We start from the raw sequence: 72,089 nt of genomic DNA on the forward strand, positions 1-72,089 counted from the left end.
GCGTCCGGCTCTACGATGTACAGAGGTCAAAGGAGATACTCTAGCTGGCCTTCTTACATTCAACCCATATTCGTGAAGCCGGTTACGTATAGTTTGAGTATTTATTCTTGTAGACATGTTGTAGCTTCTACCAACTTATTTTGTAGCGTTCGAGCAGTACATCGATCTCTGATGACACATAGTTCTCTCTAGTAACCTCCTTGAATTAAAGTTATTGTAAATTGGAATTCTCTGTGAGATACACTTTGCGCCTTCGGGACCTTCAAGTACATCAAAATCTATCATTAATTCTTCACTTTAACTTTAACGTAAATATCGACAGAAATAACGGAAATATATATATATATATATATATATATATATATATATATATATATATATCTTATATATATATATATACTAAAAGGCTAGGCCCTTTTCTTGTGCGCAATACTCCTCCTAAACGGTGATAGATAGGAGAATAATTTTTTCGAATAATTAAACAGATTGTTGAGTAGATTCCCCCTAAGGTTTAAAATTTAAAAAATTCGAACCGGTTTAAAAATGGCGGCCATAAAATGAATTTTTCCTATAGTAAAGTATAGGAATTTTACAGGTTTCTACTAGCTGAATGAATTAATAAATATTTTGTACTTGAAATTCGAAGTTGGTTTTTTTGTTTGCAATTTGGTTAGTTTAGTTTAGGTTAGGTTAGGTTAGGTTAGGCTAGGATATCTTACCGGAAGTAAATACTTCCGGTTTCATAATTCTGAATTCAATCAGTAAGTATAAGAAAAAAGTAGACGCGGGCATATTTTAAAAATACATTGAGAATTAGGACTTTAAATTTTGAACAATGAAACCTGTAAAATTCCTATACTTTACTATAGGAAAAATTCATTTTATGGCCTCCATTTTTAAACCGGTTCGAATTTTTTAAATTTTGAACCTTAGTGGGAATCTACTCAACAATCTGTTTAATTATTCGAAAAAATTATCCTCAAACAAAAATTTGTGAGTTAACAAAAATTGTTTTTTCTTTCTAGTTCAACTTTGTAATATATTTTGTCTTTTTTAGCAGCTCTTGATAATAATTGTAAACACAATTGAAAGCTCGAGATAAAAAATAGTTAACCAATAGCCCTTTTATTGACTCCAACCCATCCAAAACAGTTATATATTTTTTCCAAACGAGTCAAAAGTACTTCTTTTTTCTTATATATATATATATATATATATATATATATATATATATATATAATGAACCAGAAGTATTTGCTGACAACGTAAGGAAATAAACGTTAAATAGTGGGTTTGCAGCAATAAAAATGAAATGTGTACTCTTTTAAATTTTTATTCCAAGCTTTCGGACATTGGTTATGTCCTTCATCAGGGAGAAACTTAACGAGGTTGTATCAACAAAGATCTATTATAATATTGATAAAATTTATCATGGTCTCTCATCTATTTTAATATATAAAAACTATTTTTATGTTTAAAATTTTAAAAAAATTATTACTGTAAATACAAAAACACTTAATTATTCTCTTAATTAAGTGTTTAATATTATTAATTATTTAACTTAATTATTATATATATAATACAAATTCTTTTTTTTTAGAAAATTTTGGAAGCCAAGCGTGATAAACTCTTGGATCAACTGCAAGAAGCCAAAAAGTTGAAGGAAAGTATAGACCTAAGAAGTATCAACGTTTCAAATATTCTTTACAAATATTTGAATTCTGTGAGGTATGCGGACTATGACCATTTCATTAATATGAAAACCAAATTATTAGTGGACTCTAAAGTAACATCAGATAGAATAAAATTAGTAGAAGAGCAGCTGTTAGCCCTTAAAGAGGCTAATATAATTACAGAGTGATTCTGATACATATATAAAAATCTGTATTAAGTTTAAAAATGACGCATTCTTGTAAATATTTTAATATTCGAATTTTATCGAATGCCTAGTCCGGTGATGTTTTTTTTTAATTGTTGTAAGAATTTCGAATATACTGTACGAAAATATTGTTCTTATTTAATTATTATTTATTGAATTTATAAAACAATGTTAATTGACCCTCTTACTTGATGATATATATATATATATATATATATATATATATATATATATATATATATATATATATATATATATATATTAATGTGATATTATAAGTCTGAGGTGCACCAAGCAATTAATTAATTAATTAATTAAACTTATTTAAATGATGCAATTATGATTCTATCTTCTTCTTAAAGTGCCCTCTCCTCAATGGAGGTTGGCTACTACAATTTTAAAATCTTCTCTATCTTCAGCTGTTCTTATTAGCTGTTCAAAATTTAGCCCTGTCCATTGTCGGATGTTTCTGAGCCACGATAGTCTTTTCCTTCCTAGGCCTCTCTTTCCCTCGATTTTTCCTTTCACTATAAGTTGGGCATATTGGTACTTATTATTTCTCAGTATGTGGCCTAGGTATGATGTTTTTCTAACTTTTACTGTGTTAAAAAGTTCTCTTTCCTTGCCTATTCTATGCAGCACTTCTTCGTTTGAGGTATGCGATGTCCATGAAATTTTGAGCATTCTCCGGTAGATCCACATTTCAAAGGCCTCCAATTTATTTACGGTTGATGTTTTTAGGGTCCACGTTTCAACTGCATATAGAAGAGTCCACCAGACGTAGCATTTTGATAAACGTAGTCGAATTTCGAGTTTTATTCGAAAATCACAAAGCAGTTTTTTTATTTTTTCGAAAGATTTTCTGGCCTGTTCTATTCTCGATCTTATTTCTAGATCAGGATTTAGGCTGCTATCGATCCAACATCCCAGGTACTTAAATCTATTGACCTGTTCTAAAATGTGCCCATTTATTGTGCAAGGTTGAGGTACGTTTTGGTTTTTTCGAATTGACATCACCTTGGTTTTTTTAATGTTTATTTTCATACCAAATTGCTCACAGGTCGAGTTGGTCTTGTCGATGAGTCGTTGTAGAGCTACGTCGGAATCCGCAATTAACACTGTATCATCGGCGTATCTGATACTGTTGATATTTACGCCATTCACCTTGCTCCATCCTTGGAATCCTCCAATGCTTCTTTAAATAGTAACTCGGAGTAAAGATTAAACAGCAGAGGCGACAGAACACATCCTTGTCTAACTCCCCTCCTAATTTCTACTTCTGCGGATGTGGAACCTTCGATCCTAACTCTGGCGTTTTGGTTTTTTAACAAGTTTGGTTAACAAGTTTTTTAAGAATTTGATGTCTTTTCCATCTAAACCGACTTCTTGCAAACGTTCTAATAGTAGGTCGTGTCTTATTCTATCAAATGCTTTTTCGAAGTCTATAAAGCATATAAATATATCTTTCTGTTGATCGTAGCATTTTTGGGCGAGAACTAGTAAACTGAACAGGGCTTCTCTCGTTCCCATGCCGGCTCTGAATCCAAACTGATCGTCTCCGATGATTGTTTCGCACTTTCTATAGATACGATTATGTACGATTTTTAGTAGGACTTTTACTGCATGACTCATAAGGCTTATCAGACGGAACTCATTGCAGTGTTGTGGGTTTGGCTTTTTTAGTAGTGGGATGAATATTGACTCCAGCCAATCTTGGGGTATTTTACCTGTATCATAAATGCGATTGAATAAAAGGACAAATATTTCGATATTTTCTTCGCTGATTAATTTTAACGTTTCTGGGTATATTCCGTCTGGACCTGGGCTTTTATTTGTTTTAAGATGATTTATTGCATTTATGATTTCAGATTTCAGAATTGTTAGCCCTTCGTTGTTATTTTCCAATCTTGGTTCTTCTCGTATGTCGTGAAAAAGAATTTTAATATAGTTTTCCCATTCTTTCAGTTTGTCTTCCGTTGATTCTAGCACACTATTTAATTTTCTTATCTCAGGGTTATACTCGTGTTTCAATATCTATGCTTTACATATAATAGGTAAGGTCCAAAGAATACCGGAATAATAAAAAAATATATGATACAACATTATATATTGAAATAAAATTCACACTAAAATATCTTCAATAAAAATATCTCATATAATGATTATCAAAATTTTGTTCTACGTACGTGAACCTTCAAAAGTTAATGGTATATACAATATAAATTAAAATTTCAAATCAAAATTGTTGTTCTAAATCTCCTGATCAATTTCTAAAGCAATTGTTAAACAATGTGTTGTTAATAAAGAAAAACTGACGAATGGTAAAACTGTCTCTCTGATGATGAGTTGTCCAAATCCTTGTTCCTTGTAGCCTACACTATCTATTCTTAGCAGTCCCCTAGGTAATCAGCAATCTTACAACAAATTATTGCGAGCCTATCGTCTTTAATGATCTCCTTCAAATTCACGTATCGTTCAAATGATGCTAGCTTCTTTTCCTCTCGGTAAACTGAATCTCTCGTTCCGGCCTGAACAGTGACTCTTGGAATATAAGTAGAAAAATATAACTTACAATATTTTACTGAATCAGCTTCCGTCAGATACACTTACTCCACGAAAACTCACAAACATTCACTTCTACTGCTGACTACCTCTGGAGAATCACCAGAGAACAACGACTGTTCGCCTTGAACACTTGGAAAAACAACTGATTATCTTTTCTCCCTCAAAAATCTAACTAAACTCTCATTCCTACATACCTATCCCATTTTTTTCAATCTCCTCCAATCAGAGTTCTTCACACTTATCCCCATCTACCATTTAGATAACAAACAACAATTTTACATACAATTATAAATTTTCTAAAAACTATTAACATGCTAATCGGTTTCTACAAATTCTTAAGAACTAACGGAGAATTATATTTTCTAAATATTTCTATTCTATTGTCTTATTCACTGTATATCGACGTACAAATCTATTTGGAAAACCCGCTCGCATTGTTCACGATTTCACTAAGCTCACTCACGTCACTTGAATATGTTTTACAAAGAAAATAACTTATGCATTTATTTAAATTTTGTTTACTACAGGTAATCCAGGATAATGGACATATTAACAACAGACGGCAACACTGTAATCAAAACGTAAACAAATATTTTATTTGTCGCCTGCAATAAACTCAATTTCTGAGAGTTGTAATGAGAAATAAATTATTGAAAATATCCAGTGAACAATATAAGACATTAAGTGAAGGATAGTGCTAAGAAAAAAAACTTTAAAATCGGTGAAATAACATCCGAAAACACCAAGGCCCTATAAAAAGTAAGATCGCTGTAATTGATAAGCCTAATTAACATCAAAGCATAGAAACGAAACTCTGACCTTTGAAATTGCGACGTTGCCGTTGTGAGTAGACTTTCGGCGTAGACACAGAAAAATAACAACGGTTAATAAACATAAAATAAATACGGCAAACGCTGTCTTCTCTGTTGAGGTAGAAGGCAGCTTTGGCGCCGGAAAATGGAAAAATATATGAAAAATTTAGACAGTGATGATAAACTTTCAGAAGGACGGGCAAAAAGGAAGGACAGATATAAAGACAGTGAGGAAGAAGATAACATTTTCAGAAAGAGCAAGAAGCTCTCGAGAACACTAACAAAAACTCCAGAGAAAAAAAAAATGAGGCAACAAAAATTGATCAATTACTAATAATGATGAGCCACCTCACCGATGATATTAAGTTAATAAAAAGAAATCAAAAAGAATGCAAGGAAACGATAGAAAAGCTCATAATGGAAAACAGAGAGCTGAGAAAAGAAAATTCAGAACTAAAACAAGAAAATATAGAAATCAAGGAGGAACTCAGACAAAAAACATGGAAGTTATGGAAAAACACCGACGAATAAATAACATAGTTATGTACGGCCTAAGGATAGACACATATGAGCAAGCAGGGTTAAAAGGAACAATCAATAATTTCATCAAACAACATCTAGGGGTAGAGGTTAAAATAAGGAATGCTCACAAGTTAGGCGAAAAAACATGCCTAATTGAATTGGAGAACCAAGAAGAAAAAAGAAAAATAATGGAAAAAAGCACAAGTTAAAAGAAATTAAAGAGTACAAAATATATATCAACGAAGATGCAACCATAAAAGAACGAGAAATATAGAAAACAATTAGAAACATTGCTCAAGAAGAAAGAAATGTACAAAAAAAAAAAACAATATGTACAAAAACATAAAAAAACTAGCAACTAAATGTACTACTGAAATAACGTTGACGAAACAAGCACAGAACAAGGTTAGCGATAATACAAAAAAAGGAAAAAAGAGGAAAAAAATGAAAACCGGACCAAAACACAAGAAAACATTACGAAAAGAACACTTACTTTTAGGAACATGGAATGTAAGAGGCTCATATGGAGAAGGCAAACTTAAACATTTAGCGAGAGAAATCGAAAAGTTCCATTTTGACATAGTAGCTTTACATGAGACGAAACAGCTGGGAAATGATATATTAGAAATAGAAGACACAATGTTTTTTAACAGCGGCGGAAAAAATCGAACGTTAGGCACAGGTTTTATAATAAGAAAAGAGCTAAAAGAAGCAATAGTAGAGTTTAAACCATTATCAGACCGCATATGTAGTATCAGGTTCAAGGGAAAATACCAAAAAATTACCCTCATAAATATTCACGCGCCTTCAGGAGAAAAAGATAATAATGTCAAAAAATGTTTCTACAGTGAATTAAACAGAACAATCGAAAATATACCCAGATATGATATGAAAATTATTCTAGGCGACGCAAATGCTAAAATAGGGAAGGAAGAAGTATTTAGACCGACAATAGGAAAATATAGTAAACACAATGAAACTAATGAGAACGGACAATTCCTGATAGATTTCGCAAGAGAAAAAGATATGATCATAATGAGCACATATTTCGAAAGAAAAGAAATACACAAGGAAACATGGATATCGCCAGATAGAAAGACTAAAAACCAAATAGACCACGTGCTCATCGAAAAAGAAGAACAGAACTTTCAATAACCAATATACCATCCGACACGGCAGAGACTATACGCCAAGACGTGTCACGCATATTACGAACAGCTAAACCGCCAAAACGAAACTTAACACACGAGGAAAAAGAGGCATTAAATTCATTGCGCAAAAATAAAGAAATCATTGTACTTCCAGCTGGTAAAGGCAATGCTACGGTGGTTATGAATGTCATAGACTACGATCAAAAGATGAAAGATATTCTAGACGATCCATCATACGAGAAGATATCGACTGACCCGACAACATATCTAGAAAAAACAACAAAAGCAAAAATACAAACATCTAATATTAATAAAGATTATCATTTTCAACTTATTCCACGGGAAAAATCATCGAGATGTCCAAAACTGTACGGTCTACCAAAAGTTTACAAGGATGGATTACCACTACGACCAATAGTGAGCTCCATCGGATCACCGTTACAACCACTGGCAAGGTTCCTGGCTGAAAAGCTACAGCCTTACGCAGAAGAAGCTGATTCCTACGTCAAGAACGCAGGCCACTTCATCGAGCGTATAAAAGATGTTACTCTTGGGCCGGGACACTTGTTAGTAAGTTTCGATGTTGTTTCACTTTTCACCAACGTTCCCATCAATGAATCCTTGGAAATTATAAGCAGAAAATACCCAGTACCGCAAGATACCCTAAATTTGACGGCACTGCTTAAACAACACATATTTTATATATGGTGATCAACGGTACAAACAAGTTGAAGGGGCACCGATGGGTTCACCGCTATCTCCCGTGATAGCAAATCTTTTTATGCAAGACATAGAGGAACGGGCAATAAGAACAGCAGAATATAAACCCAAACTATGGCTTAGATATGTGGACGACACTTTCATCATATGGACACATGAAGTAGACAAACTTACTGCATTTCTAGAATACATTAACAGTATCCATCCCAAGATCAAGTTTACGATGGAATTAGAAAGTAATCAACAACTACCTTTCCTAGACGTCTTAATAATAAAGAAAGAAAACGGCAACATTGGATATACAGTGTATCGAAAACCAACTCACACTAACAGATACCTACATGCAGATTCACACCACCATCCTGCACAATTGAATTCAGTCATAAAAACTCTGACTATAAGATCTGAACGACTAACAGACGAAGAACACAAGAAAGAAGAAATGCAGAAAGTTACAAAAGCGTTAAAAAACAACGGCTTTTCCACACACAGAATCGAAAAGGCACGAAGACCACAAAAAACAACAAAAGAAATAAAAGAAGACGAAAAACCGATTGCCAAAACCACTCTACCGTATATTAAAGGCACAACAGAGAAGATAAGCAGGGACCTGAGAAAACACAAAATAGAGACTGTCTTCAACACCGACAGAAAAATCGCAAACATATTACCATCTGCCAAGACAAAGATTCCCCTAGAAAACCAAGGAGTTTACAAAATTCCCTGTGGAGAATGCGATAGAGCCTATATTGGACAGACAAATAGAAGGATCCAAGTAAGACAAGAAGGACATCGCAATGCCACCGAACGAAAAGAAACGACGTCATCCCTAGCCCAGCATTCTTTAGCTACAGGACACAAAATTGACCTCAAACATACGGTAATGTTAGCGAATGTCGAAAACAAGAGAAAACGAATTATCAGAGAAGCCATAGAAATAGAAAAATAAGAAAATAATTTAAATTCTCGAGACGATGCCCAAAGATTGCCAAAAACATGGAAACCAATTATCCCGAAGAATAACGCAAGAACGGAATCGACCAAGACCCTGCGCACTGGACCAATTACAAGAGCGCGCGCAACGCGCAGTAACTACAAAAGCCAGCTGCCTAACACCCGTAGCGTCACTTCCACTCGAACATCGACAAGAAGCAAACCATCCAGAGAGACTTGAAAATGGCAAGTGAGATCTTGCCGAAACGTCGTCAAAATGGTTTTTATCAAAACCAACAACATTTAACGCGGAGTCAAACCCGGAATACCATTGATATAACATACAGCTCCCGCGGAAATATCAAAACTAACACACACACACATATATATATATATATATATATATATATATATATATATATATATATATATATATATATATATATATGTGCATTTGTATCCTTTTTGCCTCCGTATATACAACAGACTTCCCTCGCTCCACCAAAACTAGATGTAGTGTGTGCACATATAATGCATCATTAACCTTATTTTGATGTATATTATAAAGGCAAAGAAAGAGGGGTAATTATTTATTAACCTAATTTTATACAATTATTTTATTTGTGTAATTCTTGTTTGCCTCCATACAATGAACGTACTCTATGGACTCATTTGCATATTTTATATGATGTTGCAAGTGCGGGTCCACCTCCGTAGATGTTGCCAAATTGATCGTGTTATTATAGTGATCGCGAAATATGATTCATACTTCTTATACTTAACTCTTTCGTATTTCTAGATTGAAATTTATTTGCCCTTTTTCATTTAGTCTTTTTATTATGTACTGTACAGTTATTAGGTTTCTGTTCTGTTTTTGTTGTATTTTACCTTCTCTGATATTTTTTAATAGTATTGGTATTGATAAAGATTATTAATGCGTAATCGCTTTCCTCCGGTGGTTTCCCGAGTTCTATGACTTTTTTTCGGCGATTAACAAGCTGGTCGAACTCTGTCTCATTTCTCAGTATAGTACGATTATACACATTATACAGTTTACCTATTTTAGAAATTCGTTTTGCTTTGTGTATAAATACATGTGGTTGTGGTATACATGATCTATTCTGACTTTTATAAATATGTCAGAACTGCCTGGATTAAAAAGGTAAGTTTAAAAATATCTAATTTTAATTTAGACTATAATTTCAATTATTATTACATTATTGTCTTCAGTAAATCAAACAATGATGTTATGGCCAAGGTACCTCGAACAAGAGGGAGGATTTTATTGGAACTTGCTAACGAGTTACAGGAAAATAAAGAAGGTGAGTTATTTTTTTCCAAAAAATTAATAAACGCGGCCAACAATCCCAATCATTTTAACATTAACAGTGTAAACATTTTTCCAAAAATATAATTAGTTTTCTACTTCTTTTATGTTTAGTTAATTAGTATGCCTTTGTAGTACAATCGTATTTTAATCAACGGTACAATTTATACAGTGGCTCACAGTAAATATGATCATTCGTTTAAAATATGTTTATTGCGAAAAATATCTACATTTAAAATTAATAAATTCAATGTTGCAACACAACTTTTAACATAAATAATATGAAAATAAATTAAACAAAAGTCTTCCAACTAAAGAAATTTAAAAAAATTAGTGTGGGTATTTGTTAATACTAATGCTCACAATAAAAATCGCCAATCTCCACTTCATTACCATAATTTAACAGTAGGTAAAATTTTTATAAACGTCTTGTTAGTACTTGGGAGATAATACCTCCTTTGAGCTCGGTTGGAATTGATTTCACTAATTTTTTACAATAATTAGGACTAATTTTACTTCATTTTTCTAGAAGAGAAGTTTTAAGATCTTCTTTATTGTGAATATCATGTTTACGGATCTGAACTCAATAAGGAAAACTAAATTACAGAAACAAATTACTAATTGCATTTAAGTCAGCTGATTATTTCGGTGTTTGAATTACCTTCCGTCAATTACATAATAGCCATTATTTAACAATTTGTGCGGAAGCTTTGAATCGTTATCATTGTAGAAGACAAAAGTATCTACAATACCTAACTTCTCAACGCTTTTATTTAAATTTGTTTTCAATCTAGTATGATAAAATTTGCTTTCGTCAAGAAAGAGCACATGTTTGAAGAAGGAAAATCTTTTGCAAGATGGTTCTTGGTAAATTCTGTTAATTTTTGCGTTATTTTGACTGTCGTAAGATTAGGTACTTACTAGCTATTCTATTATGAAAGTTATTCTTTCGTAATATCCGTTGTATGTTTTATCTTGTTGCAGCACTTTTGTACTTCAATAGTACGCAGTTCTTGAACCATTTTTTATTTTTATAAAAATACATCGTTCTTCTCTTATACTTAACGTTTTCGTATTTCTAGCTTAAAATTTATTTGCGACGCTGGTTTCTTGTTTCCATTTTTTTATTATGTTGCACAGTTGTTCGGCTTCTATCCTCTTCTAAACATTCATATTTAATGATGACGTCTACACTATTTTGCAGTTATAAAACACTTTTAATTTCTAACTACAAAACAAATAAATGAAATAGTATCAACTAAACCTCTTTTGTTTAGGGGAATTCCCCGATATTCGGATTATGACGATGTTTGTTAGTATGTATTAGAATTAACAAATATTTTATTTTTTAAATTTAGTGTAGTCGAGATGACTTTTTGTTCCTTTTCATATTATTTACGTTAAAAGCTGTGTTCCAACATCGAGTTTATTAATTTTTTAATGTTCTTATTGTACGTACCGTTCGCGTCATAAAAAACTGGTACAACTCTTATAACCGAAAATCGTGTTTTTCAAGTTGTGTAAGTTGAGCTTTTCACGTGTGTCATTCTAATTTCGAAGGCAACGTTGCCAGTTCAACGAAAATATTATATCAAACCAGCTAAAAGCAGGGCTGTGCGACAGGTCGCAGGTTTTAGTATATTAAAAACTAAAACAATATCGGTCATTCTCGATCAGTCAGTCACATTTATATTTAAACATTTATTTAAACTCACATCTTAAAAAATTTTGTTAATTTTGAAATTTTCCATTATCTCAGTACCCATACATTGATTCGTGTTTTATTATAATTTATGAAAATATTTCAATTTAAAAATAATGATAGATAATAAATCTAGACATGACTTTAAATTATTATGTTTAATTTCAAATCGAAATGTGTGATTGGTTTCTCGTAAAGTGTAGCACAAAACTGTATTGAGTTGTGGAATACTACAGTAAATAAAACCCACTGGAAAAATTTAAAATTTAATTTGAAATTAATAAAAAATGAATAATTTTTGCAGTGAACAAGTGTGGAATTTAAATATATGTATTACCATTTGAAAAGTTAATATTTTGTCATAGCTCCATTATTATTAAACACTTCTTTTAATCTTCTGGGAACTGAGTTTATTAAATTTAGTGACAAATTTTCATCTTCGGCCAAGCTTTCCTAGGTTTCTTCAATGATGGTCCATAAATGATCCCTGTTTTGGGGAACTACATTTAATTTTTGTATTTTGTTGATCATAAGTCCTCAAACGTTCTCTATTGGATTAATATCTGGACTTTTAGAGGGCCATGGAAGAGCTGCAATGCTATTTTCCATAAGGTAATCCCGTACACGGTGGGCTGTGTGGATGGAACAGTTGTCATACTGGAAAATTAGATTATTGTTGGGGAAAATTTTCCTAACCAATGGCAACATCACATGATCTAATATATGTAAATAGGTTTTAGTATTGAACCGTCCTTCAGTTCTCCAACACATTCCTAAACCTTCTCTATACATCCAAGCCCAAACATTTACAGAGAACCGTCCGGACTTATCACTTGATAAAATATAGTTTTCGTTAAACCTATTTCGAGGCGATCTATAAACCCTAATATTGCCATCATAATGAGACTGGAATACTTTTTCATCAGTAAAAATTACACGGTCCCAAAAATTGACTGGATCATTTAAAACGTAATTTAAAGCAAATAGGAGTCTACTTTGTTTATGTTCCTCGCTAAATTTGTATTTTCGGGCGGCTTCACAATTTTTTAAATCTGTTCTTCTAATTCTCCTTAATGCTGTAGTTATAGAAGCATTAAAGTTTGTATTTACTTTTGCTTGCCTTGCCGTATGGAAGGGATACGCTCTTAAATAATTAGTTAATGTTTCATCTTGTTGGGCTGTAGTAATAACTGGTCTCCCACTCCCTCTCCTTATATCCAAAGTCTCGTTTTCCCATTTTTTTTTAATGTTGGAGATTGTGGTTTTGCTACTATTTAACTCTTTAGCCAGTTGTCGAATAGACCAACCATCTTCTATTTTTGAAATTATTCTCGTTTTATCAAACTGACTTAACTGACGTGGCATCTTTAAAAATTCACTTTGACAAACTTGCCAAATCTGACTGATGGCAAGCAATATTTGTTATGTTACTCTTTATGTTTAATCGTTCGGATATGTTCGGGAAGTTTTCACGCGCTGATAACATCTGTAGATATTAAACCAACATTTTTCAGTTATAAGAGGATTTTTTAAGACAGACGATGATATCTTACTCCGCTTAATTTTATTCTCATTATCATTTATACACAGTAAATCATTTAATTTTGAAAAAATATGCATCTCAATGTGTAGGTAAATGTTTTTTCTTTACATTTTATACATACTAATGTAAAAAAGTAATAGTCTATTTATAGATAAAAACGGATTACAATTAGGGTGTAGATTCAACCTCCATAGAGAACATTACAGTGAGATATTGGATTGTAATGTAATACTGTCACGTTTTGAAAAGCATTTTTCGCCCCGGATATTTTATAGTTTATAATCTACGTAGGATAAAGTATAATGTTAGTTTTTCACATTTATCGTTTATGTAATAAATAATAAATTAATTTAGGTAGTTTGCCTGTTACTAAACTTATTGACATAACATACAGTCAACAGTTTGTGTTCTGTAAGTAATTGATTCAACATTTTGGACATTAACTCAATCCTCTCTCTGGTTATTAAATTTATTAGATACGGTTTTTTGTTGTTAATAATAAAAATAATACCTATCTAAAAACTTTATACATTTTTGAACGTTATTTTTTACGTTTTACGTTTTATTTAAATATACTGAAATTCCGTTATCTGTGATGGCAACACGGCAACACATTGTGTCCAGTCTGAACACAGGTTTACATTGGGAAAAAAAAGTGTACCAGTTTTATATGACGGGAAGTGTACTATATTTTTTACAATAAATATATAATGAACGAATGACGACATTTATTTATCTTAACGATATCTATATTATTGACGAAGTTACCCTCGCAAACACAATAATAATTATTAGCCCTGATAGCGATCAAATCTACAACGTTATTATCAGCTGTCCCGAAATGAAGTCATTTTAAATGGTAAAAACAAATCATAATTTAATATTTTATACCTCTACGACAAATTTAAGTGCATTAGTTAGTGCTGACAATATTATCTCAAGTGAGTAGCACTTCTTTTCGTATTATTTTTGTAACAATAACAAAATAACCTTTAAATAATACCTACGTAAAGAGATAACAAAAATTCCAGTTGGGTCTTGACCAGTTTTTTGGACCGGCCACAGGACCGGCTCAACTTCTGATCTAGAAAATTAATTAAAATGACTTCATACAACAATAATACTACACACAACTCCGTTAAACGCAATTACTCAGATGTCGTAAATTATTTTAAACATCCAACAAAACAACAAGCAATAGTCATTTCCAGCATTGAAGGCACAAAAATCCATGATTACGTCGTAGCTGTTGGATCACTAGTGGGTCCAATTAATGTACTTTTTGCCTCAAGAATTGCTAACAATAGGATATGCATATATCTCTCTTCAAAAAACACTGTTGATGCTCTTCTTCATTCTTATAAATATATTGAAATAAATGGATGTCAAGTCGAAGTAAGAAGATTAATTTCTCCAGCCCAGAGACTTCTAATATCTAATGCATGTCCTACAATCCCGAACGAAATAATTGAAGAAGAATTACAAAAACTTGGTATTCACACTGTATCTAAAATGACTTTTCTTCGAGTAGGTATGTCTGAAAGTGAGTACAGTCATGTTCTGAGCTTTAGAAGGCAATCATTCATTACACCCCTGGAAAATATGTCTATTCCTGACTCTTTTACCATAACTCATGATAATACTTCCTACCGAGTATTTCTCTTCATAGACGGATTCAGTTGCTCCAAATGTAAAACCATTGGTCATCAAGAATCAGAATGCGCTAACATTTCAAACCAAACTAATTCAACTACCCTCTTAGATTCAACTCAAACCACATCAACATTATCTAAACATCATCAACCTAATGATACCCTTTCAACTCCCCTCTCAAATTCAACTCTAATCACATCGTCATTATCTAATCCTAATGAACCTAATGATAAAATATATCAATCTATGGAAACCGACCTCATCCAAAACATATCTAAAGATAATACAAACACTTCGTCTTCTTCTTCCAAAACAACATCACCAGCTGTAAATAGCACTAAAAATACTACGGAAACCGACATCATCCAAAACATATCTAAAGATAATCCAAACACGTCGTCTTCTTCTTCCAAAACAACAGCACCAGCTGTAAATAACACTGAAAATACTACGACACCAGAAACATCAATAACCTTAAATAATGCAGTCAATTCTAAACAGCTAAAAAGACATAGCATATCATCTCCTGAAATTAACGATGACAACCCAAAAACCGACTCATCCGTTTTTAATACCTCTAAACAAAATAAACCAAAAAAGAAACCCAAAACTTCTTCCAAAACCCCCCGCGAAGATGTCATCCATTCCCTAGAATCCATCAAAGACAAAATCGAAAATAGATCACCGCCATTTATACTAAATTTTAATTAAATATGTGATTTTATGGAAAATGTTTTAAACTCTCATAACCCTGAATTAACTTCTAAAGATTACTCCAATGAACCAGAGGAACTAATTCAAATCCTTAATTTTGTTTATTGTTACACCCAAAATTCTAGATTAAGAAATAATATCACCCGACTAAAGAAAAAAATAAACCCTAACCCTTCTTCAGCTGACGAAACTGACGAATCGTCACTAGTTGAAAAATAATTAACGGATGACTAATTCATTTATAGTGCAATGGAACATAAATGGGTTTTATACCCATTATGAACAGTTAAAACTACTAATCGGCGAGCTTTCCCCTTTAATTATTTGTCTTCAAGAAACCCACTTTAAACAAAATAACATAAATTTAAAAAATTTTCAATGTTTTAAAAAAAACCGAATGGCTCAACAAGCTAGTGGTGGAGTAGCTATTTTCACCAGAACTGATTTGGAAGCTAAACCGATCGCGCTAAGTACTAATCTTGAAGCTGTAGCAGTCTCTATTACCTATCATAAAAAGATTAACATATGTAACATTTATTTACCACATCCTAGTAATCTAGATATGCACGAATTAAATAATCTTATAGACCAAATTCCACATCCTAAATTAATTTTAGGAGATATGAACTGCCACCACCCGGCATGGAGAAGTCACAAAACTGATAAATACGGTAACTTATTGAAAAACCTAATTGATTGTTCTGATTTATTGTTACTTAATACAGGGAATCCAACTAGATTTAATTCTTATAACGGTTCATTTTCCGCCATTGATTTATCCTTATGCAGTCAATCACTCTCAACTACATTGTCATGGAACACTTTGAACTCATTATATAATAGTGACCACTTTCCAATTTCTATAACATCAGATCACATTCATCCCCTTGATTTCCCAATATATCAGTCCTGGAAATTAAAAAATGCAAATTGGGCATCCTATCAATCCTATATAAATAATAAACTTGAAAACTTCCATTTAAGCAATGATATAAACTATGATATCACCTCTTTAAATAATATTATTATAGAAGCAGCTTTAGAAAATATAGGAAAGACAAAACCCTGTAAAAGGCAACCCGTACCTTGGTGGAATAGTGAAATTGCAAAAGCACTCTCATCTTGTAAACATGCCTTTAATAAACTTAAAAAACATAATACAGACGAAAACTTACGTAATTTTAAAAAACTCAGAGCTGAATCAAGATATCTTATGAAAAAAAGCAAAAAAGATACTTGGAAAGACTACGTATCGTCCATAAATTCATCAACACCTTCACAGGTTATTTGGTCTAAAATTCGGAAACTTAAAGGTACCAACTCCTTTAGGCATATCAATGCACTAACATATAATAATGAGATCATCACCTGTAAAAAAGCTATTGGTGAAACTTTAGCCGAAGTTTACCAAGAAAATTCTAGCGACCAAAATATAACGCCGGAATTCTTATTACATAAGCAAAATATAGAATCATTCGAAATCGTTGATAAGGAATCTGGTGATCCATTAAATGCTACCATAACTCTTCAAGAACTAGAATACTCTATTGTAAACTCCAAAAACACATCCCCAGGATATGATGATATTCCACCAATATTCATAAAACACCTACCTTTCAGAGCTTAAATAATATTGTTAGATTTATTCAATACCTGTTTTTTAAATCATAAATTTCCAAAACTCTGGTCTCAGTCAATAACTATTCCCATTATTAAACCCAATAAACCCAAAGATATACCCTCATCGTACCGTCCTATTTCTCTCACATGCAGCATGTGCAAAATACTGGAAAAAATTCTAAATCTCCGTCTAACATGGTATTTAGAAACAAAAGATCTCCTTACCCCATTTCAGAGTGGTTTTCGCAAGGGACGGTCTACATTAGATAATCATATTTCACTGCAAACCTCAATCAATGAAGCCTTTGCAAACAATCAGAAGTTGATTGCAATATTTTTTGACATAACCCAGGCTTTTGATAGGACATGGAAACACTCTATATTAGCAACACTTAATAATTATGGAATTCAAGGTAACATGCTTGCTTTTATAAAAAATTTCTTAAGTAATCGTTCTATACAAGTTAGAATAAATGGAATCATAAGTTCTCCAAAAATGCTAGATAATGGAATCCCTCAAGGATCCATTTTAAGTCCAACCCTATTTTTAGTGGCTTTTAATAGCATCATAAATGTAATCAGAGCTCCTATTAAAGCTAGCATTTACGCGAATGATATTGTTATTTACACCAAATCTAATAACCTAGTTTCAGCAACAAATATATTACAACTTATGTTAAATCGACTTCAAAATTGGGCATTACAAACCGGATTCAATTTTTTTGCAGAAAAAACTCAATACGTAATTTTTAGTAAAAATAACACTCACCATACAATTAATTTAAGATTAAATGATTTACCTATAAAACAGTCAACAGAAGTAAGTTTTTTAGGCTTAACTTTCGATAAAAAATTAAATTGGAATGTGCATATTAATAAATTACAACAAGCATGCCAAAACCGGTTAAACATACTTAAAATATTATCTAATAAATTTTGGGGTGCCGACTGTAAAACATTAATTAACCTTTACAAATCACTTATTAGAAGTAAATTAGATTATGGTTGCATATCTTACGGTGCTGCAAGCAAAACTGTACTTTACTGCAAAACTTTAAAAAAACTAAATAGCATACAATCTACAGCTTTGAGATTAGCACTGGGTGCCTTCAGAACTAGTCCTATTAGTAGCTTACAAGTTTTAGCGAGAGAACCACCTCTATATATTAGACGCCAACAATTATCCCTAAACTATATAGGGAAAATATCAGCACAGAAACAACATCCGGTATTCTCCCAAATTTGCCATCCGAATATTGGTTCTACAAAACCCACTAAAAATAGCACTCCCCTTATAGAACGAATAAAATCTTCTAACTTTGATATGGATAAGCTAAATCGATCTCTACAAGTCAGTGTAAATTTTCCTCCATGGATAATCCAACCACTTACCATTGATTTAACCCTCACAAAATACCCCAAATCAACTACAAATCCGATTTTCATTAAACACTTGTACTCCGAAGTGATATCTCATTATCCTAATCATCTCCAAATTTTCAGTGATGCCTCTAAAGCTCATGACGGACATGCTGCTGCATACTACTGTAAATACACTACTCACACTATATCCATACCTACAAATTGCTGCATCCTCACAGGCGAGACCACAGCCATTTTGGAAGCCTTAATTTTCTTCAAAACGCGTAGTGAGAATAAATGTGTCATTATCACTGACTCATTAAATGCTCTATTAGGTGTAAAACAAACATACCCTACAAATCCAATATTTCGGGCTATAAAAAATGAGATAAATGTAATTCAATCAACTCGAAAAGAAGTAGCATTTATCTGGGTACCGTCGCATGTACGAATAGCTGGAAATGAGAAAGTGGACAACCTAGCAAACACAAGTCGAATAAACTCACAATACACAACCAAAACAATAAATTACCCATATTCCGATCTCAAAAACCTAATTAAAGACCACTGTATGAACATATGGCAAGACTACTGGAAAGATTCAGGAACCAAACTATATGAGATTTATCCCCTTGTGAAGACCATCTTGAATAATCCATCCAATAGAAGGGATCAAGTAATAATTAACCGACTAAGAATTGGACACACTGCACTGACCCATAGATTCTTAATCAACAAAGAACCTTCTCCAACCTGCAGAAACTGTTCTCTCCCATTGACGGTGAAGCATATTCTGACTGACTGCCAGTACCACGAAGAAACAAGAAGAAAACATGGAATCTCAGATGACATCAAAACCACTTTAACCATAAACACTGACCATGTAATAAATTATTTAAAAGATTTACGTTTATATACATCTATTTAATGTAAATAAAATGAACTTTTGTGTACGTTACTCCACTAATAACCCTTCGTGGTTGATGTGGATTATATGTTTTTTTCTAAATAAAAAAAAAAATAATTATTAGTTTTGAATATTTCAAGACTGTAGTAAATGACTGAGTTAAAATACGTTAATATTTTTGGATGTAGATACGAATACCATTATTATAAGTCAACATCAAGAGCCCGAGCCGGAATATTCTGCTGATAGAAAAAATAATGTGCTGGTAAGATTGTTAAAATTCCTTATTTTGCAATAATGTTATACAGTATTGTACAAATATAAGGAATAAATTCGTTATTTCTTAAGCCGGCGAATTATGATAGTAGGAGTCGTATAATAGCTCATTTGCAAGGTAATTAAGTTCTCTATTCTGTGATATAAACATCAACATAATGATTTATACAGGATGTCCAATTTTTTTTTAATTAAATTAATTTGGACACCTTGTACAAATAATTATGATAATGTTTATACTACTCGATAAAGAATTGAATAACCATTGCAACTGAGTTAGCACATGACCCCTATTTTCATTTAAAAAATCATCGATTACGTCATCACGCCCAGGTGGGTGACGTCATTAGTATGGTATGTATATGTCAAAAAATCATAATTTAAAAAAAAACATCGACCTGTTTCAGGATTTTTCGTTACAGTCGCCGGCTTACGAAATAACGAATTTATTCCTTTTATTTGCACCATACTGTATAATCAAAAACAGTCTTGTTACACTTATTGTTGACGAGATAATTACGCTTAATTTGTAGGAGTGGGTGAAGTCAAATAAATTTAACGTCTACGAAAATGATGATCCCCAAAACAGTCATTCTGATTCCGATAACAGCACTGACGAATATAATCAATCTCACATATCCAGGTCTTATGTTTCCGATTCCGTTGATTTAGATTCTGATGTTAGCTCAAATATTTTGATAATTCAGGAATCAATAGTCGTTAATAGGAGAAATACTCTTGCACTAGATGAATATGTAAGTGAGCATTAAAAAAATAGTAAACATTTTATTCAAGTTGCGTTTAAGAAAGTTATCTGGGATTTACCTATCGTCCCTTTAATTTTAGATAGAAAAAATTTCGAATAAAAGGAACAAGAAAAGGACTGTTTGCAAATTTTGTAAGAATAATGTAACTAATTTTGAACGACATCTAGTTAGACATCATTCTGACAAAAAAGAGGTGAAAGATCTCTCAAATTATTCAACAAGGTCGAAGGAAGACAAAAATATACGAAGAAAAATTTTATCTCTATTGCGATATGAAACTCAATTTGAGGCATTTATACAGAATGACAAAATAGATTCTAATCGATTACCCTGCGTTTATTGTAAACGTATAGTTGCTGTAAATTACTTACGTCGCCATTGCAAAACGTGTGCTACCAAACCCATAAATGAAACTGGCCATAAAATTCAGCATCGTGCTCAATCTCAAACTCTAGTTGCTGGTGCTGATCTTTCTATAAATACAGCAGCTACTTTAAGGCTTAAAAATGAAGTATTTGCAAAAATGAAAGCAGACCAAATATCATTAGTTGCAAAAAGAGACCCATTAATTCGACATTTTGGGGAAAACTACTTAAAAAACATAAGCGCGCTCAAATTTCGGTCGCTTGCTCTAATAAAATGAGGGAATGCTCTAGATTACTAATTGAAATGCGCCGACATACCGAGAAGAAAAATTTACCTTTTTTTGACATATTAAACCCTATGCTCTTTGATACCGTTGTAGCAAGTGCAAGACTAATCAGCGGTTACAACGAGGAAACTAAAATCTATAAAGCTCCAAGTTTGGCCATGCATTTGGGAACTACACTAAAGCAAATACGTGATTTGTGTAGTCATTTGTTAATGAAAGATCACCCCGATATTTTGTGTAACGATAAAGACGCAAAACTAAAAGAATTGAAGAGATTTAAGTTGTTAGTGAATAGTCAGTGGAGTTTTGAAATATCGTCATTAGCTGTGAAAGATCTTGCGGAAAAAAAGTGGAATAAACCAGTTTTATTACCTCTGACAAAAGATATAATAAAATTTAGAAATCACGTTGTAAACTGCGCAGAAACTAATTTTGAACTCTTACAGCAAGATTGGACTAATCAACAAGCTTTTAAGAAAGTAGTTGATTCTGCATTATCACTAACTACTCTGTTTAATAGATGGAGGATAGGAGATGTTCAGTATGTAACTATAGATTCATATTTAAAAAATTTCGCATGTGTTGACCAAACAGAGTACTTAGAGCAACTAACTGAATCTGAGAAGCTTTTATCAAATACATACAAGAGAGTTGTAGCTGGCGGAAAAGGTAGTAGACCCATTATTATACTCTTTCCAAAAAATGTACAAGCATATATCGACTTAACACTGCAAATTAGAAACGAAACCAACATGCTATCTAAGGAAAATCAGTATCTGTTTTCTTATCCTAGCTCTAAATCTCAGTGGGTTAGAGCAGATGTCGTCATAAAAAAATTTGCGAATGCAAGTGGCGCAGAAAATCCTGTAGCACTGACGTCTAATCGCTTACGTAAACAAATAGCAACAGTAATGCAACTAATTAATTTATCGAAAGAAGAATACGCTCATTTTGCACAATTTATGGGACACACCGAAAAGACGCACAGGGAATATTACGAGTAAGTTATCTTATTGATATATATCATTGAAAATGCTCAACAACTAATTAAAAAAAAAATTAATTTGTTAAATTTTTTGCTACTACTAATTAATACTTAAAAATTTTTTTATTTAAATAAATCATTTGTAAATAATAGCGGATTTTCATTAGAATTTTCATTCAAAGTAAGACATGAAGCAAAATACCGAGGTGCAAAAAAGTTAACAGCAGAATTTTACAATAATGACAACGACAATAATTTGAGTGACAGTTCGTGTCGTATGTGTTTTGTCAGATAACATAGAAATAGCAGTAATAAAAGTAGTTTTAGACTACGTAGTACTCTGAATAGAAATTCTAACATCCGATATAAGGTAAACATTATTTTTAATAATTTTTTCCTCTAGTCTAAATTACGCCATTGAAAAATTTGTAATGATTTTTTTTCTTGTTACTTGCTTGCAGAATAACGCAGGACGCTTACCAAATGGCAAAGATGTCAAAAATACTTGTGTTATTTGATAAGGGTCAGGGCCTTCAATATAAGGGAAAGTCTTTAGAATATATTGATATTGATCCTACCAAGGATTTGGTCGAACCATGTGATAATTTCGATGATGACAGTCTATCTGAGCCACCAAACGATCGACCAGATAATTATGTTTGTGAAGACAGTGAAGTATTGGACAGGGACAATAGCGATAACGAGACAACAACTAAGCAGAAAAAGCATAAGAAGAAAGATTGCAGTACTTCAGGTATGATTAAAAAGAAGGCGAAGAATAACAAAATACGTTGGACAGAAGAACAGAAAAAATGTGTTAAGTCATATTTTAAAGGTCATATTCAAAATAAAATTGCACCAAAAAAAGAAGAATGTCAAACATTAATTGATGAACAACCCATCCTATTAAAAAATTTAGATTGGGTTAAAGTAAAAACTTTTGTTTATAATAGCTATAGAAATACAGTGTTTTAGGCGTTTGCGGTAGTTTAGGTACTTATTCTACATTACTGAATGTTCTATTTTTTTACTTCTATAGTAGTTTTTATATTAGGCACTAGATTACTTTTTATATGTTATAGTTTTATATTTTGTAAGCTCTATTACAATTAATTTCATTAATGTTTAAATAAAGTTGTTAAATTTACATTATGGTTTTTAATCTTAGCACCGATAGAAAATAGACCATATATGTCAACCTAGCAAGGAATCTTCGAAGTAGTAAATAGTTTCATATGCCTGGGGTCTTTAATAACAAACGATAAGGATGTAACAAAGAGATACGTAGAAGTTTGACTATTGCAAGAACAGCTATGATGAAACTGGTAACAATTTGGAAAAATTCAACCATAACAATACACAAAAAACTACGGCTGATAAGGGCACTCATTTTTCACATAGCTACATATACATCCGAAACGTGGACCTTGAACTAAGCGGATAAAAAAAAATAGATGCTTATGAAATGTGGGATACCGCGGTATGTTAAGAATATCTTGGGATGATCATCGAACTAATCTATCGATGCTAAAATAACTCAAACAGTAAGAGATATATTGCTTAAACAAATACAACAGAGATATTTGCAGTATTTTGGACAATTTGCTAGAAGAACAGACACGATGGAAAAACTTATAATCGGGGGCAGAGTTAAAGGGAAAAAATCTGGGAGAAGATCTCCAAACCGTTGGGTGGATCAAACAGAAACACTGATTAACCAAGGGTTACATGACGCCGAAGAACTAGCCCAGGACCGGAAAGGATGGAAAGAAATCGTAAAAAAACTATAAAATCCTGATGATGTCACCAAATCCCAGAAGGGATTGGGAAGGATGAGCAAGGGAACTCGCATATTTATTCACAACGTAAAATTTTGTCAGGTCAGAGAGGTACATGTAGCAAACACTTTTGCCACAAGTTGTGCGTGCCGATGCTTTTAGATAAACCCAAAAACGTACCGAAGTTTAAAAAAACTGTACGCATAATATGAGCAACATTAACATCAAAATAAAGAAATAAGAATAAGAACAATGTTAATAAAACATAAAATTGTAAGGTACGTTTATTACAATAAAAGTATGCTTCAAAATAATGTAGGTGCTATTACTATTGAAAGCAATGTACGCGGAAAAAAAGTTAAATCTTGTCCTTTTAGACTTTCTAATTTAAATCACGGGCATGAAAACTTACACGATTTTATAAATAGATAAAATAGATACCTACTTAGGATCTGATAAATTTAAGATTACCCCGTAACAATACCTATTTAGTCAAATGCATACTTGCATGACATTTTCTATCGCGGTTCTCAAAAGTAAAACAATAAATATTAGCGTTTCAGTTTCTTATGACTAGACTTCGGCAAATATGCAAATAAAAATGTAGAAAATATGCGCATAAATATGCACGTGTTTACCCGAAAATATGCAAATATTTTACAAAATATGCATACAAATAAATAAAAAAATCGTAAAATAGTAACAATTTTATTTAAAAAAAAAGTGTACATAACTAAATATTTCCTACTATTCATTAAGATTTACATTTATTTTAAGTAACTACATCATTTTTAAGTATGAATAAACTTATTTAGAATTATGGTAACAATAAATGACCAAGTGGAGTTCAAAATTTTCTAACAAAAACTTGTGGCTTCTGTCTGAGTACATATATTTATATATGGAAAAACTTCGTTCAACATCAACTGATGTAACGGGAGCATTTTTCAAACTAACCAAAACATTTGGTTCTAAATTAATTGTTTCCGAAATATTTCCAGCTAGAACACTGACTACTTCAGAAAGAATATGGTAACCTTTATTTTTTTCCATAGTAGCTTCAAATTTTTTTAAAATATCTTTTCCAATATTACCTCTAACGTTCCGACAACATGACGCAAATTCTTTTATTAATGCTGTACTTTCGAACAATGACAGTTTTGGTGATTCTAACTGAGTAATTGTTTTTTGAACAAAACTAAAATTTGATTTTATAAATGAAAGTTCTTGTTGAAGCAAGTTACTCTGAAAAGTTTGTTTAGAATCCAAAAGAGATTGGGAACTTTCATCTGTTAACGTATCAATTATGTTCTTTATTTTAACAAAATGATCTGCATAAAAATTAGCTGCTTCTAACCATGTTCCCCATCGCGTTAAAATAGGTTGTGGTGGAAGAGGAATGTTAGATAGCATTTCTTTATAAAGTTGAATTCTTATAGGAGATTTAAGAAATACTTTTTTGACACTGGATATCATGGTATTTACAAGAGGAAACTTTTTTCGTATTTCCTCTGCAACTCTGTTTAATCCATGCGCTACACAAGTAACATGTATTAAATCTGGGAAAAATATTTTTAAATTTTGTCCTGCTTTCACCATATAAGGAACAGCATCCGATAAAATAAGCAGTAATTTATTAGAAGGAATAGTTGTCGGAAGAAAAAAAGTTGCTAATGTTTCTTGTATAAAACGCGAAATTGTTAAAGCATTTGTTTTCTCAAGTTGCTGGCATGAAATAAGATGAGATTTGGGTAAGGTATCTTCTTTAAGAACACCAATCAATAAATGAGCAATATACTTTCCTGAGGAATCAGTGGTTTCGTCTACAGATATGTAAAAATAATTATCTGCAATTTCTTCCTTAATATTAATTAACACCGACGAGTATAGCCCGTTCACATTATTTCTTCTTAGAGACCGATCACTTGGAACATTAAGTTTGCATAATTTTTTTAGAAACGAACTAAAATTTACATTTGCTAATTTTGAAAGCGGTATGTTTGCAGACACTAATGCGCGACACAAGTCTTCATTAAAAGTTTCTTGCTCATCTAATTTTTTTGAAGTAGATTGGAAACATTTAGCCATTGAAGTTGATTGATGTTTTCCTCCTATTTTTCCTTTTTTTGCAATGTGTGAAGCTGTTCTCACATGTTGGTCTATCTGAAATTTCTTCTCACATGCTATCTATAAATAAAAATATAAACCTTTATTTTAACCCAACCTTTAAAATATAAAAATATACAAGGTGTTTTTGGTTAATCAAATATCTGGTTTGGAAAAAAAAAACACTCGCTAAGTGTTTTAAATGCAGTATTAATCCACAAATTAGTTTTTGTTACTAACCATTAGTACATCATATAACTTATTTTAAAATTCAACAAAAGTTTTTTTTTTGTTAATTCAATTACAATAAAAATAATTGTGTTTTAGAATAGCTGACTTCATAAAAAAAAGTAAAGGTGAAAAATTTTTCTAAATACACACCATTGTATTGTACCATGGACAATTTTTTCTCACTAAAGGAAGCTATTTTTCATTTAAAAACAACCTACGAGTACTAAATTTCAAGTAAATACGTTTATTGGTTTTAAAGTTATTGTTGTTAACTAAAAGAATTTAATTTTTTTTAATTTTAACACCCTGTATCTCGAAAAGTAAATAAGTTTGACCCATCATTAACTATATCGTTTTGTTCAATTTTTCGAGAAGTATCTACAGTCAAACGTTGTAAGTGTCATTTGTAAACACCCTGTATGTATGAAATATTAGATATTTAATAGAAAATATTAGATACTTACAATTTTGCCACAGACTGAACAGTAGATTTTTCCCATATCCATAGACAGCTCTTTATAAGGTTTAATCCAAGTTGAAGCACTGGTTGTTTTAGGCATTATAAAATCACAATCCTCCTTTTTGTTACGCACAACGAGTGTTTACGCTTTGAATATCAAAACAAAAATGATTTACAAATCTGAGCATCAAATTAGAAAGGTTTAGATACCTAATTCAATAAACTGGGAGATTTTGGAAAATCCCTAAATTAGGAACAAAACTATTAGCCGTTTACCTGCTGTTAAGATACAATAAATTGTAGATAGATTTGGGGATTAGACCATAAAATGCAAATGAGCGAACCCTTAGCGATTATCCAATAACTGAATGCCTCAGTGACCGAGACTTTCTAAGAATGTTGAGGGCTACTTAAATTGATCTTCTTTGAAATTGTAAATGTTTTGTACCTGTAGAGATTACGTACTTAGATCATTTCTTGATTAAAATGACTACAAAATTTTATACAAGAATTGAAATAAATTGGTATGTTTAAAAATTTTCAAATACAGTATAAAAATCTGAACTTTCATGCACTTTATGCAAACTTTTATACAAATATGCCAAAATATGAAATATTTGCATAAAATATGCACAATATGCAAAATATGCAATATGCATATTTGCCGAAGTCTACTTATGACTATTCATAATAATTATTGTATATCAGGTCCCGACTACATTATGCGATTAAATTATTGCGATGTTGCCACCGCTAAGAGGCGAAGTGAACCGCTGAACATAGCGTGTATATCGGAGGCGCCGTCTACCTTTGGCTAACGACAGAGTATACACGTGTAACAAGCTGCGCCTCTGACGCCAGATACGGTGAACTAAAATGTATATCGAGAGATGATTTTGACTCGATTTTGCCTCTAGTTAAAAAATTGTCAAACGCCTTATACAGACGAGTTAGCAACTAAATGCACAAGAAACATGACTGTACGTGTTCGCCTATCGGAGGCAAACTCGAACTAAGGATGTAGCAATCGGAGGTGTATGGGTAGCAAATGCATATATATATATATATATATATATATATATATATATATATATATATATATATATATATATACATCTAGCGGTTAATGTAAGCTCCGTTCTAAAACGGTATTATACTAACTCCAGTAGAATATACACCGTGTATTTTATTATCTGAGTAGCGCTTTATGTAGACTCCGACCAACACGTAGGATTAAGTGGACTCCACAAAAGGATAAACCATTTTTGGGATCCGTATTTACGCTTTTGCATATACTTCTAAACTCCTGCGATGTTGCCAATAATTGTATTAGTAGTAGATTTTCAAATTTTACAGCAGGTACATTCTGGAACTTGAAATTTATTTAAATATCCATCAATTTAATCATGGAGGAATTTGAGGACTATTTGGCTAATTTACGTAGTTAAATATAAATTGTTAACCGACATATACCTTTATTTTACTTTTTAGTTTTAATAAGCAAGGCGGTAATTTATATTACTTGCTTTATATATTTTCAAACATAAGAAAGTGTGTATTATAAACTTGGAAAAGGGGAAATTTCCGTTTTTATTAATTAGTATTTTTTATTAAAATGCATTGGCACTAAAACATTTAGTACATAAATGTACGTATATCGAATAGAGTAATCGTGTAACAGTTTTTGAAATTAGAAGCCCCTTCGGTAAGATTATAAAGTTTGTTACCACAAAAAATTACAGAAAACTCTGTGCAACAGGGAGATCTTTGTAATTTTTCGATTACCGTAGTTTATGACATACAATATTTGTTTCATAGAGTAGTTGAGTTTAAGCTACAATAATTTATAAGTCATTCTTTATTAACATAATTTTTTACTGTCTAATTTCAATAGATATGTCAATTTATAATTAACAAAATATTTAATGCATTAAAGTCGCGCAGAGAGTGTCACTAAATATTTAATTTTAGCTAACATTTAAACTAACATTAAAAGAAGATTGAAAATCAAGTGGTAGATTAAGTAACGAAATATAAGTATCTGGGAAAAATTTCTCAAGCGATATTAATATTGAAAGAGACTTTAAAGAGCATCTGACAAAGCATGCTAAACCGTAAGTCGCCTAAACCACACAATATGGATATTTGAGAAAAATTACAGCTCGTTCCAGAAAGAATTGTAAATATAACATTAATCTAGATTAAGAAGAAACGCTGAAGAAAAAAAATAGCGGTTAGCCTAAATAAAGAAAGGCAAAAAGAAGTTATAATTTGATGTTTTGAGAAAATCTGATCCGAAAACCGTATGAAAAACATTTATCGGAAACTTTTACTACCATTTGACCACAATACATACCCAATATATATATATATATATATATATATATATATATATATATATATATATATATATATATATATATATATAGTCTGCATTTGACTATTTGTGTACGATTTTGTGTAAGGTTAAGTGGAACACCATAAAAAGTGTTTTTTTCTTTTCTTTTGTTCAACAATTAAAATGTATTGCTATACTTTTAGATGTTCCAATACAACAAAGGATAATAAACATAAAGTACAAGGTACAAAATTTTATTATTTTCTATGCGCTAGTTATTATAGACCATGGTTAAATAAAAAGAATCAAATCGATAAATGCATTTAAAAAATATACGTAAGTATGAATTTAAGTATTGAAAAATAAGTATTAATGTTATTTATATGAAACTGCTGTTTCATAGAAGGAATTATTTAAAACAACTAAATTTTTCTTGAATTTGTAAAATTAACCGCAAACCATTTATTTTTTTAGGAGATGTCTGGATAAATCTGGCTCGATAAAATAAAAAATTATTGTTCGGCGTGTGTTTTTTCCGTATGACCCATAAATGATGTCAACTGTTCCAGCTCAATCTTTTCCAAATTGAAAATTTAAGTAATAGTTGCCAAGTGTTTTCTTAGTTTTGTGGATGTTAATAGTAACGATTTTTTTGCATCTCCTAATGCCTTTGTTACATGCTTCTTTACCACTTGGTAACCATTTACGGAATTTTCTGACTTAGAAGTTGCAAACAAAAAAGCATTATTTTTTATATGATTACTTCTTACAGATATTAGAATTTGTATGGCATTTAAATGTCTTATGAAATAAAATTGGAACACCCCGTCCTCGTTTTCCTCTTACAACAATTCTTTTTAAGCCGCTTAACAAAATTTTCTCCGTATCTGTTATGAACTTTTGAAATTCCGAAGAGGAAGTATTGTCATAATTTTTTTTTGAAATCTTCAACAGTAACCCTCTGTAGTTCTCCAACTCTTCTTCTGTTAAATAGAAGCACACTACAAAGGGTTCCTTCACTTAGATGTTGAAACGCACATTTGTTTATCACATCAGAATGTAACAGCTCAATGGACTCGTCTATTAATTTTTTTAAATAGTTCTCGAAATTCTGAAAAAAAAACAAAATAATTAAATTATTACATATAGATACTGATAGAAAGTGCATTCAAGCATCAATCAAATGTCAGGTTATTTCAAGCCACAATAGTAAAATGACCACACCCAACACAGAAAACATCCCAATACCTTCATATCTGCATTTGGTCTGTGGGTAAACCAATAACCAACAAAACAAAAATAAGTTTTAAAACCAACGAAACTTGTCCTCAGGAGGGTGTGGGACTATCTAAATCCCTTGCCCCCAGCAGATTCGGTCCTTTACTAACAACACATCCATGATAACACAAGAAACAAAGACTAAGCACAAGAATTTATAACCTTTGTAGTTTAACAGGTAAAACAATGGCGTTAGTTGATGCACTGAAAAAAGAAGAATTCAAATTGCATAGGCATAAGAGTATGTGCTAACAAAGAAATGAAAGAAAAAGTTGTAAACGTGATAAAAACGACTAACAGAATAATATCCGTGAAATTTGTATTTACAGAGATAAGTTGAATATAGTATGTGTTATGTGCCACAAGTAGGACTAGGTGACGATAAAAGAAAAGATTTCTATGATCAGTTAGTTGCAAGACTATACCACCAACTAAATATTCCAACTAAGAGACTAAATATTCTAACTAAGAAAAGACTAATCATAGGAGGTAATTTCAATGCTTACGTAGGCTAATTAAACAGAGGAAATTCACATATAGATGGAGGATACGGCATTGGAACTAGAAATAGCGCAGGAGATGACATGCTGGAATTAGCAGTAGCACTAGGTATGCCCACTGTTTGTATATGCTTTTAGAAGAGAGAAACCCAACCTATCAAATTCAAAAGCAGACAAAATCAATTCAAAATATGGATTATAAATCAATCCCTTATATAAAAGACTGTAAGGTAATAATTGTAATAAACTGTAAGCTAACAGCATAAAATACTGGTACTAGACATACAAGTAAAACATGAAATAAAACCAAAATATTGAGGAAAGTCACGAAAACAATTAATTGACGTTAACAAGCGAAAAATAAGTTCAATTAAGAACAGAAATAGACAAAAGAATGCGTTGGAACATGGAAAAAGGTCATAATGAAATTTGGAGAAATTTGTCAAAATTATTAAAGAGGGTGCAACTAAAATACTTGGAAAAAGCTCAGGAGAGGGACTTAAAAACTGGTAAATATAGGTAGTCAGACGATGTTTAAGACAATATAAAAAAAGAGAAGATTATATAAGGAGAGGCAAGAATATATATATATATATATATATATATATATATATATATATATATATATATATATATATATATATATATATATATATAAGACTAGATTATCAAAAGTATGAAATAGCTAAAGAGGAAGCAAAAGTGGGAGTAGCAAAATCTAAGGCAGCAGCGTATGAAAAGCTGTACAATGAACCGAATATAAAGAAAAAAACATACAAACTTGCTAAAAGTGGAGCAAAGGAAACCAAAAGCATTTAATCAGATTAAATGTATACATGATAAATACAATAAACTATTTATGCAAGATAATGATGTAAAAAGGCGCTAGAGGGAGTTCTTTGACGGTCAATTAAACGAAAAGTTTGAGAAAGCATCTGTAGAGCCAACATAGACAGTAGTAGCAATGGTGCCGAAAATAACGACCTCGGAAGTAATTCAAGAGCTACATAAGATAAAAAAAGAAAAGGCATAGGTCCTGATGATATCCTTGGATATATATGATCACTATTAGGAAAATCAGGAACAAGTTGGCTAACAGGACTATTTAATAGAATTATGAAAGTGGGGCAAATACCGGATGAATGGAGAAGTAGCCTTTTAGTACCTGTATACAAAAACAAAGTAGATGTTAAACTATGTACAAACTATAGAGCCATAAAACTACTCTGTCACATCATGAAACTGTGGGAGAGAATAATTGATGGTGGGATAGGGGAAGAAACAGAAGTACTAGGAAATCAGTTTAAATTCATACAAGACAAATCAACAACGGATGCAGCTTTTATTCTAAGGCAAGTAATGGAAAATTAATGTTAGAACAGGTGTGGATGATACTGATAAATATCATGTGAGAGTAGGATTGCATCAGGGGTCAGTGCTAATCCCCTATCTCTTCTAATTAGTGTTGGAAAAATTAACGAAAACATTTCAAGAAAATATCCCTTGGTGTCTGATATATGCTAACGATATGGTGTTAGTAAGAGATAAGGGAAGAGAATTGAATTAATGATTGGGAAAATTAAGATGGGCGCTTGAGCAAAAAGGTCTTAAACTAAGTCAGACAAAAACAGAGTGTCTAGAGTGGGCATTTAAAAATCAAACTATCACTGAAAATCAGGTTGTAATGTTGACTGGTGAAATTATTGAAAAAAAATCATTTTACGTAAACCTGAAGAAGTGAAAATACCAGGAGGACGATACCTGCGACTGCGGCGCGGTTCAGAATAGTCACCATCTACTAGCATGCACAGAGATGAGAGAGACCTACACAGAAGAAGATCTATTTTTAGCGAATGACAGGGCCATCTATGAAGCCAACCATTGGAAATACAAAATTTAAAGCTGTTGGTGTTCCGGACACGGAAAGTAAAGTAAGTATAAAAAGAGGTAAAAGTAAAATGAAAAGAAAAATAAAATACTTATATAATATGTAGACCTGAAAGTGCGCCGGAGGGTTTGAAATAAGAATTTACCTAAGGAATGAAATAAGAATTTACCTAATATAAAACAGATCTGAAAGAGAACAAAAAACAGATCAAAGAATTAATAGAGATTAAGTACATCTTTAAGTAACATATCTCAAATCCGTCTGCAGTTTTGTTGGGTAGATCGAGTAGCTCGACGGAACTGTTGCCGGTCCCAAGCCCAAATAAAGGAGGAGGGGGTCTACAGCCAGTTTAGCACCCTACTGAGAGACTTTAGCTCATAGAAACAGAATTATGCCTCGGGACAGGAATGATTTCATTACGACGACTAACGAGAAAGAGGACAACGAATTTGTGGTAAACGAGAAATATACTTCGCATCGGTGCTTTGAACGTAAAGTCTCTAAACACAAGAGAGCAGAAAATTACAAAAGAGCTTGTAGAAAAAAAAAATATAGACATGTGTGCGCTAAAAGACACAAAGAAAAATGGAAAAGGGTCAAATTATTATAGATGACCATCTCATGATTTACAGTGGTGTTGTCAAAGAAACCAGAGCCAAAGAAGGAGTCGCTCTGTTAGAACACAAAAATTTTTTACACCAAGTATAAAAATAGTAAGTGAACACCTTCAGACTGTAATAAACGAGACCCCAAATGATAAATATATAATCATTATGGGTGATTTTAACGCCCGTGTTGGCAATGATTTAGTTCCAGGGATAAAACAGCGATATAACGAAAATAGAAATAAAAACGGAAACCTTCTAACGGACCTCTGCAGCAAAAACCAGATACGTAATAATAATACATTTTTCCCTCACAAAGAACAATACAAATACATTTTTGAAAACGGTAGAGGACAAAGATCTATTATAGACTATATTCTGTTGAATAGAGAGCACTAACATCAGCAGAAATAGGAAGCGATTACAAATTTGTATTGTGCCGAATGAAAACACATATATGTGATAACAAAACACCGAAATACACCACAAAGATAAAAGTCGAAAGCTTACAGGATGACTCCACAAGATACCTATTCCAGAAAAGAACCGAAAAAAACAGAAATACATATATCACAGAAAGTGATGGATTAGAAACGAAACACATGCACTTATAAGAAAAATAAAAAATGGTCACTGGGAACGTTTTTCGAAAGAAATGGAACATAATTTTTCTCGTCTGCAAAAGGAAATATAGCGCTTCATCAGACGTCAAAGAACGGAGGTAAAGTAACTAATATAACTAAAATACATAGAAAATGATACGTGGATTGACTACCTAAAAAAGCTATATACAGGAGAAGAACAAACGACGATAGAACCGGAAACATCAGAAATTACAACATATAAAGAACTTAATATAAATGTACGGGAAGTTCGGAAAATACTTGAAAACCTGAGGAACAGAAAAGCAGCAGGTAAAGACGGGATACCAAACGAATACTGAAATATTGTGGAGCAGCAATGACAGAACAATTAACAACATTAATTAATAAAATTATAAAACACAATAAAATGCCGGAAGAATGGAGAAGGAGCGAACTAACTCTACTATTTAAAAAAGGAGATAAAAACAGACAAAAAACTACAGAGGTATAAACTTGTTAAATACTACGCTAAAACTTACAACTAAAATTTTACAAGTGCTAATTAATCACAATATAAGTTTAGCAGATGAACAACCGGGTTTTTTTAGTGGTAGATCGTGTACAGATGCAAAATTCGTTATAAAGCAAATTACTGAGAAATCACTGAAATATAATAGACCAGCATTTCTGTGTCTGATTGACCTAAAGAAAGCGTTTGACAGAGTAAGACTGAAAGATGTAATCCATCTTCTGTATAATAGAGAAGCTCCCCTAAATATTATAAAAACTATCAAAAACATCGACCAAAACAAAAAAATGGAAGTCAGAATAGAGGGACAACTTACAGAACCTATAGAAATAGGCAGCAGAATAAGATAAGGGGATTCGTTGAGATTGAGCCCCATGCTCTTCAATTTGATCATGGATCAAATCATCAAAAGCGTTAACAAACGAAGAGGATACAGAATGGGAAACAAAGAAATTAAAATACTCCGTTACGCAGATGACGCAATATTAATAGCCCAAGATGAAGATAGTTTGCAAAGACTGGTCCACAAATTTAACATAAGAGCAAAAGAATTTAATATGACAATCTCATCTCAGAAAACTAAAACAATAGTAGTCAGCAAAGGACCACAGATGTAAAATAGAAATTGATGGCATTAGCAGAAACAAGACCCGACACAGCCACAACTCAAAGAATAATGGAAACGGCAGAGATGAGAGTACTGAGAACAATTATAGGAAATACGCTGAGAAATCAAAAGAGAAGTGAAGACATTAGAAGAAAATGTAACGTAAAGTGTATAAATGAATTGACACAAAATAGAAAAAAAGAATGGAATAATCACATAAGCAGAATGGAGGAGACCCGTGACGTCAAAATTGCAAGAGATAAGCCACGAATCGGCAGAAGAAGTATCGGACGATCGCTCAAAAGATGAAGTGACAACCTTTAATAGAGGTATTAATCCGCCAATGAACAAGTAAAATTGCTTATAAAGAAAAATAATAACAAGAAAAAAAAGTAACATCTCTCAGATAAATAAGCGGAACAACAGAAACTGAGTATAAACGTGAAATTCCAGAATTAACATTAAATAAATTACCGCAAATCGTACGAACTGAAATAAGTGTTATTTTCTGCACATATACAAATAATATAATAAGAACTATATTTAAACCAAGTGACAGAAAAAAAATTATATATACATTTACTTCTAAATGATTAAGGTCTATAAAATTATTATTAAAGCTAAAACGTATACAAGCGACAAAGTTTTTAAAACAATTAGACCGAACATAATATCATAACTGTAAAACATAATATATACGGAAACAATAAAGAAATAGATATGTTTAGTGGTTATGAAACCGCTTGTCGTCTGCCATGAATTTTATTACAGAATCAAGTTACCATAAGACACCAAAATATTTTGTCTGAGTAATGACTTACTACGATAAAAAGAAATAGAATACTTTTATAATACACAACGTTATATAACGTGAAACTATGAAAAGATATACATATAATACAATAATGATATATATGATGATTCATAAACGCATGTTAATAACAATTGGTAATAAAGACATAAAGATACCCACTAGAAAGTTTATAATTTCAAAACGACAGTAAAATAAAGTTCAATTAAAAGGTTCAAATCGCGACATAATATGAAATAATTCAACAGCAAGTAAAAGTACTTGATGTATAGGACATGCATGCAACAAAATATTGTGTATTGTACTGTACCATGTAGGATGGACGCAGCAAAACACTAGCACGTAACTAAAGACGTTAGAACTCCAATACAGGTCTGTGTGGTTTGGCAAGTGAACAGCTTTCCTTGAAAAAATGGGGTTTTATTGAATTTATTTTGCCAAGTTGACGCTACCGTGGGCGGTAATTACCCTGCGACCTGCACTTTTAAAAGAAAACCACTCTTTTTTCTATGGACAAGACTCACTCACACTCACTCTTTAAAATACAATGTATGAATAAAAGGTCATTTGTTTGAAACAATATATTTAGAACCGTCTAATTGTTCAATAGTGTCTGGGTTTTTGTAACCGATATCTTGGCCTACTATACGGTGAGAATCAAAACTAACAAAAACCCTGTTAGTATTTTAACAATGTTTATAACAGTTTCAACAATAAAAGAAGCTATCACACCGTTAAAAACTATGACCCCTATGGAAAAAATACAGTAGACTATGACTACATTTGTGCTTTAGCACTTATAGTAAGAACAAGATAAAAATCTAAATACCTACATAAATATATTAACAAGAAGTTATTAAAACTTTTGTTCGTTATCAGTAAAAGAAAGCGCATTTCAGAGTATATTATGAGAAATTTTGTTAATATTACAATATCAAGTACCTTTATATAACAATAGGAATACAAAAATAAAAAAAAACAACTTGTCTTTGCAAAACAACAATCAATCACTTCATTTTATCACGAAAAATTTAAAAATTGCAATGTAATTGAACCCAGTTTGTGAGATTTATTCACTCCTTAAGATTACGTTCGGTTGTAACAATTGATTGGAGCGAGGTGTATTAATTCCAGTGTAGACAGGAATTATTCCATGGCGCTCCAATGCTCCAGACTATCTCTTTTTCCCCTATAGCACTCTGATGCGCGATAGTAGCACAACTATCAGCTAAATGTTCTTTATGTGGAAGTCCTGGTAATAGAACTCCAACATGGTTCTCCTGTAAATTATAAAACTTATTCTTAGATTACAACGACAACCTTCTTAGTATTCAGGTACAAGATACCGTCCACAAGTATGTGATTATGTGTAGGTGCCAATATTCTTTTAAAAGAGATTAATAAAATTCGCCCGTAACGATTAATTTACCATTTGTTTATAATTAGCATTTAAAAACGAAATTTTCACCTTTCATACAAACATCGATAGTTTTTAGCTTTGGATGTATTTGAGTCACATCTTGCTGTAGCAAATTTACCCTAAAAAGTTTAATTTTATGCACAATTATCACATTTGCTCTGGAAATGACGTATAAATATACATTGTTAAAAATTGTGTAGATTTATCAATTTAAAACGTTCTTTGTCGTCTTCTGAATCTTCATTTCCATTCGTTCCTATCTAAGCACATGTTATCCACAAGGTACTTCTTCATTTTTTATTCACTACTCTTTTTGCTATGGCTTTCCTCATTTTATTTATTCATATCTTTCTCACTCATAACACATATTGGGTAGTTTATTATTTCATTAAATTTTTTCTGTATATATCCGTATCACATAAGTTTTCTAGTTATTATAGCGTATATAGTGTATGTTAATTCCATTGCATTTCTTATATTTTCAATATTAATTCTTTCCAATTAAGATTTTCGAGCAGCTCTGAACCATTGGCCCATTTTTGTTGCTTTTGTCACTGTTTCTCCTTTCTTTTAACTACAAATTTTCTCCACGTTGATCGGTCTTCTACATATCTGCAATCAAATGAAATATTAACTTTTTGAGATATCCGATTTTGTGTCCGAACTACCTTAGTCGTGGACAATATCATTATAAGAGCTTTCTTCATTCAGTATCTGTTCTTAATCTATACGGATTTGTAGCATTATACTAATAAGGCCTTATTTGTTTTATTCATTCCTCCTAATTTGCATCAATATATTAAAATAGGTCTGAAGTTTGTATTATGCTCTTTATTCCTTCAGTGACGGTATTATTAACTGTGATTATTGATCCAATAATATTTAAGTGTTCCATACTTTCGAAATTGCAGTTGTAGAATTTTTTGTTTTATCTAGATTTATTTAATTGGTGTCTTCTGTGTATTTGCTTGTATTTGGTTTTCACTTCGTTGATGTTTTAGTTTCTTATGAAATCGATATCATCAGCATTATGTTAGGAGCTGCTTTGTACATTGGACCGTTAACGGATTACATGTTAAATGGACGTTATATCTATTTTGGTAAGCTGTTCGTTAATTTTTTAACTATTTGAATCGAGAATTTGTATTTTATTAGATCTCTGGTTTATTTATTTTATATGTCTGATGTTTTGTTTCCTGTATCGTTACTACAAGGATTTTGCTGGATACCGACATAGGGAACCTGGTGGTACGTACATGATGTTTTGATTATCAGCATTAGAAAATTTGTCCTGCTGTAAAATCATGATTATTTTACTAGAAAATATAATGTTGTATAATAATAATAAAGTTGTTTCACTTTGCTTTCTCCATCGAGGTCGCAGTGAGACTGCTACCATTATACCTTCTGGTATTTAATATTTTGCCGATCAAGCAACACTTCCTATAGTCATTAACTTGATACTGATATCTCTACTCCCCGATTTCAGCAAGCAGTCACCAAACTATTAAAACTGCTACATTCATGCTTCCTATTATCCAACGATTAGCCAGTCCAGGACTATATGCATTATTATGGTACTGATATTGCTGCTGCCCCTCATAAGTGAATAGAACTCATAATATATTTAACTCATCGTCGAAAGTCTGTATAATGTAAGGACCTTGCTTATTAAACTGAGATTTTCTGTATTTACTTTGCGGGTGATGCTCTCCAACACGATGGTAAACACGATTGGAGACACGGCATCTTTCTGTTTGAGGTCACTGTACATTTGAAAGTAAGTTGACAGTTAATTTTCTTAGGTATGGCTAGTTCTGCCATAGCATTTTAGTTACAATCTTAGTTACAATTACATAACTAGTTTAATGTTTTTTTTATTCCTAACATTTTTTATTATGTATATAATACTGAATATTTGATCAATGGTTCATTCAGTTTTTCTAATTTCATACTAATCTTTCCTAATTTAACATTTGTGGTTGCTGTCTGTCAAAGAAAACACCATTTTCCAGAGCTAATGCTATGATTTATATTTGTTGTTAAAATTACTTTGCTGCTGTATCGAGTACCGTTTACTGGAATATGAATTTGGTTACGAATTTATCTTGTGTGCTGAACTCTATTAAATCTTTTACCACGAATTGAAAAGAATGTTTTAACCTTTATTTGTAACATTTTTATCGTTAACGTTCAGTGAAATATTTTACGTTTATCTAAATAAGTATTTACTATATTGTATAATGATTGTACATGTTTTCTGTTTGAGATCAATGTACATTTGAAAATAAGTCGATAATTTTCCTTGAAATCTTACTATACTTGTACGTTACTCCTTGTTAAATTAATTAATTTCTCTCGTATCACCTCATAACACAGTGGATGAAACAACGCCACCACAAGCATTTTCTGCACCCAAGAAGCTATAGCTGCTATATAATAAAGATTAGTACTTAAATTGTATGATTTATTAAAGCCTAGTCGATCATGTAAACTCTCTAAACAACTGCCATTTGTGTTCTAGACTGATGGAATGAAGCGAAGTATAATTTAAGATTAAACGACTTACCTGTAAGGAAGTTTAATCATAATTATACGAGCTTCATTCCATCAGTCTAGAACAACCCACCCCTCCGGAGGTTCATCTTTCCACCCCAATTACATAATCGATTTTCACTAACTCAAGAATGAGGCCAGACCGGGTGTGGCCGGATGAAGATTTGGTTTATTTACTTTCAACCAGTGCGTACTTCACTAGCAAAGCAGTGTTGCCATTTGTGTTCTAGACTGATGGAATTAAGCTCGTATAATTATGATTGAACTTCCTTACAGGTAAGTCGTTTAATCTCAAATTATATTATTACTTGTTTTATTTTCGTAAAAACCAGTTTTACAGTTTCGTGTTCGGTGTCATTGTTTTAAATTCTTTGTCGCTTGTATAAGCTATCATTATTTTCAACTTTAAATAATTGTCTTTTTGTATCTTATTAATTTTATAGGTTAATAATTTCTTTGTAAATGTATATTATATAATATTCTTTTTTCTATCACTTGGTTTAAATATAGTTCACTTATATTCTTATTGCTTATTTACTTTTAGTTTTAATACCCAAGTCAAAAGGGATAAACCAGCGAAGTGAGTTCTAGATTGAACATATATTTGCCTTTCAGATGGTCACTTATGTTAATAGAGGTCATCATGTTTGCAGAAAGTAACCACGAGTTCCAAAAAATATCAGGTATTAGGGGTGGTATTTGTAAATCTAAATACCGCTTACGACACCTTAAATTAGAGGAAATTTCTCTAAAAACTATATGACATCCCCTTAGATAATAAACTCACTCATTTTAATATATTAAAACTGTTGTATATAGGGATTCGCGGGTAGCCGGTAGGAACTCCTTTTTGGACAGTCCTATCAGGGAAAGTGAATAAATCGCTGCCTTCCGCAGATTCCAGGTGTTTCCTGGCCCGGGAAACTAGTACCTGTTAATGGTCCCTTGTCCAGGGTCATGAATGAAGACCACAACGGCATCCAGGGCGGAAAAGAAGGTCTGGAGGGCGGAGGTAGCAGCCCCATGTTTTAAGGGTTTATATAAAATCGAACCTGGAAAGCGGCAGATGGTCTTTCAGTATTTGTATTGAGCGGAAGGCATGTAGGCCAGAACGGTCAATACATAACAGTATCCGGTGCGGTGTTAACCACTTAAACAGCGTATACACAGTGGTGTAGAAAGCCAAGGGAATGACTACTACACTATTTTTCCCAGGTTTATCAATATGCCTGAGGAATTAAACGATGGCCCCGAGTATGGGCGCCTCTTAAATGAGACAGGGGTGCGAAGAATCTCCCGCTTGGCCAAATTTGATATCGAAAAAAGCTGTAGAGTAGGCACATGGAATGTGCGGAGTTTATATGAACCCGGAAAAACACACAATGTCATAAATGAGATGAGAAGACTGCAAATATCAATTCTGGGTATTAGTGAAATGTGATGGCCCGGATCTAGCCAATGCCATGTGGATGATCATGAAGTGTATTATGCAGGAGAAGACAGTAATTATCATCGTAATAGTGTAGGATTCATAGTCTCAAAGGAGGTTAGCAAATGTGTCAGGGCGATATGCCAGGTATCTGAACGGGTCATAATGATTCAGTTGAAGGCGAAACCCAGAAATATAAATTGAATACAAGTATATGCACCGACAGCGGAAAGTGAACTAGAAGAACTTGAAAAGTTCTACGCCGATGTAAAGACTGTTACTGACCAACTCAAGACTAGAGATCTTACCATTCTGATGGGTGACTTTAATGCTAAGATAGGAAAAGGCAGACAAAGTAACATTATTGGATGTTATGGACTGGGCGATAGAAATGAAAGAGGAGATTATTTCGCAGATTTTTGCAAAGAACATAACCTATGTATTACCTTTTTCAAACTACCTAAACGGAGATTATATACATGGAAATCTCCAGCAGACACTCGCCGTAATATCGTCAGAAACCAAATTGACTACATAACTATCAGTGAGCGTTACAGAAATGCAGTGAAGTCTGTAGAAACTTTTCCTGGTGCCGATGTTCCATCTGATCACAATCTGTTGTTAGCCGAAATAAAATTAAAACTTAAACGGATAAAGCAACAACGCAATCCTATAACAAACTGTATATGGATTTTATTAGAAACAATAGCCAGATGATTGCAAACAATTTTAAGAGCAATTTTGAGAATTATGAACAACAAGAATCCATCGAGGATCATTGGAACCAAATCAAAACGATTATAAAGCAACTCAACTCCAAACTTAAAAGAGAGCAGTCAAAAAATGCAACAGTGAATGAACGATGAGATTTTGAATTTGATGGAAAAAAGACAATTTTAAGAACTAAAACGTAGAAATGTATAAAGCAATTAATAAAGAGATAAGGACTAAAAAATAAAAGAACTGACAGGTTAGAACAAAAAACAAGCAAATAACATCGTTGATAGAGACGGAAAACTGATTATCACTAATTCGCATAAAGTAGACAGATGGAAAGAGTATATTGAAGAACTGTTTAGTGATTAAAGGCACGAGCTTGAAATTAACGAAGTAGTTACAGAACCTGACATAACTATGGACGAAATTGAACAAGCAATACGATTAGCAAAGACCCGAAAAGCGACGGGACCAGATGAAATACCGAGTGAAATAATAAAGCTCTTTGAAAATTCAGGTAAAATTGTAACGATTAAAACGTTACATTTTTGTTCTTATTAATTTCAAAGTACTTTCCATTATTTTCTGCTCGTACTATTTAATTCTCGTTGATAATAACTTCTTTTTCCTTTGTTTTTATTCCTATATGTCATTTCAACATTTTCCTACTACAAATAAATTCACCGATTAATTTCTTAAGTTTCCTCGTACTTGTACCTGCGCTTGCTTTGTCATACAAGAAACAGAAACCCCACTACTAAATAATTTACTTGTACGAATCCGATTCGATTTACTGCCTTTTTAAAATAAACTACCAACCAACAAGGTAGGAGACGGTGGAATATACTGGGACTGTTGCCGAGAGGGGGCATTTGGGCCCATCGCCGGCTCTGCGGACTTCTTTCTGTCCTCGGAATTAGACCGGGTGTTGACCATCTTTGCTTGCCACTGATGAAATGGTTTAATACTGCTACTGGTATAAAATAACGGTTACCGTGACAAGTATCTGGTATAGGTAACAGTTCCAAGGAGTAGTTACAAAATAACAGATCAAAAATAGAAAACAGAACAGGTAAAATAGTCCAAATATTCCTTGACTTACGGAAGGAATAACTTAGTAAACAAGAAAATAAAATGGTATAAAAGTACAATGCAAAGAAAATGTTTCTAAGTGTTTCTTGACTTACGGAAGAAACAACTTAGGACAGAAATATAGATAAATGAAATATGTAAATATAAAACAAGGTATGGAAATATTTCTAAGTGTTTCTTGACTTACGGAAGAAACAACTTAGAGTGAAAACAAACAAGAGAATCAAATATGGAAAAATAAGAATACAAATACTTATAAGTGTTTCTTGACTTACGGAAGAAACGACTTACAAATACGAAAAATCAAATACAGAAAAGATGTGGAAATATTGCTAAGTGTTTCTTGACTTACGGAAGAAACAACTTAGCATAAAATAAAAAAAATGAAAAAAACAAATGTATTAAGTATTTTCTTAACTTAAGGAAGAAAATATCTCAGATAAAATATCGGAAATAATAATGCAACAATGATTATGAAAATATTTCTAAGTGTTCTTTTGACTTACCGGAAAAGAACGGCTTAGACGCACAATTAAAATAACAAGTCAAATATTCAGAGAAATATTTCTAAGAGTTCTTTGACTTACCGGAAAGAACTACTTAGACAAAGTACAAATCAAAATATAAAATAGAAAAAGCAAGATAAATATTTCTAAGTGTTCTTAACTTACGAAAGAACAACTTAGACACAAAATACAAGAAAAATAAACAATTAAAATAATCAATAAAATATCAAACAATCAGTACATGAACAAATATAGATCAATGTAATATTCTAACCTGAAAAGGTCTGAATATACAATAATGCTAAAATAAAATGGTATATAGGAAATCAGAAATAAAACAATAACTTAGTAGGAACAATAATAGCACCGATTAGGTTTACAGTAGAAGAGGCAAGCTCGACTGATCGATGAGAGAAAATCTACCTGCTTTTATGTAAAACAAATCCTTTGTTTTACGTAGCAAAAGTGGAATTTCCCTGCATCGAATCAATTAGAAATTTGGATTTGGCCAAACTTGGAATTCCCAAGTATTTTGACCGATATCCAAATTCCTCGATGCGTCCGGCACGGCTGTCAGCTCCTGGTTGACACGCCTCCGGAGGACAGGACGTGGTACATAATGGGTCAATTGAAATATCTCGCCATCTGTGATAAAGTAGATGTAGTTGAATTAGATGTTAAAAGCCAACAATAGAAGAGTTCTTTTGACTTGCAGGTTGCTATTTACCGACTTAGTAGGTATATGACTGTAACGGCTGCGGTTAAGTTTCCATAGACGAAAAGTAACTTTTTTATGTCTTTTGTATGCCTTATTATTCCGTAACAAGACTATTAAAATTTCTGAAATTTCACAGTTAGGTGCTGGAAAGAGTGTAAAAGGTATGTGTATTGGTATATTTTTCCTAAAAACGATTTATGCAAACTGATAGTAATGTTTATAAATTTAATGTAATGGTACTTAGTGAAACACTAGTATGTGGTATATACAGGGACGTGTCCCACTATGTACCATAACATAATTTGATGTTCCTTTGTACATTTAGTATTTACGAAAAAGATATTTAGATAATCAATCTTGTTGTATTCTTTAGGAGTAAAGCAACTTAACGCCCGTTTTGTTTTACAGATGCCAAAACACAGTAGAAAGGATCAGTTAAAATTCATTCAGAAAAGTAAACAAGATCATGAAGAGTATATAAGAAAAATGGAAAAAGCCAGTGAGGTGGTTGTAGCTGGAGAATTGTCAATACGTGCAGCAGCAGACAAATTTGCAGTTACGAAATCTTCTTTGCAAAGAATGGTTTCAAAATTTAAGGGATGTAGTGAAGATGAAAAAAAAATCTTTTAATTTTAATCGGAATCATGGCTTTACGCAGATGTTCTCAGATGAAGAAGAAAAACTTCTGGCTGATTATTTAATAAAAGCATGTAGGCTTTGTCATGGACTCACTGTAAAAGCCACTTGTGAGTTTGCGTACCAATATGCAGTGGCAAACAATAAAAGAATTCCAATCTCATGGGAGCAAAATAAATCTGCTGGTATTGATTGGATGCGGCTATTTAGAATTCGCAGCAACTTGACATTAAGAACACCTGAGGCAACGAGCCTAAGCAGAGCTACTAGTTTTAATGCTCATAACGTATCGGCATTTTTCGATAATTTAAAAAGTGTTATGTTAAAATATCAATTTTCAACAAACGAAATATTCAACGGCGATGAAACCGGAATCACGACTGTAATAAATAATGTTTCACTTATCGTCTCGTATGGTAGATTTATTTAAAAGACACTAGATACTCATGATTTAGTTTATTAGTTATCTAAGTACAATACTAGATAGTACTCAGTTGACGTTGACAATACTAACTTAGACCGTTCTCGTGATTCTGCATTCTTAACAATAATGATAATGCCCTAATCCCGTGATTTCCAGCTATTTAACTCACGTGGGTTTGTTAATATATTATTGTTTTTTACTTGTTTAATTTGTACACATTATTTAATAAGCTTTTGATTACATTGCAAATTTCACTAGGTCAGAGTGTGTCCTCGTTACAACGATATTTTCAATGTCGTAACCAAATAATATATTTTCGCAAAATGTGTGTCACGTTATTAAAAATATTACTTAAATCTGATGCTTAATTAAATCCCGTTACATCCCTATCCCTCAGAAGAAAAATTTTCTGAGTGCTGTTCGTTTTTAATCAATTACATGAACTGTTTTTACTCTTCCCTTCCGAAAGAAGAAAATTTTTCTGTCATCATCAACTGATTACTGTACATATATACATTATTTACATTCAGTATTTACATATACATATTTATAGAATTATATACAAATTTTTGGTACATATTTCCTTATATCTAAAAATTTTTTCAATTTAGTAACCTCGCCTAACCTAACATCAGCATATTATAAAGTTACCATGATTGTTCCCTTATAATATGCTATTTATTATCCTTTATTATGCCTTAGATTAGCTTAATATTTTACCTACGTTTTTTTTTTAAACGTTAAATCATTTAGATTATATTACATTATTAATCCCTATTATGTTATTATGTGGTTGATTACATATTATATCTTACCCCCTATTATGTGCACATAATATTTACAATAACCTTTACATATTTTAAATAATAAATAAAAATTTATAATAATAAAATCTTATATTAATTCTTGTATTAATTCTTGCATTAATTCTTGCATTAATTCTTGGTACCAAGTAATAGTTGTGTTTTCACTTTTCATATACACTATTAATAACTTTGACATCTCACAATAAAGTTTTGTCGTTTTATTCATTTATTCATTTATCCCTATTTATTTTGTTTAACTACTACTATACAGTCTAACGTTTTTCTTTTTATTATACACATTTTAAATATATATATTATACGAACTTAAAACTATATTTACACATTATATACATTTAAATATATTTTTATATAATATTTGCATTCAAAAGTACATGTATATATTTCGAGTATATTCATTGACTCATAATTGTAGCAAAGTATTGTTTCCTTAATTATTCTAGCTATAAACTCTGTGCCTTGGTCTGCTATTATTTTTCTGGGTACTCCATACCTCAAGATACATTTTTCTACCAATGATTTGGCTACTGTTTTGGCTTATTTTATTTTCTATTACATATTCTTCTACGTAGTTGCTTAATTCGCATTGTACGTCAATATATCTGTTTCCATTTTCATCCATGTACATTTTCATGGGTTCTTTGTTTATGATTTAGTGCTTATGCCTTTGGCAGTCGTCGCATCTCTTCACATTTCACATATTTCTCAACATTTCTTCGTAATTCGTTCCAGAAATAGTATTTAACTTATATTTCTGTATTTAATATATCATATTTATTCTTCCATATCCTTCCTCTAACATGTGGAAGTCATTAATTATAACTCTTCTTGATCTGCTTATCTTGTACTATATTATGTATTGATTGTATTATGTTTATCTTGTACTATACAAGCTTTTATACTTTCCTTAAAAAATTATTATTTTTCTCTTCGTATTTCATTAAGAATTGGTTGATTCTTTTTTTTGTCATCTCTTTTTATTCTCATTTTTCATTATTATCATTTTCTTTATAATTTTCTGCACTCACATTTGTGAGCCAAAATCTCAACAAGTCTCCTAATGCTATTCCTGAAGCATAAATCCTTAAAATAAATTTGTTTTTCTTCGATAAATCGGGGAATTCCATAATCGGGGCTTATTAGATATATCTTGGGCTTATTAAGTGCTTCTTGACATTCAGTAGTCCATTAAACTTTACTTTCTTCCTAGATAATCTGTTACGTGGTTTGACTATTTCCGCAAAATTGCTTTTTCTTGCATTGTAAATAAAATTTTAAACATACGGATATTAATAATAAAATATTTAACGTGGTCAGTTATATTGAACTCATTTCATATTTTATGGACATGCTTACTACGTACATTCCAACTATATCCTTAACCTAATGTCATTATGTAATGTTTATATTAGGTACGAATACTGTGTTTGTTGTTGTGATAAAATATTATAGTTACGGTTTTTTTGTTTGGTTTACAAACTAACTGTTGCTTTGTACATATAGGTCTTTTCCCAAATAAAAAACGTCTGCATATTTTGCATTTTTTCGATGGGCCTTTTTTCTTCAAATATAACATGAATAATTTTTTTTCTGGTTTTGTATCTTCAGAATAAACTTCTAATTTATATTTCTCGATTATTTACATTTATGATTCCTATAGGTAACATAATTTTAATCGGTTTATCTATTAATCCTACTGTAAATTCCTTCTCAACTTCTGGTTTCTTTATTACTGTAACTGTTCTGTTTTTCGGTTCGATCTCGAAATTAATTTCTCCAAATATGTAATAATACTGACATATACTTTTCAAAATAATCTGTTCATCATTTTTCGCCTTTGTGCGTACTTAATTTACTCAACATCTTTTCTTCTCTTGCATATAAATACAATAATCGTAGGGAATCGTCTTTCATTGTGACAAACTTCCTTTTCAATAATTTTTCCATTTACTTCATTAAAAAAAAACATTATTCAAAATTCGTTTCGCAATTTTAATCCATTCTGTAGTTACTGTATTGTCGTGCTGGAGCCGCAGGACTCTTAGCGGGTTGGGATTCAAGTACCACCCTAGCTTATCCTCTTAGCAGCGTCCTGCTCGACGTAGGTTTCAACCATTAAGGTCGAACCATATGCAGTTTGCCTACATTTCTGTCAAAAATCTACTTCTGTTACTGTATTCGTATTCGCATGCGGTGCGTAATATGCTCTTGCTGTGCCTCTATTTCTGTGGCATCTCACCTGTGTCCATTGATTATTCTTTGTTCTTCGTTGTGATTGCCAATCTCCTCTGTTTCTATTACGATATATCCTCGTATTATGTCTTTCATATTCACTTATATTTCTATAATTTTTGTTTCTATATTGTTTTCTTTCGTCGAATTTATTTTTATAATATCCATATATTGTATTTTTACTTTCTTTTCTCATATCAAAATCGTATTTGTTCCTGTAATTTAACACTTTTCCTTATGTGCTATCTTCTGTCTCGTCGATCGATAAAAATTTGTACATTACCTCTTGTGTGGTTGAAAAGTTACATGCTTCCAAAATGAATTTAGCTTTTTCTGTGTTGACGTTGCGTTTCATTGTAGCTACTACTGCCTCTGTTGTGTATTTTTTCGCTAGTTCTAATGACATTCCTTCCGCTACGTATGCAACTGCATCTGTTCCGCTAATTCTTCAACTTCAAATGCATAGACCTCTGCATCTTTATGTCCTTGTCTTTTCTTCGCCAATTTAGCTATTACCGTCTTTGGACTGTGGCCTCTCAGTTCTCTCTTCATTACCTCTGCTATTCTTGCGATTGTATCTTCTGTAGTTATAACGTTTCTGGTCTTATTGGTTAATCTTGTCTTTATTAATGTTGTCGCTGTCTCCTCGTGTCCTATCGCTATTTTCTCAAGGAGTTCTAGTGCATCTAAAAATGACTGCAGTTTACCTGCTTTTCCATCAAACTCGCGGGGTAACACCTTGCTTGCGATATTTAAAAATTCGTTTGTTGTAAGAGCCATACTTATTTCTTGCTCTGTGTCGCTATGTTCTTCCTTCTTTATAGGTTGTTGTTTCTTTATCACAAGTAGAGAAACTGGTTTAAAATCTTTTACATGTTGAGTATATTCTTTATCCGAAATTTCCGTAATGTTATTATCATTTAAAACTTTTCTATCTCCAGTGAGTCCTTGTATTTGCAATGATTCGGCCGTTTCAATGAAGGTATTTAAATTTTCTTGTCTAATTTGTACTTCTCCATGGTATATAAATTGTAATAAGTCTCTTAGTGCTTCGTAAGTCACGTTTTTCAAAATTACTATAGGATGTTGACAGGGATTTGACATAAAAATTTCTTTAAAATATGGGCTACAAACCGAAAGAACCATTTTATGCGCTTTTATGCATTTTCCTTGTGCTGAAAGCGTTACGTCTACAAAATCTTGACTCTTCCATAATGAAATTATTCCTGAACTCATATTTTCGTGGAAATTGTTCTAACATAATGAAAATTTTTCTGACGCCATGGTCAATTGTCTTTAAAAGTTCTTTTAAATTCGTTTTTCTTCCTTATAAATGTAAAAATAATTCTAAATATCCTAATTTATTATAATAGCTAAGTAGTTAAATAAAGTCATATCCAATTTCTTCGTCTATATTATTTAAAGAATTTGTCATCCAAGCAAATTCAAAATATAACTACTATGGTAAATAACGTCGTAATTAAATATTTCCGATCTGACGGTGTATTTTCATGGTCAAATATAAATATTTTAAAAATATACCTTTAGTAAATAAAAATGTATGACACATTTGCTTCATTAAACAATAGAATTTGCTATATAAATAGTTATTTAGTGAAAACTTAAAAATAAATTGTATACTCTACTTTTAAAAGTAAAAAATTGTATAGTCAACATTCTGACTTGACCTAGCTTAAATGATATTCAACTAATAATTAATAATTTTTATCTGTTAGACTGTATTTATATAAGGGATAAAAAAAATAAATTTACTCACACAATACATTTCACATATGGTCCTTATCCATTCACCTTTGTCCATTCTCCATTTATCCATTTTTCCATTTATTTTCATTGTCCTGAGCCGGAATGCTGTCGCGGGGCTCCCGGCGGGTCTGGTCCGGAATTTTCTTATCTGTTGTTGCATTTTCCCATTTCTAAATTGGTACAATGGGTTCCATATAACATCTAGTATGTAAATTTAAATCCATTGTAAATCCATTTAAACTTCCAGTGTGATTTTCCTCTCATCTTGAGCTTCTCTGGATGAAGACTCCTGGTTTCTACCACTTCAGGATCGCCATGTAATAAATAATGCTTCACTTATCGTCTCGTATGGTAGATTTATTTAAAAGACACTAGATACTCATGATTTAGTTTATTAGTTATCTAAGTACAATACTAGATAGTACTCAGTTGACGTTGACAATACTAACTTAGACCGTTCTCGTGATTCTGCATTCTTAACAATAATGATAATGCCCTAATCCCGTGATTTCCAGCTATTTAACTCACGTGGGTTTGTTAATATATTATTGTTTTTTACTTGTTTAATTTGTACACATTCTTTAATAAGCTTTTGATTACATTGCAAATTTCACTAGGTCAGAGTGTGTCCTCGTTACAACGATATTTTCAATGTCGTAACCAAATAATATATTTTCGCAAATGTGTGTCACGTTATTAAAAAGATTACTTAAATCTGATGCTTAATTAAATCCCGTTACACGACGGTGCACAGACCACCAAAAATTATAGCACAAAAAGGACTGAAACAAGTGGGAAAAGTAACAAGTGCAGAACGAGGTACGTTAGTAACAATGTGTATAGCGATTTGTGCCAATGGAAATTACTGTCCTCCTTATTTTATATTTCCTCGTCAAAATTTTAAATCCCATATGTTAAATGGAGTACCTGTTGGATCTCAAGGGGCCGCATTCAAAACTGGTTGGATGACGACCGATAATTTTCTTAAACATTTAGTAGACGTTACAAGATGTAGTAAAGAAAAAAATATATTACTAATCATGGACAATCACGAAGCTCACTGTGATTATAAAATTATGAAATACTCCAAAGACAATGACTAACAATACCACCTCACTGCAGCCATAAATTTCAGCCTTTTGACGTGGGATGTCTAGGTCCATTCAAGACTTTTTATAACAAAGAGACTGATAATTGGATGATTAACCATCCAGGTGATCCTGTTTTATGATGTTGCCGGTATTGTGGGTAAAACACTACCAAAAGCTTTTACCCCTACTAATATTTTGTCGTCATTTAGAAAAACTGGAATATCACCTGTAGATTCTGAAATTTTCAAAGAGGAGGACTTTCTAAGCTCTTATGTTACAGATAGACCATTATAAGCTAACATACAGACCGATGACAATAATGAAAAGTCACAAAATTATTCAGAGCCAGAACCTTCCACTAGTAATCATGGTGTAAATCAAACAGATGAATTTCTTTCGCCAGAGCAAGTTAAACCTTACCCAAAGGCAGAGCAGAGAAAAAATATCAGGAAGGGCCGGCCTAAACTTAAATCCACAATTCTTACTAGTTCACCTTTTATGGATGAGAAAAAGAGAAGTGAGGAGGAAAGAATTCAGAAAGAAAAGGAAAAACAAGCACGGAAGAAGGTCGCTCACAATGCAAAAAGGAAGGTTTTTGATGAAACATCTTCCGAAAGTGATATTGCAGAGGCAGTAGTTGATGACTATGACAATGATCTGGAGGATGATTTCGAAGACTTACAAAATATTCCTCAGGATGAAACTTTAAGGATCAAAGATTTTGTGATAGTTGAATATACTACCAAGAAATCATACAAGCATTTTATAGGACAAATAGAAAAAATAGAGGCAGATGAATATTCCATAAACTTTATAAAAAAATGCAAGACTACTTCAACTAACTTCATTTTCCCTGATGAAAGAGACGAAGACACTGTTACAATAGGACAAATAATTCAAAAGTTACCCAAACCTGCAATTTTTGGAGGAACGCAGAGATCTATGAAAAAGCTTAGTTTTGATTATGATCTATCTTCTTATAACATGAATTATTAGTTAGTTTCTTCTTCTTAGAGTGCCATATCCCTACGGAACGTCGGCGACTACCATGCTTATAATATTTTTATATTGATCTCGGTCTTGCGCTACGTGTAGCAATTGGTCCGCTGTCAAACCTGTCCACTGCCGCAAATTCCTCAACCAAGAGAGTTTCTTCCGTCCTATCCATTTCTATCCTTCGATTTTACCGTTGAGAATTAGCCGAAGGAACTCATATCTTGGTCCTCTGATTATATGTCCAAGATATTCTAGTTTACGCCTCTTAATAATATTTAATAGAGTTCGTTGATGTCCCATTCTTCGAAGAACTTCTTCGTTTCTGGTTCTGCTAGTCCATGGAATTTTTAGTATCCTTCGATACAACCACATCTCAAACGCCTCGATTTTATTCATGATATCGGCGTTTAAAGTCCAAGTTTCACATCCATACAAAAGTACAGACCACACGTAACATATTGTAAACTTTTCACGGATTTCCAAATTTAATGAGTTATTGGATAATAGAGGCTTGAATTTTTAAAATGAGTTTCTTGCCTGTTCAATTCTATATCGAATTTCGAAGGATGGATCTAGATTTTGGGTAATCCAACATCCAAAGTATTTGAATCTCTGAACTCTCTGCAGCGGTTGTTGGTTTAATATCAGTTGGGTTGCGCCGATATTCACTTTACTGGTCACCATGTATTTAGTTTTATCGATATTTATCGACAGTCCCCAATTTGTGCATTCCATTAGTTAGTTTAGTGTACTTCATATTGAGTTTTTTATTTTTTTTAGCGAATATGTTATTTTCTGGTTATTTCCAATGTTAAGTTTTTGCTTTTTAATTAAATTTTTATCGAATATGTTGGTTTTGCTTTTGTTCTGATTATTTAGAAATATATTAAACCATTTTAAAAACAATATTTTCTTATGTCCCAATACGAACCATAGGGCGTCCCAGTATGTACCAGTGATGGTATACAATGGGACATGGGGTACATAATGGGACAGTCAGTTTTTTGCGTAAAATATCAAAGCAAAAATTAAAAAAAAAAAAATAGATTGTAAACGAATATTTACCCCCTACCTATGTACCTAAATTGAATAAAATATCTCCAGAATTTAAAATGTTATTAAAAATTTTAGAAAACTGTCCCGTTATATACCACCCTCCCCTACTCAATAAAAATAAATCTTCATGGTCAGAAACTTCCAACACATGGTTTAGATTTAAGAAAAAACCACATGGTTTAGATGTAAGAAAATGCACATGGTTTAGATGTAAGAAAAAGCGCATGGTTCAGATTCAAGAAAAAGCACATGGTTTAGACTTGAGAAAATACACGTGGTTTTGGTTTAAGAAAATAGAGGCATGGTTTTTATGCAGACAATTTATGGATCGAGTTGAGAAGAGAGCAACAGCAGGATTTCTTATGGAAGTTAAGCTAAGTTTCTTTCTTTCTTTGGATATGTGTATAGATGCTTAATTCTCTGTTATCAAAACCTCAATTTTTTAATTATTGTTAAATTCTAATTTGTTATTTTATTAATTTGTCAATTAATAAAGAGATGTGTTGAAAACCTATTTTATTAATAATTCCCGATTTCTCAAAAATTAATTAGTTTATGCCGAACAACACCCCTGAGGGGTTTTAATGTGCAATGGATGAGCTAGCCGTTATACAATTGCCGCCCAACGTACGTAAACTATTTAATTTGTTGATTTTGGGTTTTATTGGTAAATTTTTCTCACATTTTCTTTATTCAATTTGTTTCCGTAAAATTTATTTCAATTTTTTGCATTTTTTTTTTGCAATAAGTAATTTAAAGAAAAAAGAAGAACCCGTTTGAGTTATCAGCTTATCAGTTTTTGTGTCAAATCAAGGTATTTGTTTGACCATTTATTTAAATGTTTACTTCAGATATTTGAAAAGCGAAGTTTTTTCCCTAATTATAATAAATAAAACTTATTTCGATATCTACATAAGATAAGAAACTTTTAATACTATACTCACAACGATCTATGATGATAATTCTATAGTATCGGTTAGTTTTCATAATACAAGGCGCGTTCGAAAAGTTTGCATATTAGTTCAACACTATTATTTTAGGAGTGGGAGTAGCTAAGGGTTGTATCATCTTCAAACGTAGCATCTCATCAACTCCTTCATTTAAAATTTTTTGCATGGCAGGAGACAAAGGATACTGCCTCTGTTTAATTGGCTTATGGCCTGCTGTATCAATGTGATGAGTGTAAAGATGAGTTCTACCAATAGAATCCACCGGGCCTATTTCTTTAAATAATTTTATCACGGAATCGAGCTGAACTGATTGGGAAGGTGTTAGGCTGTGTTTGTCACTAATAGTGTTGACAACACATGTTGAAAACTCCATTAAATTGGCAGAATTAAAGGTAAAATTGGAAAAATCTAAATTAAGCTTAAAAATTCTTACAAAGTCCATACCTAAAATCATTTTTTAAAAAATAGAAGGTACTACTAAGAATTTCAATATATGTTTGATATTCTGCAAAGATACGGGTAAATCAACATAACCGATAGTATTTTGAAGACTACCATCAGCTGTTGTTAAGCAAATAGAAACATCATAATTTAAAGTTAGCTTACACTTCTTCAATAAATTTAACGATGATGAACCCAGGATAGAAACGTTGCTACCTGAATCCAAAAGTGCAGAAATAAGCTCTCCATCTACTGAAATAGATATATATGGACGATTATCAGAACCGTGCTTGTCCAACAATGGATTAGTAGTTAGTTTCTCAGAAGGCAAAATAGGGACTAAAGTTAAATTACCATCTGAAGCCAAATTATTACTAAAAGAAATGATAGACTCATCATCAGAATCGTCAACTTTTGAAGAATAAGTAGGTAATAAATTAGATACAGTTTTGTCTATATTACTGTTTGAATTAAATTTAGAAAAAGAGACAATTTTATTATCATTGTTATGCAATCTTATATTAGAAAAAGGATGGGAATCACTGTTATGCAAATTACTTTGTCGTAGGTCTATTGTCGAGAACTTTTGTGTAGAGATTTTCCTGGAATGTGCTTGTCTTTTGTTGTCGGCATTTCTGTGCTCGACGTAGACGGGGCTGGTGGGTTGATGTTGACACCAGATTGCTCATTTTTTGAACAGCGACTACAATTCTTCTTATAGACATTTTTCCTACCGCAACCATGGCAAAATATGGTACGTTTAGATCTACACTCCGGGAATAAATGTCCTTTAATACCACAATTCCAGCAAATCACTTGTAAAGAATTTGTCTCCTGAAATCTTTTATGAAACGTAGGATGTTGCGTCCTTAGAGTAGACATAGATAAAGCTAACTCTATTTTTCTACAAAATTTTGTTAAATCTGCAATTGTGCTTACTTCTTGCAAGACTAAGGCTTTAATGTAGTCTGGAAGAAGGCCTCTTCTTATTTCTGAAACCATTTCACATTCTTCTACTTTTTTCGGAAGCCTGTAGAAAAGCACTTCAAAATTTGAAATGAAAGTAGTAACGGGTTCCCTAAAACTTTGCTTGGTAGAACGTATTTGATCCCATAAATTACGTTCATAATCTTCAGGGAAATAGGTGTTTTTGAGAGCTATAACAAGTTCTGACCAATCGTGAAAAGATCTCTTAATAAAATTATTGTGCCACCAAACAAACGCAGAGCCTTCAAAAAGGTCTCCAGCAGATAGAAATAACTCCTGGTCCGTACATCCTCTTGAGGCTTTTAATGCTTCAATTTGCTCTAAAAACGGAATAATTTGTTCTCGACCGGAAAACTTTATAATTCCCCATTTGTGAATCGGGACGGATTTAACAACAGTGCCAAAGGATCTTAATGCAATAGGCGTAGAAGCGGTTTGGGGGAAGCATTTTATCGTTAGCGTCCTCTCGCAAGTCCACTTGGATTTTCTCAGCCAAAACTCCTTCTAAGTTGACGAGGTTGTTCCTAATTTCTCGCTTAACTTTCAATTCATCCTCCTTAGTAGCATTCAATTTGGAAATCCTACCAGACAAATGTGTCAATCTATCCGTTAACTGTTTATATGATGATGAGTTCTTTGTGCAAGTGAAATTGTTTATAAGTGTATTCAATTCCGTAAAAGTTGTTGTTGCACCTTTGAAATCTTCTTCGAATGACAAGTCATTCGAGGCAGGTGAAAAGCTACGATTAAAAACTCCCTGTGTTAAAAGTCCACGAAGAACCTTCCTTTTTTCTTCAACTGTATTTGGCACATCAACATCTCTTGCCTGAATTTCATAAGCCAGTTCATCCGACTTTAAATGATTTGTAAAAAGACGGACTATAGTAGAAACCCTCAATTTAGAAGAGTGATATCATAGTTTAAACGCCGAATATCCTCAAATTTAAATGTACACAGCGGCCCTCGAAAACTGCCTGTTTTCTCGATTGCAATTTGCGTTTCCTCATAAGAAATTACAGAATATATAAAGTAGTATATTTATTTGTGCTTCTCTATAGTAGACTTGACCAGAAGTTGTCGAACAGTGTAGCCAATTCTTGTTCACAAGTAGTAATTATGGTCATACAAAACCTGTATTCTTCCACGCAGCGATTATTACTGTCATAAAAATACAAAAAAACCTGATTTTTTCAATAGTAAAAATTAAGCACAAAATTGTAATGAAATAAATTTTATTTATATGTTCCGTTTTGTTACATATTTAAATTTATAAAATAAAAATCGATATTTTAAAACAATATTTTTCAATCGTTTGGCAACTTTGGAATTAGCGACGGAACCCCGTTTCAATTCATATCCACAGAAACCCGTAAAACTAGTTTTTGTCGAGCGAGTGCCCATCAACAATAGTTCATTACATTGGCGTTTCTGAGGGTAGGGTATTTTATGCGATAAGTTTGTGTTATTGATAAAACGTGTTATTGATAATACGAGTGTTATAGTTTGTCGTTTTATAGTAAATTTTTAGTTATATTCTGTGATTATTTGGTTTGAGTTTTATTGGAGTTGGACGAAAAACCGAGTTGTTCCAAGAGAAGACTGCAAAATTCTGATGTTGATTCCAAAAATGAAATGCCGCAAAAGAGACGGAAAATGTTAACGTCCGAAGAGAAGGTAATAATACGAAACGTTTATGAAGGAATTGTCGGCAGAAAAATGGAATTAAATGTTAGCCAAGCGGTCGACAAAAGTATCCGTTAGTTGTATTTATCGTGTAGTTAAAAATACATCGGAAAATAAAAAGCAAGAAAAAGGTAAATCTAGAGGTAGGAAAAGCATTGTTTTGGATGGCGAGACAAGGAATATTATACGTCGAAAAATTCATTCACTTTATTTTCGGAGTGAAATTCCAACACTGAAAAATATTTCTCAAGAGCTCGAAAACGATGACTCCTTACCCAAGATATCTCGTAGAGTCTTAACCAGGACCATGCGTGTAATGAACTTTTGATAAGTATAACTCAACAGAAAAAGTATGCTATAAGAAAAAAATAAAATTATTGTGCGGAGAAGAAAATATTTAGAAGAAATACGCAAAATTCGCAGCACTGGACGCAAAATATGTTATTTGGATGAAACCTGGATTAGCCAAGGTTGGAAAAGGTCATACAGTTGGAAAAGTTTGGCAAGATTTAAATGTCAAAAGTAAACGCGAAGCATTTATAGAAGGCTGATATACAGGATTAAAAGCTCCATCAGGAAAGGGACGGCGTTTAATCGTCACCCATATAGGAAGTGATACAGGGTTTCTTGATAATGGTTTTCTTCAATTTGAGTCGAAAAAAACAGGTGATTATTAAAGAAATTAAAAGGGAGGATTCAAGAATGGCTTACAGAAAAGGGGATTGCATACGAAGAATCAATGCTCAAAATTTAGCTAATTGACATTGCACGGTTAAGGAAAATTGAATATCTTAAATATGCTGTAGATGAAACTGCAAAAGTTTATGGTGTCAAAGTTCTGCGTCTACCACCTTATCATTGCGAACTTAATCCCATTGAACTTATCTGGGAGCAAGTGAAAGGAGAAGTAGCACGCAATAACAAAACGTTCAAATTAAACAAAATTAAGAAACTTTTGATTCAAGCAATCCTCCATGTAACTCCAGAGAAATGGGCTAAATGTATAGGCCACATAATTAAAGAAGAACATCGTATGTGGGAACTTGACACTCATATCAAAGTTTTACTAGAGCCAATTATAATTACACCAGGTGGTGAAGATAATGACAGCGATAGCAGCACTGCATCTTCAGGTTTAGACAGCGAATAATATGTTCTAATAGTTTAATAAGAACATCAGCATAAAAAAAACCAAAAACAAAAAAAAAACGAGAAGAAAATAGTAAGTGTGTATAGTGTTTGTGTTTAAACACATCAAACATTATTTTTATTTTGTTTTTATAGAATTTTATTTTGTTTTATAGGATTTTATTTTGTTTTGTTTTATACTGTTTAAGTGTTTTGTTCATTTTATTTAATAAGACAATATAGCTCTTGGCGAACACCCATTTAAAAAAAGTATCGCGCCACAAGACATACCTCTGGAGTGGTGTGGAAACTGTCTTAAAATTTGTTTTAAAAAAATTTCATTGTGTAACTTTTTAAGGACGGGTCACGTCAAAAGACGTTTTAGCGTAACTTCCGCGACAGCCGGTTGGTATCAGTACACTTTCTGCAAAATTACTTCTTTTTTATAGCTTTTTGTTTGTGGCATTCTGTATTTTTAGGGGAATGAAGGGAATGAGCCACAAAGTATTTATTCATATGTTTATTTATTGACGTTTCGATCTCTATATCCAGAGCCCGTTTTCAATTATACAAAAAATGATAGTACTATTTATTTTCTATGGCTTTTTGCTTGTCGTTCTGTATTTTTAGAAATAATGTTGGGAATAAGCCACAATATATTTATTCAAATGTTTAATTTACGGACGTGTAATAAATAATGCTTCACTTATCGTCTCGTATGGTAGATTTATTTATGTATTTATTTATATATTAATACACTAGATACTCATGATTTAGTTTATTGGTTATCTAAGTACAATACTAGATAGTACTCAGTTGACTTTGACTAACTTAGACCGTTTTCTTGATTCTTCATTCTTAACAACATTGATAATAATACCCATAATCCCGTGATTTCCAGCTATTTAACACACGTGAGTTTGTTATCATAATACGTTTGTTATTTGTTAATTGATACACGTTATTTAATAATCTTTTGACTACATTGCAAATTTCACTAGGTCAGAGTGTGTCCTCGTTACAACGATATTTTCAATGTCGTAAACAAATAATATATTTTCGGAAATGTGTGTCACGGTATTAAAAAGATTACTTGAATCTGATGCTTAATTAAATCCCGTTACATCCCTATCCCTCAGAAGAAAAATTTTCTGAGTGCTGTTCGTTTTTAATCAATTACATAAACTGTTTTTACTCGTCCCTTCCGAAAGAAAATTTTTCGTGTCATCATCAACTGATTACTGTACATATATACATTATTTACATATACATATTTATAGAATTATATACAAATTTTTGGTACATATTTCCTTATATCTAAAAATTTTATTTTTAATTTAGTAACCTCGCCTAACCTAACATCAGCAAATTATAAAGTTACCATGATTGTTCCCTTGTAATATGCTACTTATTATCCTTTATTATCTCTTAGATTAGCTTAATATTTTCATCATCATCATCATCACTGGCTCGACAACCCTTTTTGGGTCTTGGCCTGTTCTAGGATTTTTCTCCATTCCGATCTGTTTCGTGCTTTTTTTCTCCAGTTTTTTATTTTTAAGGTTGTTATATCATTTTCTATTTGTTCTAAGTATCTCAGTTTCGGTCTTCTTCTTGTTCTTTTTCCTACTGGCATCTGTTTGAATATTTTGTTTGGTATTTCGCCTTCTTCCATTCTTTCTACATGTCCTATCCAACGCAGCCGTCCTATTTTGATGAATGTTATAATATCCGGATCCTGGTATATTTTGTATAGTTCAGATTGTATCGTCTTCGCCATATTCCGTTTTCTTTTGTGCCCTTATATATGTGTCGCAAGATTTTTCTTTCGAAGGTGGCTAACAACGTTTCCTCTCTTTTAGTAAGTGTCCAGGTTTCTGAGCCATATGTGAGTACCGGTCTTATTAGGGTTTTATATATTTGGCATTTTGTCTTTCTTGCGACGTTATCTGATCTTAGGTGTCTAATTAAGCCATGGTAACATTTATTTGCAATAAATATTTGCCTCTTCACTTCCTCCGTAACGTTATTATCAGACGTGACTAGGGATCCCAAGTATATAAAGTTTTTTACCTCCTCTATGTTGTATTCTCCTATTGTTATATTTTGTGGCTGCCTTATTTCTGCGTTTTTTCTTACCTGCATATATTTTGTTTTGGTCTGATTGATTTTAAGACCACTATTTTGTGCAGCTCGTTCTATTTGGTTGTATGCCTCTATCATTTCTCTTCTTGATCTTGCGATTATGTCAACATCATCTGCAAATGCTAGTATTTGCACGCTTTTATTAATGATTGTTCCTCGTGTATTGACTGTTGTGTCCCTCAGTATTTTCTCGAGCACGATGTTGAACAAGATGCATGATAGAGCGTCTCCCTGGCGTAGTCTCTTTTTCACATCTATTGTTTCCGTTAATTCATTTTGTATCCGGATTCTACTTTCTACTTTTAGAGATTCTTTTATCAGTTCTATTAGTTGTGTTGGTATATTAAATTCTTTCATTGCTTTTATTAAGAATTCTCGATTTATATTTTCATATGCGCTTTCAAAGTCTATGAAGAGATGATGGGTGTCGATGTTATATTCACTTGTTTTTTCGAGGATCTGTCGCAGAACAAATATCTGGTCTATTGTTGACTTCTGTCTACAGAAGCCACTTTGGTATTTGCCAACTATTTTTTCATAAATGACATTGGACATTATTTTGTATGCTGCATTCAGCAGCGTGATTCCACGGTAGTTTCCACATTCTAACTGATTTCCTTTTTTTTATGTAGTGGTACAATAATACCGCTATTCCACTCCGTTGGTAGCTGTTTATTCGACCATATCTTTGTTATCAATTCATGTATTGTTTTTTGTAGTGCGTCTCCTCCTTCCTTTAGTAACTCCGATGCTATTTGATCCGATCCCGGTGCTTTATTGTTCTTTAATTTTTCTACTGCTGCTCTAATCTCGGCTATTGTTGGTGGAGTCTTTTCTCTGTTGTCTGCTTGGTCTAATGGTATGTCAGGGGTCGTCTCTCTCCGATCTCCTTCAAACTTTTCCGTAAAATGTTCTGTCCATCTACTTAGTATCTCTTGCTGTTCTGTCAATATATTACCTTCCTTATCTCTACACATCGTTGTTCTCGGTTTGAAGTCTTTTCTGCTTTTGTTTAGTCTCTGATAAAATTTTCTTGTCTCTGTTGATTTACTTAGTTCTTGTAGTTCTTGAAGTTCTTTGTTCATATATTCTCTCTTTTTTCTTCGGTGAGTTTTCTTTTCTTCTTTGCGTAGTCGTTTATATTCTTCCTCTGCTTGTCGGGTTCTGTGCCCCTGTTGCATCAGTAAATATGCTCTGTTTTTTTTGTCTGTGATGATCTGACATTCTTCGTCAAACCAGTCATTCGTTCTTGTTTTTCTTTCTCTACATTTTATGCCTAGTACTTCTTTAGCTGCCTCTTTTATGATGTCTCTGCATTCTTCCCACTCTTTATTTAGGTTTTCATGTGTTATTCTGTTTTCTAGTTTGTTGTTTATCTTTTCTTTATACTCTTTATTTTTGTTTGTTTCTTTGAGTCTTTCTACCTTGTATCGTTCATGTTTAGAGCCTCTTTCCTTTTTGATGTTTGAAATTCTAGCCCTTACCCTACTTTCGACCAGGTAGTGATCAGAATCCGCATTTGCCCCTCTTCTAGTGCGGACGTTTATTATATTCGATTGGTGTCTCGAGTCTACAATAACATGATCTATCATATTTACTGTAAGTCCATCCGGGGATTTCCAGGTACCTTTGTGTATATCTTTGCGAGCGAAGTATGTGCTGGCAATCACCATGTTAAGTGATCTTGCTAGGTTTATTAACCTATTGCCATTGTCATTTGATTGCTCATGGAGACTGTGCCTACCTATTGTGGGTTGGAATTGCTGTTCTTTTCCAACTTTGGCGTTTAGGTCTCCATAGATTATTTTTATATCATTTTTTGGGCATAACTGATATGCGGACTCTAATTCGTCATAAAATTCTTCTTTAATTTCCTCTTCTTTTTCTTCTGTCGGGGCATGCGCATTAATTAGACTGTAGTTAAAGAATCGACCTTTAACTCTTAAAATGCACTGTCTTGGACTAATGGCTCTGAAATCTCTTATAGTATGCTTTACTCTCTTGTTTACTATGAATCCTGTGCCCAAGACGTGATCTTTAGGATCGCAGCTGTAGAAAATCGTATGGCTTCTTTTTTCCATTATATTGTTTCCAATCCACCTCATTTCTTGTATGGCAGTTATGTCTATTTTGTATCTGTCTAGTTCATTTAGGAGATTTTGGAGAGCTCCCAATCTATATAAGGTACGAATATTCCATGTCGCAACCCTCAAATCGTGTTCCTTTTTCTCGCACAGTCGTCGTCGTTTGATCAGTCCGGCTTTTCTTCCTTGAACGTTCATAACTCATGGTTTTTCTAGGAGAAGGTAGTTAACCTTCCGCCCAACCCCCTATTCGTCAGAGGACCAAGACTCCCTTCTTCGTCAGCCCTGACCCCACCTTCCACTGGGGGTTGGTTACCCAATCTCCAGTGGGGTTGCTCAGGTTACCGGCGTGTACCGCCTTGGAGGTGAAGATAGGAATTGAGTAGGATAGGCTAAGTGATGCCAACAGGATACGGCATCATGTATTGCGCCTCACTACCCCCTTTACACACCAGCTTAATATTTTACCTACGTTTTTTTTTTAACGTTAAATCATTTAGATTATATTACATATTACCCCCTATTATGTTATTATGTGATTGATTACATATTATATCTTACTCCCTATTACGTTATTATGTGGTTGATTACGTATTATATCTTACTCCCTATTATTTGCACATAATATTTACAATAACCTTTACGTATTTTAAATAATAAATAAAAATTTATAATAATAAAATCTTATATTAATTCTTGTATTAATTCTTGCATTAATTCTTGCATTATTTCTTGCATTAATTCTTGGTACCAAGTAATAGTTCTGTTTTCACTGTTCATATACACTATTAATAACTTCGACATTTCACAATAAAGTTTTGTCGTTTTATTCATTTATTCATTTATCCCTATTTCTTTTGTTTAACTACTACTATACAGTCTAACATTTTTCTTTTTGTTATACACATTTTAAATATATATTGTACGAACTTAAAACTATATTTACACATTATATTCATTTAAATATATTTTTATATATTATTTGCATTCAAAAGTACATGTATATACTACGAGTATATTCATTGACTCTAATTGTAGCAAAGTATTGTTTCCTTAATTATTCTAGCTATAAACTCTGTGCCTTGGTCTGCTATTATTTTTCTGGGTACTCCATACCTCAAGATAAATTTTTCTACCAATGATTTGGCTACTGTTTTGGCTTATTTTATTTTCTATTACATATTCTTCTACGTAGTTGCTTAATTCGCATTGTACGTCAATATATCTGTTTCCATTTTCATCCATGTACATTTTCATGGGTTCCTTGTTTATGATTTAGTGCTTATGACTTTCTCAGTCGTCGCATCTCTTCACGTTTCACATATTTCTCAACATTTTTTCGTAATTCGTCCCACAACTAGTATTAACTTATATTTCTGTATTTAATATATCCTATTCATTCTTCCATATCCTTCCTCTAACATGTGGAAGTCGTTAATTATAACTCTTCTTGATCTGCTTATCTTGTACTATATTATGTATTGATTGTATTATGTTTATCTTATACTATACAAATTTTTATACCTTTTCCTTAAAAAAAAATTATTTTTTTTTAATCGTTTCGTATTTTATTAAGAATTCGCTGATTCTTATTTTCCATCTCTTCTTATTCTCATTTTTCATTATTATCATTTTCTTTATAATCTTCTGCACTCACATTTGTGAGACAAAATCTCAACAAGTCTCCTAATGCTATTCCTGAAGCATAAATCCTTAAAATAAATTTGTTTTTCTTCGATAAATCGGGGAATTCCATAATCGGGGCTTATTAGATATATCTTGGGCTTATTAAATGCTTCTTGACATTCAGTAGTCCATTAAACTTTACTTTCTTCCTAGATAATCTGTTACGTGGTTTGACTATTTCCGCAAAATTGCTTTTTCTTGCATTGTAAATAAAATTTTAAATATACGGATCATAATAATAAAATATTTAACGTGGTCAGTTATATTGAACTCATTTCATATTTTATGGACATGCTTACTACGTACATTTCAACTATATCATTAACCTAATGTCATTATGTAATGTTTATATTAGGTACGAATACTGTGTTTGTTGTTGTGATAAAATATTATAGTTACGGTTTTTTTTTGGTTTACAAACTAACTGTTGCTTTGTACATATAGGTCTTTTCCCAAATAAAAACGTCTGCATATTTTGCATTTTTTCTATGGGCCTTTTTCTTCAAATATTAATGATTTTTACTGTGCTTAATAGTTGTTTGACTCTTTTTTACTCTTTGCCTTGTTTCTTCCATATAAAATATATAAAATTTTTTCCGGGTTTTGTATCTTCGGAATTAAACATCTAATTTATATGTCTCGATTATTTACATTTATGATTCGTATAGGTAACATAATTTTAATCGGTTTATCTATTAATCCTACTGTAAATTCCTTCTTAACTTCTGGTTTCTATATTACTGTAACTGTTTCTTCTGTTTTTCAGTTCGATCTCGAAATTAATTTTGTCAAATATGTAATAATACTGACATATACTTTTCAAAATAATCTGTTCATCATTTTTCGCCTTTGTGCGTACTTAATTTACTCAACATCTTTTCTTTTCTTGCATATAAATACAATAATCGTAGGGAATCGTCTTTCATTGTGACAAACTTTCTTTTCAATAATTTTTCCATTTACTTTATTAAAAAAAAATCATTATTCAAAATTCGTTCCGCAATTTTAATCCATTCTGTAGTTACTGTATTGTCGTGCTGGAGCCGCAGGACTCTTAGCGGGTTGGGATTCAAGTACCACCCTAGCTTATCCTCTTAGCAGCCTCCTACTCGACGTAGGTTTCAACCATTAAGGTCGAACCATATGCAGTTTGCCTACATTTCTGTCAAAAATCTACTTCGGTCACTGTATTCGTATTCGCATGCGGTGCGTAATATGCTCTTGCTGTGCCTCTATTTCTGTGGCATCTCACCTGTGTCCATTGATTATTCTTGTCTTTATTAATGTTGTCGCTGTCTCCTCGTGTCCTATCGCTATTTTCTCAAGGAGTTCTAGTGCATCTAAAAATGACTGCAGTTTACCTGCTTTTCCATCAAACTCGCTGGGTAACACCTTGCTTGCGATATTTAAAAATTCGTTTGTTGTAAGAGCCATACTTATTTCTTGCTCTGTGTCGCTATGTTCTTCCTTCTTTATAGGTTGTTGTTTCTTTGTCAGAGGTAGAGAAACTGGTTTAAAATCTTTTACATTTCGAGTATATTCTTTATCCGAAATTTCCATAATGTTATTATCATTTAAAACTTTTCTATCTCCAGTGAGTCCTTGTATTTGCAATGATTCGGCCGTTTCAATGAAGGTATTTAAATCTTCTTGTCTAATTTGTACTTCTCCATGGTATACAAATTGTAGTAAGTCTCTTAGTGCTTCGTAAGTCACGTTTGTCAAAATTACTATAGGATGTTGACAGGGATTTGACATAAAAATTTCTTTAAAATATGGGCTACCAACCGAAAGAACCATTTTATGCGCTTTTATGCATTTTCCTTGTGCTGAAAGCGTTACGTCTACAAAATCTTGACTCTTCCATAATGAATTTATTCCTGAACTCATATTTTCGTGGAAATTGTTCCAACATAATGAAAATTTTTCTGACGCCATGGTCAATTGTCTTTAAAAGTTCTTTTAAATTCGTTTTTCTTCCTTATAAATGTAACAATAATTCTAAATATCCTAATTTATTGTAGCTAAATAGTAAAATAAAAAGTCATATCCGATTTCTTCGTCTATATTAATTGAAGAATTTGTCATTTAAGCCAATTCATGTCGTAATTTAATATTTTCCGACTTAGTCACAGTATATTTTCATGGTCAAATATAAATGTTTTTAAAAATATACCTTTAATAAATAAAAATGTATGACACATTTGTTTCATTTAACAATAGAATTTGCTATATAAATAGTTATTTAGTGAAAACTTAAACATAAATTATATACTCTACTTTTAAAAGCAAAAAATTGTATAGTCAACATTCTGACTTGACCTAGCTTAAATTATATTCAACTAATAATTAATAATTTTTATCTGTTAGACTGTGTTTATATAAGGGATAACAAAATAAAATTTACTTACATAATATATTTCATATATGGTTTTTGTTAATTCACTTTTGTCCATTTATCCATTTTTTCCATTTATTGTCCATTATTATGAACTGGGCTGCTGTCGCGGGGCTCTTGGCGGGTTTGGACCGGAATTTGGCGGGAATTTTCTTAACTGCTGATGCATTTTCTATTTTTAAACTGGTACAATGCCTTCCATATATCATGAATACTTTACTTCATTTTTCCATTTAAATTTCCAGTATGATTTTCCTCTCATCTTGAGCTTCTCTGGATGAAGATTCCTGGTTTCTACCACTTCAGGATCGCCATGTAATAAATAATGCTTCACTTATCGTCTCGTATGGTAGATTTATTTAAATTACACTAGATACTCATGATTTAGTTTATTGGTTATCTAAGTACAATACTAGATAGTACTCAGTTGACTTTGACTAACTTAGACAGTTTTCTTGATTCTTCATTCTTAACAACATTGATAATAATACCCATAATCCCGTGATTTCCAGCTATTTAACACACGTGAGTTTGTTATCATAATACGTTTGTTATTTGTTAATTGATACACGTTATTTAATAATCTTTTGACTACATTGCAAATTTCACTAGGTCAGAGTGTGTCCTCGTTACAACGATATTTTCAATGTCGTAAACAAATAATATATTTTCGGAAATGTGTGTCACGGTATTAAAAAGATTACTTGAATCTGATGCTTAATTAAATCCCGTTACAGACGTTTCGATCTCTATAAAGAGACCGTTTTCAAACATACAAATGACAGATATATGTATTTTTCTATAGCTGCTTGTTTGTGGCATTCTGTATTTTTAGGGAGAAGGTTGGACAGAAGCCACAATATATCTATTTACATGTTTAATACATTGACGTTTCGATCTCTATTTTGTTTTTAAAGATAGAAAAAAAAAAGAAAATAAACAATATAAGATTATAAAAATATATAATAATAAACAAATAAAATAAATATAACTATCATTTATATATTTGAAAGCGGTCTTTGGATATAGAGATCGAAACGTCAGTAAAAACTTGTAAATAAATATATTGTGGCCTATTTCGAACATTAATATTTGAAAAATAAAATATAATTAACGTTAAAATAAAAGTAAGTGTACGTCACTGGATTTCCAAATGGCTTTCCGCATTTCTGGGCCTTTAAACGATGACTCACTCTCTCAAATAGTGAAATTATACTTTAGGCGCAGATGCATATAGGCCCACAAGATAATAACAAAAGGTATTCAAAAAAAGTATAGTTTAATTACTAGGCATGTACTGCAAGCATGTTATATCACCCAAAAATTGGAATAGAACGAAAATATTGCAATTTAATATATAATATATAAGAAGATATAATGATTATAGCAAAATATAAAATAAATCCTTAAATTGGAACTAGAAATATATGCTAATTAAATTTGCAGCAACATTTAAAAGGAGAGGAAATCACATAAAACATTGCCTTAATTGACGCATAAAGCATAATACTTCACGCTTGTTTAAAAAAAAACTATTTAAATAAAATAATAGTGTTGAACTAATATGCAAACTTTTCGAACGCGCCTTGTATTATGAAAACTAACCAATACTATAAAATTATCATCATAGATCGTTGTGAGTATAGTATTAAAAGTTTCTTATCTTATGTAGATATCGAAATAAGTTTTATTTATTATAATTAGGGAAAAAACTTGGCTTTTCAAATATCTGAAGTAAACATTTAAATAAATGGTCAAACAAATACCTTGTTTTGACACAAAAACTGATAAGCTGATAACTCAAACGGGTTTTTCTTTTTTCTTTAAATTACTTATTGCGAGAAAAAAAAAATGCAAAAAATTGAAATAAATTTTACGGAAACAAATTGAATAAAGAAAATGTGAGAAAATTTTACCAATAAAACCCAAAATCAACAAATTAAATAGTTTACGTACGTTGGGCGGCAATTGTGTAACGGCTAGCTCATCCATTGCACATTAAAACCCCTCAGGGGTGTTGTTCGGCATAAACTAATTAATTTTTGAGAAATCGGGAATTATTTATAAAATAGGTTTTCAACACATCTCTTTATTAATTGACAAATTAATAAAATAACAAATTAGAATTTAACAATAATTAAAAAATTGAGGTTTTGATAACAGAGAATTAAGCATCTATACACATATCCAAAGAAAGAAAGAAACTTAGCTTAACTTCCATAAGAGATCCTGCTGTTGCTCTCTTCTCAACTCGATCCATAAATAATTGTCTGCATCAAAACCATGCCTCTATTTTCTTAAGCCAAAACCACGTGTATTTTCTCAAGTCTAAACCATGTGCTTTTTCTTGAACCTGAACCATGTGCTTTTTCTTACATCTAAACCATGTGCATTTTCTTACATCTAAACCATGTGGTTTTTTCTTAAATCTAAACCATGTTTTCCATGGAAGTTTCTGACCATGAAGATTAATTTTTATTGAGTACCTTGTTGGTTGGTAGTTTATTTTAACAAGGCAGTAAATCGAATCGGATTCGTACAAGTAAATTATTTCGTAGTGGGGTTTCTGTTTCTTGCATGACAAAGCAAGCAGAGGTACAAGTCGAGGGAACTTAAGAAATTAATCGGTGAATTTATTTGTAGTAGGAAAATGTTGAAATGAAATATAGGAATAAAAACAAAGGAAAAAGAAGTTATTATCAACGAGAATTAAATAGTACGAGCAGAAAATAATGGAAAGTACTTTCCAGTACTGAATTAATAAGAACAAAAATGTAACGTTTTAATCGTTACTAAATATCTCTTCTTCAGCTGTTTAATAAAATTTATGCAACTGGCTATATACCAACGGATTGGCGGCTGTCGACTTTTGTGACGATACCTAAAAAAGCAAATGCGAAAAGATGTAGTGACTACCGAACCATCAGCTTGATGAGTCATGTTTTAAAGATATTTCTACGAATTTTGCACTCTAGGATGTACCAAAAAATAGAACAACAACTTAGTGACACACAGTTTGGATTCCGCAATAACCTTGGAACAAGAGAAGCACTATTTAGTATTCAGGTTATGGTACAGAGATGCAGAGATGTCGGACATCCAGTTTATATGTGTTTTATTGACTTTAAGAAGGCCTCTGATCGAGTAAAACACACTGAAATGATATCTGCCATTCTTCAGCAGGTAGGTATTGATGATAAAGACCTATGCATTATTAAAAATATTTACTGGCATCAACGTGCAAACATCAGGATTGGCCGGGACACTTCTGAAGAGCTTCAAATACGAAGAGGAGTAAGGCAGTTCTTCAATTACGAAGAACTTCAACATCTTATTAATAGGATTACCACAACGTGTGATGAATATGGCCTTAAGCTAAACACCGCAAAGACAAAGGTGATTGTCGTCAGTAAAACGCTAATACAACCGGAAGTGGTAACAGCTTATGGTGAACAACTGGAGAGAACTAACAGTATCACTTACCTAGGTTCTAATCTAAATGAGAATTAGGTCATGAGCAAAGAAATTAGAATACGGATAGAGGCCAGAGCTGCATTTTTTAAGATGAAGAAACTGTTGTGTGGAAACAATATTACTTTAAATCTGAAAATTAGATTAGTGAGATGTTATGTGTTTTCTACTCTCTTGTATGGTGTTGAAGGTTGGACTTTGACGGATACACTTCTTAAAAAACTGAAAGCCTTTGAAATCTGGGTGTATCGGAGAATCCTATGAATAAGTTGGGTGGATAGAGTTCGTAACGAAGTTGTTTTGCATCGGATGGGAAAAGTTACGGAAGAAAACAGTTAAAAATCGCAAACTTGAATATTTTGGCCATGTTATGCGCCACCCAGAGAGATATAATATACTCCATTTAATAATACAAGGCAAGGTAGACGGAAGAAGAGGGCCAGGTCGAAGCAGAACGTCATGGCTTAGAAACCTGAGAGATTGGTTTAACAGATCCTCTGCATCTCTTTTCAATTTGATAGAGAACGCTCGATAATCGAGCTCGGCACATGAAAAAGAAGATATAGGGATTCATCCTTTTGTTGAAGAGTGTTGTTAAAAAAAATTATTTCTTTCTAAAATATTTTCCCAAATAGTAAGCAACAGTATATACTCAAACGTACCTATCATGTTTTTTATGTAAACCGGTAGCTTCGGACCTTGTTAATGGTTCTTCATTTTGATTTTAAGGAAAAATGATGTAAACAATCTTTAATTTCATCATAATTTTCCTTTTAGATTATCAGAACGAGCAGACCAACTGGTGTTACAAATGGGTTTAATACTCAAGAGTTTGCTCTTACAAAAATTTTGAAATGCATTCCACCTATTTGTAGAACTTGAAAAAATATGTACAATTCCTGAACAATATTGAAAAAAGTGGTCATATCCATGCAAATTTCGGCAGTAGCGCTTTCGATTAAATTTATTGAATGATTTGCGCATGGAATAAAGTGGACGGAAAAAAATATGTTGTTTTATTCGAGATTGTAGTGCATTATATTTACCTCGTATAGTTATTACAAGCATTACTAAACGCATAACTCTGTCTCCGACAGTTAGTGATATTAAAATAATTGTCTTTTCTAAGTTTTCACTAGTATTAAAAAATATGGGTATAAATCTCAAAAATCCCTCTTTTATACCACTTAAAAGGACATAGTAAAGAATGACGGTAAGCTGATCTATGTGAGATATATCAGTTGTTGAATCAATTATTAGAGAGTAAAATTTCGATTTCTTTAATTTGTTCACTCTTATGAGTTGCAAATCTTTCAATACAATAGAAATAAATTGATCACATATTGTAGGGATAAATATTTTATTATACCAATCTTGCAGTTACATTGAACTCGATAAATATTCCAAAGCACGTATATAATTACCATTATTTTCACACAAAATCATTTTTACCACGAAACGTTAAAGTGTAAGAAATAAATTTGATTGTCGCTACCATACGTTAAAGTACTTCCCTTCAATATTTTTTTTCAAATATTATTTTTAAACACGTGCATAGTAAATAGGAGTGGGAACAATATATCCATACATTAAATATATCAATATCGCGCACACAATATTAATACAGCATATTGGCACGTATGTAATATAATCCAGAATATATTACATACTACAAAATATTATGTCTTAGTAGCCCTTGTCAAGATCAATAGCGCCGATATAGGTAGTTAAAATTTTGAACACTTATTTTAACTGTTTATTATCCATATAAACGAGTTGTGACTGATATTACAAACTTATTTACTCTGCATAAAGAGACTCTTTAATACCTACAGTTATTAGTATAC

The 72,089-nt window shown here is 32.1% G+C and overlaps 3 protein-coding genes across 3 annotated transcripts in view; all 3 read left to right on the plus strand.

Moving 5' to 3' along the window:
• Positions 1 to 2,001, plus strand: part of Shrm (shroom) — a 1,116,164-nt gene extending 1,114,163 nt beyond the window's left edge. The window contains exon 14 of the mRNA XM_072540517.1: positions 1,601 to 2,001. Within this exon, the coding sequence (XP_072396618.1) occupies positions 1,601 to 1,861 (261 nt within the window). The 3' untranslated portion in view covers positions 1,862 to 2,001. The remainder of the gene's footprint in view (positions 1 to 1,600) is intronic.
• A 7,267-nt stretch (positions 2,002 to 9,268) lies between these two features.
• On the plus strand, positions 9,269 to 20,456 carry LOC140448919 (uncharacterized). Its single transcript, XM_072542052.1, has 4 exons — positions 9,269 to 9,744; positions 9,813 to 9,904; positions 19,599 to 19,675; positions 20,220 to 20,456. Exons 1-4 carry the CDS (start codon positions 9,719 to 9,721, stop codon positions 20,454 to 20,456), a joined length of 432 nt encoding a protein of 143 aa, XP_072398153.1. The 5' UTR covers positions 9,269 to 9,718.
• Positions 20,457 to 20,499: 43 nt separating this feature from the next.
• On the plus strand, positions 20,500 to 23,185 carry LOC140448462 (uncharacterized). Its single transcript, XM_072541542.1, has 2 exons — positions 20,500 to 22,105; positions 22,552 to 23,185. Exons 1-2 carry the CDS (start codon positions 21,093 to 21,095, stop codon positions 23,063 to 23,065), a joined length of 1,527 nt encoding a protein of 508 aa, XP_072397643.1. The 5' UTR covers positions 20,500 to 21,092; the 3' UTR covers positions 23,066 to 23,185.
• Positions 23,186 to 72,089: the final 48,904 nt, after the last annotated feature.

Source organism: Diabrotica undecimpunctata, chromosome 8, assembly GCF_040954645.1.
Source record: "Diabrotica undecimpunctata isolate CICGRU chromosome 8, icDiaUnde3, whole genome shotgun sequence".
In the NCBI taxonomy this organism is placed as follows: Eukaryota; Metazoa; Arthropoda; class Insecta; order Coleoptera; family Chrysomelidae; genus Diabrotica; species Diabrotica undecimpunctata.

Bases quoted from the DNA above. Each gene is read 5' to 3' on its own strand.
- LOC140448462 (XM_072541542.1), top strand. From the start codon at position 21,093: ATGAGGGAATGCTCTAGATTACTAATTGAAATGCGCCGACATACCGAG. The intron at 22,106-22,551 runs GTAAGTTATCTT...ACTTGCTTGCAG, and splicing joins ACGCACAGGGAATATTACGA to AATAACGCAGGACGCTTACC.
- LOC140448919 (XM_072542052.1), top strand. From the start codon at position 9,719: ATGTCAGAACTGCCTGGATTAAAAAG. The intron at 9,745-9,812 runs GTAAGTTTAAAA...TATTGTCTTCAG, and splicing joins GAACTGCCTGGATTAAAAAG to TAAATCAAACAATGATGTTA. The intron at 19,676-20,219 runs GTAAGATTGTTA...CTTAATTTGTAG, and splicing joins ATAGAAAAAATAATGTGCTG to GAGTGGGTGAAGTCAAATAA.